At 44.8% G+C, this 72,089-nt stretch overlaps 2 long non-coding RNA genes across 7 annotated transcripts in view; both read right to left on the bottom strand.

Moving 5' to 3' along the window:
• LOC146767049 (uncharacterized) overlaps positions 1 to 8,002 on the bottom strand; it is a 45,123-nt gene extending 37,121 nt beyond the window's left edge. For 3 of the 4 annotated variants that reach the window (XR_014956131.1, XR_014956130.1, XR_014956133.1), the window contains exon 1: positions 1 to 8,002. This exon is cut by the window's left edge. This is a non-coding gene — a long non-coding RNA (uncharacterized LOC146767049). The other variant, XR_014956132.1, reaches the window with a different exon arrangement.
• A 28,967-nt stretch (positions 8,003 to 36,969) lies between these two features.
• Positions 36,970 to 71,536, bottom strand: LOC146767048 (uncharacterized). 3 transcript variants are annotated; one of them, XR_014956129.1, is made up of 7 exons: positions 71,418 to 71,536; positions 71,103 to 71,133; positions 70,910 to 70,994; positions 70,022 to 70,135; positions 69,283 to 69,373; positions 67,172 to 67,293; positions 36,970 to 52,008 (listed from the first exon to the last, which is right to left on the bottom strand). It is a non-coding gene; the product is annotated as an uncharacterized LOC146767048 (long non-coding RNA). The 3 variants fall into 3 exon arrangements; XR_014956127.1 differs by having other exon boundaries at positions 70,022 to 70,132; XR_014956128.1 differs by lacking the exons at positions 67,172 to 67,293; positions 69,283 to 69,373 and having other exon boundaries at positions 70,022 to 70,132.
• Between the last annotated feature and the right edge of the window lie 553 nt (positions 71,537 to 72,089).

Raw genomic sequence — 72,089 nt, 5'->3', positions numbered from 1 at the left:
GCTGGAATCTGGTTTTAAGCTCAAGCTGGGGTAAAAATCTAGGGAAATCCCAGGGCTACACTTCCAGATGAAACACTTGTTGATAGCCATTCTCTTTCTGACCTAATGGGCTGGAAGAGAGGAACAGAGAATCTGAAACCCTCAGCAGATTGCTTCCAGGTCTTGCTTTTTTCTTGCAATTCACAGTACATGTGGATGCCAAGCAGCAGCAGGGGAGAATCAGGGTGGTTAGATGATGTGCTTTCCTTCTGCTCTGCCATCCTACAGCAACTCATCCTGGTGAAAGAAACCATGAAGAAAAAGATCTGAGGTTGATAAAAGAGGAGAAAATAGAAATGGGATATAGCAAAATTTATATTTATTGAAACATTCTTGAATAAAAGTGTTGTTAACACTTGAAAAAGACATTGGCTTTATCAATGTGAAGCTCTCTTCACAATATCTTAATTAATAAATAATGTTTTTCATTTTTAGAAGTATTGGAAATTTCAGAGGAATCCTCCATAAAAGCAATTCAAGAACTGCCAGATGTACAGTAAGGAAGTACCTTGAAAAAAAAATTCAAGTGTAGAAGCCTCTCTGCAAAGATAGTTACACAACTGGGTTGAAATAGCAGCACCACAACAAAAAATAGAAGAGTATTTACAGCAAGTGACTTTTTTCTGCTTACTGCAATATATTTATCAGTCAGTCTTTTCCTTGATATGTGATGCAATCTCCTGGTCTCCTGCAGGAGTTTCAGGGTTGCAGATTGACAGACTGTTCTAGGTGCAGAGCCAAAACAATTACATCCAGGTGGACACTGCACAAGCTCAGAGTTGCACAACCCCACGGGCCTGTCCAAAGGAAGCAGAGACAATGGCAATGCCATGTCCCATGAAGAAAGCAGCAGGGAGATCTGGCAGATACTGGGGCAGTGGCATGCTGGCTGTTAAGGGCCCATGAGCCTGGCAGCTCTGGTCTGTGCAGCACAGCAGTGAACACTCACACCCACAGAATGCTGAAGCCTTTGAGCCAGGACAAGGCTCTTAGCACAGCTGTTACTCTCAGTGCCCACGAGCAGAAAGTAACACCAAAACTTGAGTGTTCTTAGCACTGCACCATGGGACAGGCAAACCAGGACTGCTGCACAGCAACCTGCCACTTCCAGGAATTCCAGACCCACCCTAACCAAAAACATCCCACATCTTTGCTGTCCTTTCCACTGGAAATTCCTCTAGTGAGTAACTTCTGTTTTCAGCATGTCACAGACCAAGGTCTGTGAACCAAGGTCAAGCTGAGAAGTCAACACATACCTTAGCATCTGGATTAACAAGACCCGTAGTAGGTACGACAGTGGCTGATCCACCAAAAGCCACTTGTCCAACATTACACAGCCAGAGGCTGAAGGCCCGTGGACAAGCTTAAATAAGCCTTGGGTCCATGGGTGGAGGTTGCAGGAGAGACTGCTCAGGCTGGTTAAGGCCTATAAATGTAAAAAAAAAAACGTTACCATGGGTAGATACCTCTGCTGAACTTTACCAGGAATTCAGGTGAAACTCAAAAAGGACCAAGAAACCTGAGATTATTTCTTTGCTTTCTAGTGTCAAGAGCTGGACAGACAGATATCCACCTTGGAAAGTATAGGGAACTTTCAGAAGCTGTGAAGTAATCACAAAAAAGTGGCAGTCTCAAAGATGCCTACGTTTTGGGCACAGTCCCAAAAGGATTTTACCTGTTCTTTGGTTTCCACAGCCTAGCAAATAGGCTGCTAACATTGACTTTAGGGGATGCTGTTGGAGTTACAGTTCCCCAATACTGCTTCAGAGAGAAATGAATGGTAACCCCATGTGCCAGACTAGATGCAAATGGCCTAGGAGGATGAAAGTCTTGGTGATGCCACCTGCTCCATTCTGGTGAGAGGGCTGAGGCATAAGGAAAGCTGAGACAAACTGCAGCGGTGAATTTGTGCTCCTGCCATGTCTCATTCCACCCAGCACATCCCTGTTCCATGTTCCCTGAGAGATGGGTTGTCCACTGAAGTACCTTCATGCTGAAGGGATGGCAGCACGAACACAAACTTGGTCTCTCTTCTCACTTGTTAAGACCAATGCATTCCTCACAGTTATGTCCAGCTCTGGAGCAATATTCAGAGTCCCCCCTTTGCCTGTATGATTCCAACTCTCTCCCTCGGGAGCCTAATGAAGCCCTTATTGATCTTGGGAACACGCCCAGACCCAGCTGAAAGCCTCACCTCCAGCCCAGCATCACTTGATGGAGCAGGGCAGCCGTGCCAAGAGTCAGGGCACTGCACTGAGGTCAGCCGAGGTGAGGCAGGAGCAGAGGCAGAGCTGGGACCTTCCCCTGCCCAGATCTGCACATGTCTCTGCTCTCCTCCTGGCAGGGCAGCAGCCAGGGGCAAGGTGCTCTCTGTCAGTCCCTTTTCCCTGACTCCATCCCGCTCCACGGCCGCCCTGCGCGGGTGGGATCTGCGCTGGTCCCGCTGCCGCGCTCCCGCATCCAGGGAAGCTCTCCCGCAGCCAGGGAAGCTCTCCCGCAGCCAGGGAAGCTCTCCCGCAGCCAGGGAAGCTCTCCCGCAGCCAGGGAAGCGCTCCCGCATCCAGGGAAGCTCTCCCGCATCCAGGGAAGCGCTCCCGCATCCAGGGAAGCGCTCCCGCAGCCAGGGAAGCTCTCCCGCAGCCAGGGAAGCGCTCCCGCATCCAGGGAAGCTCTCCCGCAGCCAGGGAAGCTCTCCCGCATCCAGGGAAGCGCTCCCGCATCCAGGGAAGCTCTCCCGCAGGCAGGGAAGCGCTCCCGCATCCAGGGAAGCTCTCCCGCATCCAGGGAAGCGCTCCCGCATCCAGGGAAGCGCTCCCGCAGCCAGGGAAGCTCTCCCGCAGCCAGGGAAGCTCTCCCGCAGCCAGGGAAGCTCTCCCGCAGCCAGGGAAGCTCTCCCGCAGCCAGGGAAGCGCTCCCGCAGCCAGGGAAGCGCTCCCGCTCAGCGATCACCCGGGGCGGGGGCCGGGGCGTGTCCCCCGAAGATGACTTCAGATGCATTCCAGCGAGCCTGGCAACCTCCCGCACACACAAATAAAAGGAAATGAGAAACTTGGCAACAAAGAAACTGGCAGGGAAGCCACAGAGGCACGCAGGAACGGGAAAAGAGATTAAACACAGGCTCAAGAGCCCCAGCGTGCTGAGCCTTCCTCTCTAAAGCCTCCCTTTAACTTTGATGGGGGGGCACAGGAGTCTTCTTTTCACTTGAAAGGGCAAGAGGAGGGGCTGGATAAAAGGGGTCCAGCATTATCCGGAATTGAGAGCACAAGAACGCGCTACAAAGCTTAGAAAATGAAAAAGTGCAGGCACACAGCTTCCCTATATACTTTGCTTGGTGGAAATCAGGAGCTGAGATCTGAATCTGGCCAGAGAAGAGATCAAAGTGGAGATGTTACAGGAGGAAGTTTAATAATGCAAAGTAGTTTGCTGAATGCTTTTCCAAGTTCTTGCCTTTTTTTCAACAATACAATAACATGTATTTGAGGCTCTTCAATTTATAAAGGCAGACACTGACTTCTACTGATACTACCTGCTATCTGAGAGTCCATCCCAATATATTAGGCCACAAACTGTGTTTCTTTGTATTAGGCTAAATCATAAACCTGCTGTGGTGCTTAGACTTTTGTCTGGCAGTGGAATAATTTAAATCAATCCACTGCAATACTGAGACAGAATTCCCCTGCAGGTTGCACCCCAGAGTCTACAGTGTACTTTGACATCTGCATTAAGACCAAGGGAAAAGCCCTTGCTTTATACTGCATGAGCTGTGTGGTTTCCTGTATGGAGGATATATGTTGTGGAGCTGACTGACCACAGATGTAATATCTACCTTGCTCTTCATGTATCATTACACTTCAGGCACTTAGCTGGATCTGGAGTGGGGAAGAACAGATATCAAACAGATAGAACCTCTCAGAAAGTAAATGGGAAACACACCTACAGAAGCCCCACACAACCCCTTCCCTCTGGATGAGAAAGGACACACACCCTCTATGCAGTCACAGCAGTACAGGATTACAGGCAAAGTATTTGTGTCAGGCCTGAGAAAAGCCCAAAGCTGTTGTTGCTCCAGAGCTAAAGTCTGATTCCTTGGATAAGCTAGTTTACTCTTCTGGAAAACACTGGGATGTCAAAGTATTATTAGAGAATCAGCTCATTCCTTCTGGACACATACGTCATGCACTTGGAAGATGATCTTTCTTCTTGTTCCTTAAACAATCACAGCTGGTAGAAACAAAATGTCAAGGGGATCTGTGGGACTCAGAGGCCCTGTCCCACCTCTGAATGATCTGGCTGTATAGACTACCCTGACCTGTGTTCCAGGACTCCAGGAGCTACTTTGGAGGATCTTCTCCCAAGCAGACACCATCTCCCACTGATACACAGTGGTCTCCGTTCAACAGCAGTCCAGCACCACAGGTGCCTGACATCCACATACATGAACCACCTTAGTAGGTGGGCTGGGACAGCAGTGAGAAAATGGATGAGGATTGAGACCATAAACTCCACTGGGACTTCAATATTGGATATCTTCACTGTCTGAGTCTGTGAATCAGAACTAGTACCAAGGAAGTGGGATCCCAGTGCACTGGGAAAAGAGTCCCATCCAATTCACTTGCCTGGTGATAAAGTTTAAAGTGCCTGGCCATTCTGCACAGAGGAAAGGAATGCTGGTCAGATATTCGTGTATCCTCTTCTAAAGGTGGATAGCAGGTGCCTCTTCACACTCCCCATCACAATTGGTTCAGACAACATGTCAGAGGTGTCATTCTTTCCAAGGTGCTTGAGGTTTATGTCCAAGCTTCTTCTGCTGAAAAAAAGGGAAAATGAAGCACAGAAAAGCAAATTTTTCAATGGGGTTGGCAGCATTCAACACCAGGTGAGAAATTTTCCTTTACAAGTTCATTCACAAAAAGTCAAGTTCTTTTAAATCCCTAAACTCTGAACAGACAGAGGATTTCCAAGTCAAAGGGATGGATTCATGATTATATAAACACAGTAGTTCCTAAGACAGTCTTATGATGAATCAATGGACAAACATTTTCCAAAATAGCCGTATATTAGAAAGTTCAAGCAGTAGGACAGTCTTTTAAAGACACTAGGAAGCGAACAGAGTAAAGCTGGGATACTTTGTCTATTTCAGCTACTGTATTTTGGCACCTGCACTGGACCTGACTTTCCCCATCTGCAGAATGGAAAATAGGTTCCTGGGCTTTAGGCATGGTCCCCAAGTCTGTTTTGCCAGATCCCCATGGGAACTTCCAGCCCCAGCGAGTGGATGCCAGTGACTGTCCATATTCACAGCATATTCCACCAGGACCCATGTGCAGGGCTGAGCCCACCTTCATGTGGCCCCACCCTCCATACCTATGTTTACCTGTGCTCAGGAAACCTGAGCAAAGAGGTGGGAGTGTAAGGACAGAAAAGAGGAGGAGCTGGGCCTTACCTCTGGCTTAGATTTTCCACAAGCTGTAGGGACAGAGTTCCAAAATGCTCAGTTTTCCTGTCTGTGAAACAGATGAGCTATATTCTGAGCCTCCTTTTGCCAAGGGGTAATGCTTCCTTTTGCCAAGAGGTAATGCTCTTCCTTTTGCCAAGGAGCATTTTTTGCCTCCTCTCCCACCACCTCAGTCCCCATGGCAGGCACCAGCAGCCAGAGAAGTTGAGAACTGCGACCACCTTGTTCATGGCTTCTGGCCCTCTTTACATCTTACTTAATCTGCAAAACTACCCACCTAAAACTGAGCTCCCTGGCCTGGAAAAATGAGGCTATTGGAGCTGCCCTGGCGAGGCTGTGTGGCAGTACTGTGGCATCACATCTCTGTCCTCATAGGATGTGGGCTGCAAGCTGACTCTGCTTAGAGAGAACATTAACTACACCTCTTTATTATTGAGAAGAAATTTATTGGAGACATCCTTCCCTCTCTCCAGCTTCTCCTTTACCTTCGCAGAAAAGTAAACATTTAATTTTTTTTGTTGTTAATAGATTTAATGTTCATTTGTCGGTAGCCTAGGGGCAGGAACGCATGACATTTCAAATAATTGTTGTTTCAGGGGTATCCTCTGGAGGAAAATGCTGCAAAAGTGTGGAGAAGATTTAAGTAAATTACTGTGTCAGCTTCTATTTATTCCTTACATGATTGCCAGAGGCAGGGCTGCGAGATAACCATTAGACGCCCAGCCATAAAACAGGGAAGCAGAATTTCAAAAAGCCAGAGTGCCATTACTGGAAAGTTAGTGTGTAACATGTTAAATTATCCCCAAAGCAGGGGCATGTAGGAGGGGGGAGCCATGTGTCTAAGAGTGAGAGAAAAGAAAAAGAGAAGAAAAGAGACTGCGTAACTGCAGGGAAGGAGTTTCTCCATGAGGAAGGAGTGAAAGAGTAGATAGATAGATAGATAGATAGATAGATAGATAGATAGATAGATAGATAGATAAGGAGGGCATGAAGACTCTGACAATTCCTAAGTCCAGCTCTGAATGCCTGCCATGGTCCCTAAGGACCTTTGGAGCAGGTGAAACCACTCTTTTTCAAATAGCCAGAATAGGTTGCAGTCAAGGGAGGTGATTGTCTCCCTCTGCTCTGCATTGCTAAAGCCTCACCTTGAATATTGTGGACAGTTTTGGTCACTGCAATGTAAGATGGACATTTAGCTATTAGAAAGTGTCCAAAGGAAAGAAACAAAGCTGGTGAAGGGTCTTGAGGTGAAGCCATATGTGGAGCAGCTGAGATCACTTGGGTTGTTCAGCCTGGAGAAGAGGAGCCTGAGGGGAGACCTCACTGAAGTGACAACTTTATGAGGGGAAGAGGAGGGGCAGACATTGATCTCTGCCTTAGAATCCTCTCCATGTCAGCAAGGGGGTGGCCAGCAGGTAACAGAAGCCCTGGTGAGGAGAATGTTGGAAATGTCTGGAGCATGCCAGGGCGAGCAGGCTGACATCCACATGCTGGGGGCAATGCATGGGCATGGGGCTGAGGGGCTGAGGGGCTGACCCCATTGATCTCTGCTCTGTGGTGACCAGTGACAGGATCCAAGGTAATTGCCTGAAGATGAGTCAGGGGAGATTTAGGTTGGACATTAGAAAAAGGTTCTTCCCCCAGAGGGTGTACTGAAACAGCTCCCCAGGAAGGTGGTCACAGCACCAGCCTGACAGAGCTCAGGAAGTGCTTGGACAACATTCTCGAGCTCATGGTGTCACACTTGGGGTGTCCTGTGCAGGGCCAAGAGCTGGACTTGATGGTCCTTGTGGATCCCTTCCAGCTCAGCATATTCTGTGATTCTGTGACATGTCCCTCTATCCTGAACAATCAGTTTCAAGCTTTCCCTTATCAGATCCTTTTCACCTCCCTCCTCTCAAATGTGGGACATTATATCACCCAAAGGACTGGTGAGGACCAGAGACAGCCCCAGCTCTGCTCAAGACCATGAACACTGCTGCAAGATTATGCTCAGGCTGAAAATTAAGACATGGAAACAAAAGGAAGAATGTCTGGGAGGAATGGGGAATGCTCAGGTTCTGACACAGAAAATAACAGAAAGGGAATTGCCCCTCACACCTAACATTGCTTGTTGTGCCCCTTTGTGCTGTTCTGGATAGAGCCTGTTTGTCCTGCACAAGCTTCTTCATCAACCTCCCTCCACTCCTGCTTATTACTCACACTCTACAGCTCAGCTCTGCCCTCTGACTCATTGCCCAGAAGCTGGCGGTTCTCCTTTTCTTTCATTGTAATTTATTTACATCGTGAACAATGATTAAGTTCCAAAAAGTCTTATTTATCCCAGAGATCTGGTTTTATCTTCCCAGAATCACTCTTCCTTTTTTTCCTGCCACTGCTTCATTTTTCCTCACTTTTTTGTCCAAGGAAAGCTCAGCTGTGTGGGAGTTAAGAGGCTAGCAAACTTTGAACTCAGGCCCTGTAGCCCCAGCCTCTCCAAGCCAATGTCTCTGCTCCCACCCTCTCACATAAGAGGGTGGGAGTCCAACCACACACTCAACAATAAATAACCAGAGAGATCCTTTTCTCTTTTTTTTTCTTTTTTTTTTTTTTTTTAAATGACTCACAAGGAAGACTTGCTGGTTAAATCATTGCTAACTCTCAACCTCCTCAATATTTCTTTGCTAATAGACTTCAGGTTTAATTGAAGGATCTTCTCTGGACTCTGTCTAAGGCACCATTTTCTCTTTAACCCCACCGCTCACAGCCTCACAAAAGCCAATCCATTAAGGGTCTTCATTAGTTTGAGCACCAGCCAACCACCCAAGCGGCAAAGGTCAAACACAGTCACCTGTCACAACATGGCAGTAAAACTACTAATTGTATGGGAACAAATGAGATAAAAAGATGGTACTATTATGCTATTTGATTTATTTTGTTTCCAAAGAGTCATTTAAGACTAATTTACTTTGCAAGCTGTAGAGTGGGCCTGTGTGGATACAGCTTCTTCTGTGGCCAGTGTGGGTATGTGCATGTGCACACGTGTGTCTCCCTCATGGATGCACATACAGGGGTCTGACATGCAAGTCTAGGGAACCATGAAGTCATGGCACCAAAAAGCCTTACACGTAACCCTTCAGCAGGCAGAGCCCCACGTCACACCAAAACAGCTCTGCACGCTGCAGTGGCAGCTCAGCCACATCAGCGCTGCTGCTGGCAGCTCCGTTGCCCAAAGACCATTCCCCAGCATCCCAAGGGCAATGGCGAGGGCCAAGGCAGGCGGCGCAGGATCCCGTTTTGGAGGGGCCCGTGCTTTGGGAAGCGCTCCCACCTTGGTGCGCACGGGAGGAGAACATGTCCCACATGCCCTCTGGCGGACACGTGCCACGTAGCAGCTCCAGCATCGAAATGGGACGCTGGAAGAGGCCACATCTGTAGACACAGAAAGAAGTCGTCTTTAAGGGGTAAAAAAAGCTTGCTTTCTCTCCAGCTTGTCCTGGGAATCACGTTCCCAGTATATGTCTGTGATTTCCAACTGAAAAAACCTGGGCTTTCTGGGACACAAAAAACACAGCCCAGCCTCGCCTCTGTTGTAGGTGCCAAAACAACATGGCCATCTTCAGTACCAGTTCCCCATTACCAGATCAGGGTGTCATTTTTCCTGGAAGAAGACATAAATAGTACTTCTCCTGGAATAAAGGCCTTGTAACTCAAACACCGGACCCAACCTCAGCCACCCTTCAGCACAGCACACCAAACATCACCCAGGATCAGAACAAAAGTTGCTATGGCTTTTAAAAGACCCATAATGCTGATTACAGCTTTGATATTGAATATAAAATCACCAAGAATTCTCTAAGTAGAGATGAAATATTCAGGTACTTTTCAAAGAATAGATCTTTACATGCTCATGCATTAGGGACACTGCTTTGGCTACTTTGCTGTTCAGATCAACTATTTCAGGGCAATGCAAGGAAGAAAGCAAGCTCTTGCAACATCCAAATATGGGGAGACACAACCTCCACACAGGAATGAGATAGCTCCCTCTGTGCAACCAGCAGCGTGATGTGATATGTGTCCAGACTTGATGAGCACAGTTGGCAGAGCGGGAGTGTTCCCATGAAGGCAGAATTGTAATTTCTGCTTTTCTTTGAAGGTTTTTGACCATCTCTATTCATCAGGGAGTCATGTTGATCACCACAATTAATACATGCCATGCCTCTCCTGTTCTGGGTCTCACAGAGTCCAGAGCTGGTCTTGTCCCATGTTTTCTATTCCCGCTGGAAACAGGAAGGACCTTGATCACAGCTTTGTGTGCCTATGGCGAGCACTTCCATTAGCCAATACTATCACTAGGGACCTCAACTGCATGTCAGCTGTGCTTCTGTTCCCTCTTCTCCTTATCTTTTCTCTGCTTGTCCCCAACCCCTTCCTCTCTGCTCTGGTCTCACTTCACAGCTCTCCCAATGCTGAGATAGCCTTACCAGACTGCTTGTCTTCAGCAGCCACCAACATGTTACAGAGGATCCCACCAGCCCAAACTCATCAGCCCCCAGCTAATAAAGGGCTCATGAGAAAGGTGAGTTTCCTGAGCCTGTATTTAGGTACAGACATTGCCTATCATGTGTGAGAAACAGGTACCACCAAGCTTGTGAGGCATCATCACAGCTACCAGCAGGACCCCACAGTGAAGCTGATTTCTGTGTAGAAGGGAAAATTAGAATATTTTTGCTGGCAGTGGGTCATTTTCACCTTTTAAATGAATCCAAACAGCTCTAAATTTGTTCTGGAACTGGAAGAAGGGGAAGGGAGGAGGATGACCAGAGCATTAAAAGTCTGCTCCCTTTTTTGTTATTGAAAGATTATATTTCAATTCACCTTTTCTTCCATCAAAATTTGAAAAATAATACACCATACAGAGCTTCTTGAGACTTTTTCCTCCCATTCCCCAGATATTCCCATAACATGAGAGGGCAAAAGCAGCATTTAACAGCTCCAGTGGAGTCCAAATTAGTTTTTCTGGCAACAAAATGCAGTGTCTCCTCCACTATGCACACACACACACACACACACACACACACACACACACACACATCACTGCCTAAAGCATTAACAGGTCCTGCCCAAAGCACAAAGCTAAGGAACTAAAAGGATGCAATGCCTTGTAGTGTTAAAGCCCCTAAATACACATTATGTTATATTATCAGCTTCAATTACACAATTTCAACTGTATTTTCAAAGAAATGGCTCCTTAATCTAGGGCTTAGGATGGCGTTATTTAGTAAGTGGCTCTGCCCTTATTTTATTTTCTCTTTGCTCACTTAGGTTCTAGGCACTGCACAAACCTTTTCCTAAAGACTAAATTGTACCTTTCTTTCTCCTGTGGCATTTTTTACTGGTGTTCATGATGAAAGTGGCCAACTGCCTTTCTGAGTTGAACCCACTTTATCTTCCAGAAATGGGATTTGTTTTTTCCATTCTAGAGGCAAAAACTGAAGTACACAGGAATTAGGATCCAAAGGCATCTGATGCATTTTGAAAACCCTTTATGTGTTCAGTGCACTTAACTCCCTCTGCAAGCTCCACAGCTTCCATTATATTCAGCAAGGACATCTGTGACTCAGAGCCACACCTCAAGACAAAGCAGGGGAAAACACGACCCTAAAAATTAGTGAATTATTACTGGGGCAAAGTGACTCATCCAACAGCTCTTCAGAAGTCCCCTTTCAATAACCATGCCATGAGCATTTCTTCACTGGACCCTGAGTCACTGCAGGTTCAGTAAGTAAAGAGGCAAAGGCCATACAGATAAATGTCTTTCACTCTGCTCTGCTCCTTAGCACATACAGGTTGAGAAGTGTAGAAGCTGGGAGTTGTTTAAAATGCCTGCAACAAAAGACTTATCTATAAGGAATAGACAGATGTGCCAGACAGAAGTAACCAGATCTTCACCACACTGATGCTAACAATAGTGGGGGAAAAAATGCTGTTTTGCTTCTACTGCAACTTTTTTTTGGGGGGGAAGGGAGGGGGGGTGTGGGGGGAAGAAGACATTCTTAGCTAGTTTTTCCAATACATATGAAAACTACATACTGTCTCTCCTCAAATTAAACCAAAAGAGAAAAGACTGGGCACCACACTGTCAAGAATAATTGGCTATGCAAACACAATTTAGGAAGCAGCAGATTTGCAGAAAAGTATCTTGGAGTGATGATGAATCACGTCTATGAGTCAACTACATCAAGTTTTCAGGGGGAAAAAAGCAGTCACCACACCAGGAATATAAACAGCAGTGTCCCTTGCCAGATATGTGAATTGTTCTTCCCACTACAATCTATCCCAGAAAGGCCTCCTTAGGTGGGCTGCTTCCATAAAGGGCAATCTAAGCAACATGTACATTTACTCAGGACTCCATGTCCTCAGAGTGGAGAACATATGATCAGACATCTGTGAAGATGAGATGGATGACTGAAAGAACAGGAATTGTTTAATGGGAAGAAAAAGACTGAGGAGAGACATGGCAGCAGTTTACTAATAGGTGAAAGAGGGAAAAAATAAATTTTTTCCATGTGACTTACACATACAAAGGGAAGTTATGGATTTAAACTGCAACGAAAAGAGATTTACTCTGGACATTGGCAAGAATGTTAGAGGAGTAAGTACTGCAATAGATTTGCCTGGAGAGAGGAGGATTACTTCACTGGAGGTTTCCAAGGATGGATTAGACAAACATCTGTCAACATTGCTTACATAACTGTGATCTCTCCTTGGGAGCAAAGATATAGGCTAAAGATCTCCTAAATACAGCTCAGCCCTTATAAAATACCAACACTTTTATCCAGAGCATTGCATGCTAGCTCTGCTCAGAGAAACATGTAATAGGAAATTGTAAAAAAAAATATATTTTACCAGAAGATATAAATTAGATAATAAATGTTAAACTTCAACCAAGCACCTAGCTTGCAATATCTAAGACCTTAGGGTTAGTGATTGACAACATCATAAGGAAGAGAAAATAAGAGTTGATAATAGGAAAACTGGGCAGATCCTACCAAAAGCTTTCAATCTCCATTGTAGCTCAAGAGACTTGTACTGATTGAAGAAGCAGTGACTTGGGGAGCGGATGAGAAAATCCTGGAACTACTTCTCACAAAGAGCTGGGATGGGTGAGAACTCCAGTTCAGGGCCCGTTCATCCCAACGATCCCGTGAATTCTAATCTGATTTTCCCCATGTATCAGTGGCCTGTTTGCAGCCAGCGGGCCTCTCCAGACCAGGGGCTCTTTTGTGCTGTGATGCTCCGGACCACCGGCAAGCTGACAGGCGGGAGCGCCCTTCAGCACCGCGGAGAGCGGCGCCGCCGCCGCAGCCGCGCCCGCATCCTCCGCGGAACGGCGCCAGGACCTTCCCCGGGGGCACCTCCATCCCAAACCGCCTTCCAGGCAGTTTGTGACGGGGTAAAAAACCCTCTTGATTTATTCAGGCTCACTTCGTGTGGGCTGAAATCGGTTCCAAGGAGACATTTAATTCTGACTAATGACCAATTCCAAAACAGAATTCTTCATTATAGTTTAACCTGGCAACAATTTTGTATCAAGAATTATTATATTGAATAAAATTGTTCCTACTTTTCATTTTTTTAGGGAAACAAAAAAAGGGAAAAAAACAACAAACCCAAAACAAACCACAAAGCTCCATACTGCTAAATGGAAATGTCCTAGCATGATTTTGTTCCCATTGTAAATGGGACCAGGTCATTAACCAAGCTAGTTAAGTAACTCACCAATTTTCTAGCCATCCTGCCAACCAGAAAACCAGCCTGTTACTTGGGCAATCAGATAATTGCATTTTACATTTTCAAATAACCCTTAACAATCGGGAACTAATTAATGTCCATAACACCCCAATGAGCTATGAATGTTTACTTCCAACTTACTGATAGGGAAACTGAGGCAAAGATCTTTGTCCCAGACTGCAAAACCCACCCAGGGCAAAGCATTAGGTAGAAAAACTTCTGATTTCCACCCTTGTATCTGCTACATTCCTTTGGAAACACATGAAGGATGCTTTTATCCATATGATGAAGCTACCAGCAACCACTGAATCATCAACTAAACCATCAGTCAGCCTAATAATTAGCCAACTAATTAGCAACCAACAAAGCAGATTCATTTACTCGGGGTGCCATGCAATGCTGCACTAGCAGGGAAGTTGGATGGCAGGGTCTAAAGGAAGAGTGGAATGGCAGAGCTGGACCTCACGGCAGGCCCTGGCCTCTTGCTGACAGGGAGCCATGGACAGCTTTGGGCTCAAGCATTGCAGCAGTTTCTTGGTGGCTGATGCAGAGGTCCACATTCCCAGGTCTTGCTGGGGGAGAAGGGATCCTCTGGCTAGGGAAAGGGAAGACCAAAAAGCCAGTTTGGAGTCCCACCATTCTTTCCAAGGGGCCAGGGGCAAACACATGCCCCTTGATGCATACGGGGAGAAGGCAAAGTTTCAGCTGCACCTTCCCAAACTACATCCAAGTGATAAACTTCCAGTGTAGTGCAGTGTTGAGAGCCTGGTAAAAAAGATATCTGTCTTTATCACACAGGGCTCAGTGTATTAGCCATCTTCCTGTTCAAATGTTTCCTACTAAATCCATTTTCCCACATGGAAACTAGCAGATCTATACTGAACTGAGAGGGATATAAAAATATTGAGAGCAGGGAGGAGATCTCCCAACAGAAAATGTGGCAAAAAGGAAAAGTTGAGCACATGCATTCAGAGTGGCTGAGGAATACCAAATGCCCAGGATTAGTTATTCAAGCAGTCTGGAGTCAGAAAGCAGCTGCAGTTAAAAATCAAAAGGTCTGTATCAAATAGAAAGGTTTTCTTTGCAGGTAGAGTCTTCAGTGTGAAGCACCTGGAGAGATGGTAAATTTTTTGAGGACACAAGACTATTATTTTAATTCTTATTACAATTACTAACCTCTCAACTTACAAGGAAATAAAATTTGTATTTTCAAGACTACCCTATCCATTAGTCAAGAGACCTCAAATATCCAGCTAAAAATGTTTGGTTTTAGCATGGAGTGAAAAGAAAATAGCAGTTTAACTTATAGTTGAAGCCATTTTAGATCCTTAACTCACATCATGAAGGAGTGAAAGAGTAATTGGTAGCACTAGGAAAGAAGTTGTTAACCCTGAAAAAAAGTGGGTGAAAACCAGAATCTTGTCATCACCTTAAAGTAAACTTTTCCTCAGCATTTCAGGGATTTCAGTATAAATTTCTTCCAATAGAGAAAAAAAAACCTTAAATCACATGGACTCCTGAAAGACCAAGGCCACACCAGCAATAGGTCTGCAGGACAGAGCAAGGTATATGATGTTGTATATTTTCTGCCTTCCTCCTGAAAATCAGTGGATTTTTCCAAGTGTTTAATGCAAAAAGATTTTTACTGTGCTAATCAGCTGAATCAAGTAATTATTTTCCTCCCTTCAAAGCATGATATTTTATTAAAGCATTTTGATCAGGCTTGAAGATGTAAGTCCTGGTTCATAAAATATGTTGTAACTATGCCCTGATCATTTGAACTCTTAGCTGAGCAACTTTTAACTCCTGTGAATTGCAGAGTGCAGAGACTAAAGGTGGGGTAAGCTCATTTTGCCTCCTAGCTGAGGCAGGCTGCAAGTGGAACTCGGAGCAGCTATGTAGGTTTAGCTAATGGGAGATAACTTCTTATATTGTGATGCACTAGCAATAGTGACTCCAAGTATTTGCTTTAGGCTTACCCTCATTCTAATACCATTAAAATGGTGTGGCTCAGCAGTTCCCAAAGGGATTACCATGAGCCTCCGTTTGAGGAGCTCCTCATTTGACCAGCCTCTGAGAATGGGTGTTAGGCTCACCAAGTGCCCGGTGGACTCATCCCCGCTCTCCAACTCCTCCAGCCTGTTTTGCAAGAGAGTGTGAAAGAAATATTGACACAGATTCTCTCTCCTTTTCAGCACGCATAACTGCCAGGACTCTCTCAGCAAGCCCAGCAATCTCCCTGCACCTCCAAGGCCCATAGAGCTGTTTGTCCATAGTGCATGAGGAGCAGGCCAGTGGGGAGGCCAAGAACCATAAAGTGGGCTCCTGCAGCAGGAAAACCTGTATGAGGATATGTGAAAAATAACCCTGACTTGCTAATCCTAGCTGTGAGCAAACAATTAGCAGGAAGCAGAGGCAAACAGGAAAGCTGATTTAATTATGTGACACTGATACAGCCAGTGAACTGGAGGGAAGGGAAGGGGGGAGGCAAGGGGGGGCACCGGGGATGTGGGGTCAAAACAGTTTGTAAAAATCTGTTTCACAAAAGCTGTTGTTCCCCTCGGGGCAGAGAGAGATTACCGTGGCTCAGTGTCTATCAAACACGGGAAGAGAATAGGGCCAGGGGCAATGAGACAGCTTCCGAGTATGAAGGGCCCTTCTTCTTCTCCGCAGCAACCAGCAGCCTGCCAAAGAATTCCTGTAAGCTCTCGGCGGCTTTGTGTGCCTGCCTGGGCTGTGGGCAGCTCTGCAGCAGGCCTGCCTATTGTCGGCAGGGCTCAAAGGGAGCAGGGGAGAGAAAAGGGGAGCTGGGGGAGGAAGAGGGTTTAAGGGGGCTTGTTGTTATCAAAGCCGCAGAGGTTATTGTGCTGGAGCAGAACCACGCTGCTTCTGAGCCCCTTCAGTGGGGCTGTTAATGGAGGCACTGCAGGGAGACAGAGGGTGGGATTTGCTCCATGTAAACTTGCCGGGGTCTTCTTCTGCATGCACTCTCCTGGCTCAGAGCAGGCTGTGTGGGCATAGGTGAATGGCTCTGCACCCTCCTTATCCATCCCCACCGGCACCCAAAGACACCTGCCAAGGGAGCTGGGCTGCCACACCCTCCCCCTGACACACCTGGGACAGGCACACACAGCACAGAGCAAACAGCCCTGCTCAGAACAGAGGCACCCACCGGCCACTCTTGGCTTCAGAGATAAATGAACCCCTGTCCACATCTGCAAAGGCAACACTGCACCGCTGAAGGCAGCTCCAGCTGGACACACAGATACACCTGATGGCTCATATACATACCCGCAACATCTGGGTCCTTAACCCAAACACACAGTCACATAAAGGCACACACAACAATATGAAGACATGATTTTCCTGGCAGGCACAAAAAAAAAAGTCTCTGGGCACTGCCTCAAAGACCATGAGCACATGGCAGAGTTAGCACAAGGGATGCTAGGCCAGGTTGTTTCAAGAGCTCCATCTGCATCACAGGAAGAGAAGCTGTTGGCCCTTGGGGAGCAAAAGCCTCAAGGAGCACGTGAGCAGGGGTCTGTTGTCAGCAACTTTGCAAACATTGATGCTGTGTGTAACAGAATCTCCCAAAACACTGTGCTCATCACAGCCTCCAAACACCATGACCAGCCAGAGGAAGGGCCTGATCCTGAAAGTGGGACATGTACCAAGATACCAATGAGTCAGGGTGAGCAGGATGGAAGAGCTGGATGCCTTTGGATCAGGACAACTGAGCCAGGCAGTTCCCAAAGCCTGGCACACTAGTGCAACAGAATCCATGACAGATCCAAACTCCTGCTGAAGGAACCAAGTCATCCAATATGAAATCACAAAAGAAACTTTTAATGGGAACCAGAGTCTCTATCTCCTTATCCCCTTAAACTTTCAGTGGAGAAGTAGCAACCAAAGTCCTTCCAAGGCACAGAAGGAGGTTTCACATGTATATTAGATCCATAGCCAAGACCTTGATGAAAATGGGAAATCACAGACGCCTGGCCCTATTCTTAATGTAATTTTGTCTGTAAAAGCTTATCACTCTGAAAAAAAATTAACAAAATATTCTTTCTGGATCAGAAAACCTTCTTCATGCTTGTGTTAGCCAGGTTGGTAGAAGCTTTACTCCACAGTAGCCAAATCCACACCTGATCACAGTTTAGGTCAAAATAGCCTTCACCTGATGAACAGAGATAGTGGAAAGTTGATGCATTACACAGTAGCCAGACCCTCTCCTATTCCCAGGGTGGACCCACTCATCAGTCCCAGAGAGACCATTTGTCCCAGGGCTGGTTCACCACGCTGGTGCTTAACCGGTCTGCCCAGGCTCACAGAAACACTCATAGGTATAGAGACCATGCACACAAACACACACATCCATGTGGGGGGTGAGAGTAATTCAGTTGCACCCAGAACCTTCTTCTTGCCTTCTCCTTCCACTTCCACCCCAGTGCCCAGCAGATGCTGCTGAGCCAGCCTAGAGAGGCAGGAGGGAAGATGGGAAGAGGGATGAAGAGGTACCCCAAGAGGGAGAGCAGCAGCCTCTGACAACCATGGTAGGAAAAGTAGGGGGGCTGAGACTGTGGGGGAGGGGATGGAGGCAAGGCAGGGAGGGCTTCTCATTGTGAGGGAAATTTTATTTTTAACAGATGCTAAGGCAGATGGCACAGAATTAACAGAAAATGGGAGAGGAAAAAAGAGGAAGAACATTACTGGCTCCAGAGAGAGTGGACATTAAAAAAATAAAGAATAAGGGAATGAAAACAAGTTTAAGTACTCTCTCCAGAGGAGGGGGGGAGGGAAAGCGCGAGGCAGAGCAGGGACGAAGCAGCGTGATAATAACCAAAGGCGTGAAATTGCAAAAGTAAAATTTGTGGCACTCGGGAGGGGCTGATAAGGCCCCAGCTTCATTGCAAAACTCACTCAGAAATTACTGATGTGATGTTTTAGCCTTTATCATTAATAATAATCGAGAGTGGGGAGCGGGGTGGGGGTGACTGAAACAAAGAGGGAGAGAGATTGCATGAGCATCTGAAACCTGGGGAAGAAGGAAGAGGACACAAGATGACAGCTGGGGGAGAGGAGAGGTGGTGTGGGGGAGAAAAAGGAGTCCAAATGAGGGGCAAAAAAGGATGAGAAAGGAAAGTTGAAAAGGAAGCGATACTATCCAAGAAAAAAAAAGGAGGAGGAAAGAGCAAGGTTAAAGGACATGAGGAGAACAAAGGGAGAAGGGAAACAAACAGGAGTTGGGGAAGAAAACACCAAAAAGTGAGAGGGGGAAAAAAACAGTCAGGGGGTGAGAAGAGGATGAATGAATGGAGAAGTGACAGCAGAGATGAAATAGTGGGAGAAGACAGACTGTAGGACAGGGATTAAGAGAGGGGGAGACAAAGAGATATGGCCCTGCCGCTCTCCTCCCAAATTAATCGAGGATACATCAACCCAAGCCACTAAAACAGAGCTATTATGAATGGGTTAGTCACAGGTGGAGTTAAAGGCCTACAGAGGGATATTAGCCAAAATTGAGTGGCTTTTAATTTCTTTCTAACGAGAGATTGTGGCTGGGGAGCCAGACACTGCCTCGGCTTAGCTAGGCCTGAAGGCAGCTAAACACAGGAGCCGGCAGCTTCCCACAGCCACGCTGAACCACAGGCGAGCTGACCTGTGCCGTGCACGCAGCGAGCTGGAAAAGGCACACGGGCTGACCTGCCTGCTCCGTGTGAGCAGAGCACAGAGCCTGTCTGCCCCGTGTGAGCAGAGCACAGAGCCTGTCTGCACCTCCCTGCCCCGTGTGAGCAGAGCACAGAGCCTGTCTGCCCCGTGTGAGCAGAGCACAGAGCCTGTCTGCCCCGTGTGAGCAGAGCACAGAGCCTGCCTGCACCTCCCTGCTCCGTGTGAGCAGAGCACAGAGCCTGTCTGCCCCGTGTGAGCAGAGCACAGAGCCTGTCTGCTCCATGTGAGCAGAGCACAGAGCCTGTCTGCCCCGTGTGAGCAGAGCACAGAGCCTGTCTGCACCTCCCTGCCCCGTGTGAGCAGAGCACAGAGCCTGCCTGCTCCATGTGAGCAGAGCACAGAGCCTGTCTGCTCTGTGTGAGCAGAGCACAGAGCCTGTCTGCACCTCCCTGCCCCGTGTGAGCAGAGCACAGAGCCTGCCTGCCCCGTGTGAGCAGAGCACAGAGCCTGTCTGCACCTCCCTGCCCCGTGTGAGCAGAGCACAGAGCCTGCCTGCCCCGTGTGAGCAGAGCACAGAGCCTGCCTGCACCTCCCTGCCCCGTGTGAGCAGAGCACAGAGCCTGCCTGCCCCGTGTGAGCAGAGCACAGAGCCTGTCTGCTCCTGCCTGCCCCGTGTGAGCAGAGCACAGAGCCTGCCTGCTCCGTGTGAGCAGAGCACAGAGCCTGCCTGCTCCGTGTGAGCAGAGCACAGAGCCTGCCTGCCCCGTGTGAGCAGAGCACAGAGCCTGTCTGCTCCGTGTGAGCAGAGCACAGAGCCTGTCTGCTCCATGTGAGCAGAGCACAGAGCCTGTCTGCTCCTGCCTGCCCCGTGTGAGCAGAGCACAGAGCCTGCCTGCTCCTGCCCGCTCCGTGTGAGCAGAGCACAGAGCCTGCCTGCTCCTGCCTGCCCCGTGTGAGCAGAGCACGGCGCACCCCGGCACGGGACACGCACCAAACCCGCACGGACGCGCAGTCCGCGCTGCTGACAGACACACGGACCCAGCCGTGAGCTGAGGTGATTCACCCTGCCCACCAGGGCTTGGATTTTTCCCGGAAGATTCCCCCGGCACTGCAGCCTCCTCATTGCCCTCCTGGAGAGACCAGGGAGCTTCGACACAAGACCAGGACATCTGGGTTCTATTTCTGGCTCTGCTGCTGGCAATTCACCACATTTCTCCATTTTCCCATCTGCTATCTGGGAATAATGCAGTATTGTTAAAACTAAGCACTTAAAAATGATGAATCAGACCATCTCCTCATTCCAAAATCATGAGATTGGTTTAAAAAAATTATGACGTCTTCTACAAGGATAGAGCCATGTACAGAAGGACTCACACACCTTTGGACAACTCACTCTATTGCTTTCTAGTTTCATAAAAGATTTAGAGAGTTTAATTTTTTCTCCTGAGCTTAGAGCTCATAATTCATCAGGACATGATGCTGGGGGGGGGGGGGGGGGGAGAGGAACATTCAGAAATGCTGACACTATGCAACATAGTTTTCCCCCTATAGCTGTGTTCATATTTTCCATGAAAAACTCATACTTCTCAAAGTAAGTTCACTAAAACAAAAGGGAGGGGTCAATTTATAACAACTCTCTCTCTGTGAAGCAATTTCAGGGGGAACCACAAAAAAAGAGCTGTGGAATCATCACAGCATCCAGCTCTAACATTTTATAAACAAAAACATTTGTTTTATGATTGAAAATTACTTTCATTTTTAAGTTCTAGACCATTTAGGCTTAAAAGTGACTTTCAAATAGCAAAAAGTTGCACTGGGAACAAAATATTTCACTTTATCCAATACAAAATTTTGGGACTATGGCACAGGAAAGGAAAGATAGGTTCAGGATGAGAATCAAATTATTCCTCTGTGAAAGCATTATCTCTTTTTAGTTCTTATCCTATTTTGGAGCAAAAGTAACTGCAGTTTACAAATCCTCATAGAAAAAAATCTTTCCTGACTAGATCCAATTTCCATCTATATGGAGGTGTTTTAAGGGCCGCAGACAGTATATGCTAAGTATTCTTAATTTATGTATTTATTTCATTTATTGCCAATATGTCCCAGCCTAAATAATCCACATACACACCTTCTTCTCAGTGCTGTTCAAATAGTCACACATCTTCTCCTTTTTTTCAATCTGAACCCAGGCTCACTCTCAATGGTTGCAGAATTTACTTAGAAGTGGATGTGCTTTCAGGTGAAAGACACAAATCAGATGAGCTGGAAAGTGTGTGTGATCTCTAAACCAACAAAAACACTTCTGCAGAATATACATGAAGGCATCCCCACAAATCAAGGAGCATTTGCATGGCACTGGCTTAGCAGCACAGTAGTACATGCTATGATACAGAGGTGCTGTTCATGGAACAGGTATCACAGGTGTGTTAAGTCATAAAACACCAGAGAAAATGCTCTTAGTGCATGGAACATCACATGAAACCTGATAACAACAGCCATGTCTAACGAGCAGAAGTCACATCTTGAAATCACCTGCTAATACATCTGAGAATAATTCATAAATTTAAGAGACAATCTTAGTGGTGAGGTAAATCTGTATTTTCCCTGAATCTTACCAATGCTTGGATGAAGCAATGTTACCCTTCTAATGAAAGAGCCTGCGAAGAAACAGGACAATGTTCATATGAGGAGGACTCAGAGGCAAGGTTGCTGTGTTCTGTGCTTAGCTCATCTTCAGCACTTTGTCTCCAGCTCCACCAGATAAAAAAGGAGTAGCAGCCAGGTGCCTCTGGTTTGGGCTTTCATTCATTTGAAATTTTGCAGGCTGTTTTTCTTTCAAAGACACAAGAGAAAGATCCTGCAGATTCTTCTTTTACTGAAATGGTGAGTTCAACTGGGAGAAGTCAGCGGTGCTGGAGTCTGGCTTTTCCATCACATCCTCCTTCACATCTCCAGCTGGAGAATCTCTTACCTGCCCATTAGGGAAACAGTCCTGTGGCATAAAGTTCTGTCTTCTGGGATAATTTACTTTCTCACTGAGATTGAGAGACCTCAATAAATATCTTTATAGTGGACAAAAAAATATCCTAGAGTGAGACTGTCCCATGGGACAAAGAAAAGCAGACACAAGTGAACAGACCACATGGCAAGTGCACGTGAAACAGAGAGGAGGGGGATAGGGCTGCAGAAATCAAACATCAAATAATGTTAGTGTATGTTCTTATTCAGAGACCTCAGACTTCCATGTGAAACTTTTCCAGCTTGCTCACTCACACAGGAGCACTGGCTGAGTTCAGTGTTTCCTGTTGATAATTTTTCTGCCTCATCTCTCGGCACAGAGCTAAGACCATTCCCTGCTGTTGTGAAAGCCGTTTTCAATAGGCACTGTCCCCCCTGGGCTGCCAGCTGAGGCTGCTCCCTGGAGAGCTACACCCCTCTCAGAGTCTATTAAAGCTCAATTACCCAGGGCTGACTGGCCTTGTTGTCTGGCAAAGGGAGGTAGGATGTTTCTCTCCCTCCCAGGGCCAGGGCTGCTTTACTATGGCCCAGCCAGATCACATCTATGTATCAATTTAATAAGATCAAATCAAGTACAAGATGTGAGGGGAGGAAGGCAGTGAAAAGAAAAGCTGTGAGAAGGCAGCTCAGAAAGTCGCCAGTGCCTGCCTAGGCAGGACCATCTAGCCCAGTAATGACAAAGGGCACTGCAGGCACAATGGAGTGTCTTGGTTTATATCAGCATGGACCTCCTGGCCTCACACACCCTGTCCACCAGCATCTTCTTGTGCCAACCCAGCACAGCATTTGAGTCATTGGTGGTTTCTCAGGGACCATAACCACTCTCTCCTATGTCCCACTGCCATTCTGTTGCCACACTGTTCCCAAGGAGGTTTCACATCTTCAGCAGTCAAGTTCTGGCCTTCCCCACATGCTGGGAAAGCGCTGTCATCAGTGCCAGCACAGAAGTTTCTATCAGTGATGAATACCTCCCACCTACACCCTCCCTCTTTGGATGTGTCTTTTGGGGTCTGAGTCCACAGACAGAGTTATACAAATAGATCAGTCATACAGATAGCAGCCGTGTTTCATTTATTACTCAGAATCCTTATGGGCAAAGAAAATAAGAGAAGCTGAAAAAATGTAAACCCATTTATTTTGTTCCTCCTCCCTTAAGGACCCTTACTTTCCAAAGCCGCTTCATTGGCAGAGAAAGTGGGGGTGAGGGAAAGGAAGACACACTGACACACGCAAGGTCTAACTTTGGGTTAGCATGTCTCCACCATGGTCCACAGGACTCTGAATGTCACACAGAGATCAAGAGGTAAAGTCTCAGGTGCCTCTGGAATGAATCCTTTATCCTCATCACATAGGCAAAGAAACTGAGGCAGGGGAGAAGCCTGGCAGCCATTTACAAAATCTCTCAGAGATGCGCCTGAGAAGTGGAGACAGGTGAAGCAGGGTCCCCAAGTACCAGGCTGCCTGTCTTCCTTGGTTCACTGTGACATGTGCCACCAACTGAGGAACAGGGGAATAGAGGAGACGAAACTCATCAAATGCAAACTATTCACTATTCACTAGCACACTGAGTCACAGGGCAAGAGTAGGCCCTGCCAGAACCTCCCCTATTCCCTGTTTCTGGTAGAAATCAGAATCTGTGGGAATGCACTCCAGAGCTCCTTGTGAAAACTCATTTCTACTACTGAGCAGGGAGAGCACGATGTAGCAGTGCAAACACAGATAGTGCAGCCTCTCCAGCCCAGAGGTGCACAGAAGAGCAGGGCTGGTGCACTCCTTGTGCATTCACAACACAAGAGCTGTCTTGGGTGCAAAGATGAGCTGACAAGAAAATGCCTGAACCCCAAATCTTTTTCTCTTGCCTTGAGTTAATCCACTGCACAAAGAGCATGAAAAATCCCATCTGTGCTGAGGCCAGGGACAGTGGAAACATCTTGTCCCCTTCCCATTCAGAACAAGCCCAAAGTGAATTCCTGTAGACCAAGCTCAGGCTCAGTTAAGGGGAATTGTACCAGTCTGGTGATTCAGAGAGAGATAAACCTTCATTTAAGAGGATTTTTTGCTTTGTGCTATCTGTGGTTTAAGAACTTCAGAGCCTCAGAGGTGAAGATGTTCTTGCTGATAAAAGAGAAGAGAGTCCAGCCTGCCACACAGTGATGAGGGAGATTTCCAAGAGGACAACATGTACAAACAGAGCTGTCCAGCTTGATCAGCCCCATGTTTGGTGTATTGAAAGCCTGCTGAAGAGTGCCTTGACCTGCAGTGGACTTGAGCAGTGGCTGGGAAAGTCCAGCAGAGCACCAGAACAAGAACACTCTGCCCCACAGTGTAAGAGGTAGTAAAAGTCAGATGAAGTGAGGCGAGGTGGCTTAGGCTACCCAACAGGCTGGTGGAAAAGGACTGAATATTCCCTCATGTGGTGCCCATGCCCATTGCTCCAGCTGCCTCCCACGGAGGAAGCAGGATCTGATGCCACCAAGCAACTTATCCTTGGCGTTGACATCTGACAAACCAAAATGGGCATCAAATTTATGCTCATGGCATGGCACAGTGCAGGGCACAAGAAGCCCTGGGTGCCACACTCCTAGATGGAGCCTTAAGGCAGCCTCATTCCTAGAGTACCAAGCAAAATTACCCTCCCTGCCCCCATCCCCAGACATCACTCCCTGGAGCTTTACAGCAGGACCACAGGCACATGAGAGAGGGATGGGGACACAGAGAGATGATCTCCCACCAGCAACTGTGTGAGGAGGATTAAAAAAAAAAAAGGGAAAAATATGGAAGAGAGGCTGTGAGCAGAGACAGAGAAAGAAAAAAAGGAGTGGGAAGGGAGAAAGTGAGAAAAAGAGAGAGAGTGAGAAAAATGACAGGAGCTGAATTTTCGGCGCCCTCACTTTAAATCAAGATAAAAGACTGAAATGGAAAATAACAGTCCAGAGAAACCCCTGGACGGCTTTGGGCGTTAATGGAAACACATGGCTGAAGGCTGTAGTGTTGTCAGCTTCCCCGTGCTCTGACATTCCTTTCTGATAATCCGGCCTGCCATAAAATTAGAATAGCAAATACCTCCTGACAAAGATGCATGTTTCCCTCTATTGTGCCATCATAAAAAAAACTCCGCTGGTGACTCGAGGAGCCGCAAACTTCAATTTAAATTTACAGTGCGGCGGAAGGAAAGTGATATGCACTCAAAAATTTTAATAACCTATTAAGTTACGACTTCAATTTCATTTTATGAATATTTTCCTTGGGGAGCAGTGCTATCACAGAGAAAGATAGAAATTTAAAAAAGATAAATAGTGCCATTAATCTCCAACATTTCTCTTCCATTATCCTTGAAAATTAGGAGTTATTTTTGTTCAGATCTTCATGTAATTAGCTCCCTACACTTGATTCACTAGCCAGAAAATGACCATGTTCAGAAAATTAAAAATTTGTCATTAAGTGGAATTTAACATAATATCATTTATCTTTATCTATTCCCCAGCTGACAGCAGGAGCCTTGGAAGTGATACAGGCTTCTGTGTCAGAGAGTAGAGGCAAGTCCTCGACATGAGAGGGAGAGTGCAGGAGTGTGGGGGGAGGCTATAAGGATGTGGGAGAAGGGGAGCGTGTGAGACAAAAAGGAAGCAGGAGCTGGAGTCACAGGAAGAGGGGGAGAAAAGGAGGAGTGGGCCATGGGAGGAGAGGGAAAATGCAGCAACCAGGCAGAGGAGCAGGGCAGACAGCCAGGCAGGGTGAAGGGTGGAGGAAGGAGCAGAAGGGATGAGGAAGAAGAGGACAGGAAAAGCAAGGTAGATCTGTCTGCTGAGCACAGTGGCAGAGCTCTGGAAGTGCCACCATGAAGCCAGCTGGGTGTCATATGAAAGCAGAATCGGTGGCTTGGTGAAATCCTGACCTGGCGGGATCCCTGTGTGTGTGCACTGGATGAATACTAAGGCACTGGTTCCTGCTGATGGCTTTCTCTAGTTCTTTCCCTGTCCAAGCACCCCCATGAAACACAGGGCAAGACCCAGAAGAAATCCTCATCAAGGTCAGAGGAAGGCTTTTGGTGCCCATCAAAGACCTAAAGCCTATATTGGCAACAAGATCCAAATGAACACTGGCTGTTAGCAGACCTCATCCTCTTCAGGTGCTTCAGAGTGATCCACTTTATACCCTCCCCAAGTCACTATCACCTTGTAGAGAGGGCAAATTGAGGCCTAAGAACAGGTTTTGACTTGCCCAAGGTGGTGAGATTGGAAGCAGAGCTGGCATCAGACCTTCTGCTCCAACTCTTACTTTCCACTCCCTTATCTCAACTAATCCTGTGTGCACACCACAAGTGCAACAAGACCAGCTCTCCAGCATAGGCTGAACTACAACAAGAAGCCTCTGCAGCTTCTTAATCTCTCTCATTGACTGAAAAACATTAGCTTCCTAACCATCTCATTTAATCTGTCTCACCTACTCTCAGTGGTGAGATCTGATAAAATATCTCTCTGGAGAAAATGAAAGAGAGTAGGTGGAAGGAAGGAGAAGAGCACCATAAAGCAAACACTATGGGCAGGAGCTATTTTAAATAACTGGCTAGCTAAAAAAGCCAAGGACATTAGCTACTCAGCAGTTCCATCACAAGAGCTTGTGCTATTTTAAGCAAATATTTTTGCTTCTCTATTCTGGGTTAAAGTTTGGGAAATTTTCCACTCCTCTCAAAGAAGTTTTGGAGGGTTTTATTTAGCTGGGTTCCCTTGTCCTATATCTTAATTTTCAAACTTTGTGCATAATTTTGTTCTTATTTAGTCTTAAAAGTACAATTAAATGTACTGGTGAAGAGCCAAAAAGATCAGCATTTCATCAAAAACAAACTTAATGACCTCGTGCTCTACCATGTACACTTCTGTGCTAAACTTAACACAGAATTTTGCCCAAATGTCTACTGGACAGTGGTATGTCACAGATCTGTACAAGAGGACATAAAACAGCAGAGGAACCTTCTAGTTCAGACACTTATCACCATGCTCCATGGTTGTGATTTTTTAATGCAACCTAGGGAGTTATATATAAAAAATCTCCTCACAGGTTCCAACAGCAAGCCACAGTTGGCAGCTACAAAGTACTGCCCACGTGCACCAACCTATTACTTTCTATCTATAAAAAGACAAGATAGGTCAGGATGATCATGCTTATCCTGCAGCAGGACACAGAGGCACTGGAAGTATCTTGGGTGCTACAGCAAGCCAATGGCAGATCCAGGCGTGGGACCCAACCATCCTGCCTCATTTCCACAGGCTAAAGCTGACAGCTCTGAAGTTTTCCACCACCAGCTCAAACAACCTCTGTATTCTGGTGCATGTGTAGCTGGAGTCAACAGAGCATAGGTCTGTGTACTGGGTTTTGCTAGGTACTGGGTGTGGCTCTAGATCGGATCTTAGCTAAAAGAAAATAGCAGCTACTGCAGTACTTGCCCCAGTGGAGCAGACAGCTGTCTCTAGAATCTGTTCTGGGACTCATTTACTCATCTTAATTGTACTGCACCAATGTCTCTGGTCTAAGCACTGACTGGAAGTACCCAACACTCATCACCTGTCATATCAACATCACTGCAGAGCAAACTCTTTCCAACCAGCGATGTGAAATGTCAAGAATCACCTCATTCCTTCAGCAGGCCATGTCAGTGAGTTAGCTGGGACAGTCACCAGGCTGGAGGGCCCAGGGCAAAAAGCAAGGTTGAGTATATTGGCATAGGAGGGAAAAGTTTATCTCTGATCTTTGTGGAGCACCTCTCCATGGCAACACAGATTGACACACTGTCATTTCTTTCTGTCCGTGTTGGGATGGATTTCTGACTGATGCAGAAATCAGGAATGTGGTTTCCTCTCACTGCTATATTGCCCAAACCATTTTGTTGTGCATCCCTGAGCATGTTCTTTCCACCCTGGATCTCAAGGGGCCTTTCCCTCAGGTCTCCTCCCTCCCACCCTCCCACTCAGACTCATGCTCCTCCTCTCCCATCCCTCCACATGTTCTTTCTTTTGTAGTTCCCCTTCATTTTCATTTTTGCTGTTTCTGTCCTCTCTTCTCCTCTGCTAGTGCTGTTTGATTCATGGTGCTCTCAAAGCAGAGGAGAAGGCTGCTTCTTCTCTTATCCACTTATAATACGATTTACCAAAGTGTCTTCAATTTGTTCCCCCACTCCTTGACTTAGTGGCTATCCTTGCTTGCCTTAAAATCAGTTCTCTTCTTCCTCTATCCACTTCAACCCTTTTATATGCCCTTACAGGCTAAGCTAGACTGTTCTCTTCCTTTCTCCACACACAGACTCTGGCCCATCCCCTCCTACTTCTCCCATTCCTTTCTCCTGCTCCCCCTCCTCACCAGAGCTTCAGCACTGCAGCCTTAAAGCAGGATAAATGGATATGGATATCGTACAATAAAACCTTCAGAATGGAGAGTTTTGTGCAAGTGAACAGCAGCCAAGCCTGAGAGACTGAAAATTGGATAAAGGGATTAAAACAGTAGCACATTAACAGGAGATTTAGAGTGTAATAAACTCATTTCATAATAATATGTGCGTTGGGGCTGGTAATAAATCATCGCAGGATCCCTGCCTTCCGCAGTGCCGGAACGAGGCAGTGACCCGAAAGCGGGGTAGGATTTCAGCGAGATGTGGATTAATTTCACAGGGTTCTTGGCCAGGAATAGAACGGCTGTGCCATTCCCGTACAGCTGCTGCTGTTACTGCTGGCTTTTGGAAAAAGAAAAATCCACAAAAAGCAAACAAATGAAACCAAACAAGAGGACCTGCCAACACTGCCTGGCACACATTTGTGCAGAAGGGTACTCAAGTGGCCTTCACTAGCATCACCCCAGAGGCCAAAACTCTTCTCAGTCACCACCCTGGACAATGTCCTGCACCCGTTCCACACAAACCTGTGGGTTGAAGATGATAAAATAGCAACAGGAAAGAAGCCAGCAAGACAGAAATGCTAGGCTAAGTTACCACATTAATGGCCCAAATAACCTTGTCTAAGGCACTGAACTCAAAAAAATCTAATGACTACATGCAGTAGGTATTTAAGCCTGATGGCAACCCAAGATGCACCCATAGGACAGGTAGGGATGGGGAAAGGCTGAGACTCCAACTCACCTCTGCTGCACAAAGCTCATGAAAACTTACAAAAGCGGTGAAGCCTCCAACCAAGAAAGGGAGGAGAGCAGCATGCTGGAATGTGCCCAGAGAAAGAATACAGATGGATCCAAGCCATATTGCAATTAGGTGAGGCAAGGACTTTGCAGCAAGAGGTAATAAAGAAATAAAGAGCAGGAAAATGCAGTACAAGCATCCTGAAACAAAGGACTTGAGGAGGGGACAGCTTGATGGTATCTTAAGAGCAGTTGGGGAGCAAAAAAACCTCTCCAGAAGAGAGGTATGGAGAAGCTCAGAACAATCAAGGCACTGGACCAGATGACATGGAATCTGGGCTGTACTTCTTGCCTCTGCAGCCATGGAGATTGCTTAGGACAGAGAGTGCTCAGGGAAAGTCCTGCCTTGCTTTACCATAAACAGTAGGAGTGTGGACCAGCGTGTTTGAGAAAAATATGTATTGGTTTACATCTAATACAGTGTTGACACATTTTAATAGAATTGGACATGAAAACAATTATCTGTATTGAATAAAAGATAGCATGGGCCAATCTCCAAGGAAATTCTCTAAACATAAGCCAAGACTAGACTGGCATGAAGAAAGGGAGGGTAAATTTAGGTGAGTGATATGGGACACTGCGAAGACTGAGGAGGAAATGAATCACTAGCAGTGCAAAATTCAAATCTCAAAAGCAGACTTAAGAGCTTGGAGACCTGCAGATTCACAGATATTTGTCTTTGCTAATATTGCTAGGGTGAGAACGACAGCACTTATTTAATCAAGGCCAAAGTCACAGCTCTGGACTCCAGTGAAAATATTAACCTCTATGCTGTACTATCCAAAGGCAGTGGTAACAAAAAGTCACCAGTTCACAAATCAGCCATCTGCCTGAATGAGCAGATGGAGGATGTTCAAACCAAACAAGCCATATAACTGTTCCTCTAATGGAAGCTTAAGCCTTGCAAGAAGCTGGGATCTGAGGAAGAACTCTACCTTCATATACAAGTTTTCTTTACTATGTGTATAGTGGCTATTGATAACCGGCCTACTACACACAAATCCCTCAAGAAAACTTGTTTCTTCATCAAAGAGAGCTTTGCATATATGTACAGAAGACACAGCAAATACCTACAGCTTTTACAGGACCAGATTGGAAGGTAGGCTAAAGTGACATGTCTGGGTTTTAAAAGAGTTATTCGACATTGCATTGAAGGGTGAGTTAAGAGAAAATTCAAAACAATGAGAAAGGCAAGACTTCAGTAAACCAGGAAATGAGATTCAATAAGACAGAAGGGCTGAATGTTTCAGATCTCCTTGAGATTCATTCAGTCACAGGACAAGGAAGGGTCCCCAGCACTGTTTGAAAAGCTGTGTCCACAGGTCTTCAAGAAGAAAGGACAAGAAAGGCATGACAAAACATCAGATCCCAGCTGACTGTGTCCTGAGCTCCCAAACTACATCTGAAGAAAATAAACTACCAGGTTTACATGATGTTCTAAGGTTTGGATTAAAAGCAAAACATTTCTTAGTCTTTTCAATGCAGAGCACCACAGGTAACCAGGTCAAAGGCTCAGCTCTCACCCCCTGCAGAAGGAGGTCACCAGCATGACTTCTGGACAAGGGTCCTACACAAGGCAAAGCTTTGTCAAGAGAAATATAGGTTGGATATTAGGAAAAAGTTTTTCACAGAAAGAGTGATAAAGTTCTTTTGAATGGCCTGCCTGCGGAGGTGGTAGTGTCACTATCCCTGGATGTATTTTTAAAAAGACTGGATGTGGGACTCGGTGCCATGGTTTAGTTGAGGTGTTAGGACTGGGTTGGACTCTATGACCTTAAAGGTCTCTTCCAACCTAGTGATTCTGTGAATTCTGTGAAATATTCCAACTTCATCTTGGGTCAACTACTAGTCACTGACACAGACTGGAACAAGTCTAACCAAAGTGATCTGTAGCTCCACACTGGCTAAAGTGTCCACTTGGGATGGAGGAGGTATGCAGCCTTGTTCATCTTTTGAATCACTCTGTGCAAAGACTAGAGTTCGACTCTGCCCTTGGCCTCTAAGTGCCCAGAGCATAGATTTATTAACCATACCAGGTCACGTTCTGTCATGCTAGTTAAAATCAGACAGCTTAACTTCCACTCAGGAAATTCTCATAATATGGTTGGAAACTCTCCTGTGCTCCCACTAAGCATTTTGATGTCACTGAAACTAATTGTGTTTCAAGGAAAAAGATTCACAAAAAGTATCCCTGCCAGTCCAGTCCTCCCAATCCCCTCCTTTATACTGTGCTTGGAGTGCTAAGGGGAACTACATGTTGAATACCCCATTTTTGTCATGAACTGCTGTTCTGCACAGCACTGAGCTCAGAGTTTCAGCCAACACCCCAGACAGTCTGAGGTCTCAAGACCTTCAGCTGAGGTCTTTGCTGTATTTACTTCTTCCACTCCGAGCAGCTCTGTCATATAGTAGGAGTTGACTTCTTACACTTCAGCACTAGATGTGACAAACAACAGAACACCACTCAAAGGTAAAATGTGTACTAATACTAAGCAAAGGGTTGGAGTTTTCTTCCTCAAAAGAAAAAGAACTGATTTAAAGACACCTTTTGTAAAAACATATTTCAGAGATCACTTCCAGGCTGTAAAGGTTATTTTTGGCAGGTAAATACAGAAGTAGGTACATCTATGGTTTGAAAATGCATTGGTTAAAACAATGGAGCCTGATGCCCCACAACAGTGTATGGCCCTTGTGGCATCTGAGCCAGCTGGGAGGGTGTCACAGTGGTAGTGGCAGCAGCAGCACTGCTGCTCACCTAAGCTGGCTTTCCCTCATTACCATAGCTCTTGCCACACCACTGAAGTGTAAATTCACTCAGTAAATCACACCAGCTATACCGTTGCAAGGCAGTACTCAAGAAGCACTAATAAAGAGGGAAAATTGGATTTGCATTGAAGTCAGCCTTAAACTTATCTGTCAGTCACTGCCAATCAAGGCCTGTAAGCTCCAGACAGACTTCCCTGGTAGTAAACTGGCCATGAAGACTTGGGAAGCCAAGGCACAGAAGGGAATACACTCAACACAGGGCCTTCATGTTCCTTCGCCCCACAAGAACCAACAACAGAAAGCCCTTTGCAATAAAAGCTGATGGACAGTGAACCACAGCAGAAAGGTACTCTGAGTTGTGAACTAGAGAGCCAAGGGCCTGTAAAGTGCCTTGATTTCTCTCCTGCTGAATTCAAGGGAGGTATTTCTTCCTGCTACCCCTACTAGGTGATATTTAAGAATAAAATTCCATAAACTGTCCAATCAATTTGACAGACCATTTCAGCTGGAAAATACAGGTAGCTCTGAAATAGCTCTGAAAATGCTGGAGGACCCAAGTTCAGTGTCCTCCAAACATGACATCACACATATCAGTCGAAACTATTTCTTTTGTGCAAAAAAGGACCAATGCTAGCAAAAAGGCTGAACATGGCTAAAACAAAATATGTCATTTTTTTTGTTAAATATAAAGGCTTGGGTTGTCCTAAAATTACATTTTTCTGAGAAAGGAAAAGAATGAGAGATAATAATAGAAGAAAATTCTTTAAGTTTTTTCCTCATTTAATAAAAAATATTTTGAAAAAAGGAAGAGTAAAGAAAAGCATAAGGGATTTTTCTACATGAAAGATTGTGTCTGTTTTACAACATCCCCCTTCTTTACTAAGATGAAAAATTAAATTAAAGCTACCTGATTCATTTCCCCACAACTGGTGCCTAGTTACACTGACCTGCAGTAGTTCCAGGCCTGTGCTGCTGCAGAGGGCCACCACCTTCCAAGACACACTGCAGGTATATGGCTGGTGAGTTAAGGCATGCCATTGATTTTTTATTTGTCATAAAATATAATTGCAATGCAGTTGTATGATACTTTGTTGGCCAAAAATCACCTTCAAGACAGTTTAGTGGTATGACATGGGACGCTGTCAGCAATAAATCTGGGCTGGAGGGCAATAGTCCATTCCAATGCTGATCATTGAAGACACCAGAAACAATTAAATACCTCCTGTTAATCATGCTACCTGGCTTACAGGCAAACCACCTTGTTCTGTAACCTTCTATGATTTTATTAGATCAAGAGGCCATATTAGGTTGATTTTCAACAGGAGACCTGCAAAAATCATGCAATGTTGGCAGAAATGACATGGCTGTACTGAATTGCTGACACTATTCACGATAGATGGACCCTGGGCATTTCTAGTGAGTGCTGATCAGGCGAGCCCTAAGCGCAAATATAATTTTTACACTCATAACACTTTCTATTGGAAGAACCAGTCACACTTACCAACATTTCCAAGCTCCTGCACAGACAGTTCCTCCCTCTTTAAGTTCCAACTGGGCAGCAGAAGTGTCTTCTTCAATTCCATTGCAAAGGAGTTATTTAACATTTCATTGGCTGTAAATAAATGCAGACACAAACAAGTTGTCTCACTCTTATAGAATAATCAATGACACAAACAGGAGATTGAGAACAGTAACTGAGGCAAAAGTTCTGCACAAAAAGCTCAAGTTGGACCACAGTCATCAGTGTAAAGTAAACCAAATTCACTCATGGAACTTTCAAAGAGAAGCACAGATAATCAGGTATGTCAGACCTCTCTGTGTTGATGGGTTTTCAGCTGGAACATTACATTTAGGCCTCGATCTCAGATCCAAGAGAGATGGTGGCAAATAAGAGCTCTTTGTGAAGAGAAGTATGACTGGTCCAACACCTACAAAGCATGACCTGTAAAGGTGAAAAGAAATGAAAATGTTCCATCTAGAGATGTGAAGGCTTGGGAAAGACATCTTTCCAGTAGGTAAAATACTGAACAAAAAGGAATGTCGTTATCCATTTTCCATGCCAACATGGAAAAGAGAAGACCTAAACTGCACCAAGATCCAGATTAGAAATGAGGACCAAGTGTCTAGTGCTGTGAATTATGCTACAGGCTAGTGAAGTAATGAAACAGATTGCTGAAGGGAAGCTGTGATATCTCCATCACTGAAAGCTTTTAAAGACAAAAAATTAGCTAGGAAGTTATAAAATACTCATCTGAGGTAGAATGGGTCTTGCCCTAGGGCAGGGAGATGGATTGGATCATCTCTCGATGCTAATTCCAGGCTTAATTTTTCTGATAACCATATTCAAATTAAAGAAACTAATTCACAGTGAAGCTGATTGATATGTCCAATGCCATATATTAGACCAGTAGCAAGAGAGTATTAAGACCACCAGTGACTGGTATATGCACATCGGTGGCATTTGCTTCAATACTAGCTGCAAGAAAATTTGAGAAGCAAATGGGGAGAAGGGTAATTTTACTGTGATTTCCCTTCCTTAGTGTCCAAAAATATTACCAAAATAGCCTAACCAAAAGACTGTAATATGTATATCTATATTTCCATCAGTAGAAAAAATTCTCAGTTAAAACTGAATTTTTTTTTTTTTTAAGTTTGGGGATGGGTTAATGTTAAATATTAAAATTATCATACTTTTCATTAAGTAATGCAGGAATTTTGTTAAAAAATAAGAGAAGTACAGTATTTAGACTTGTTCAGAACTTTTTTCCCTGAGAAGATGCAATGAAAGGCAAATGTTTTTCAGGTCCTTCTATACCTACTTTCTCTTCAGAAAGAAAAAAAAATTACTTCCCCAGTTTGGCTTTTTTGAGTCCAGATTTCATAATCAATTGAAGCACATTTGTGTTGCTGTCTTATGGAAGGTAGCAGCAAGAATTTGTGGTTCCTCAGATATGTAGAGAGATGTAGTGTCAATGGTCTTGATGACTTTTCAGTCAAGGGGCAGCAGCACTGGTGATTAGCGAGTTTGTCTGGTTAGCCTGGGGGGTTTGTCTCTGATACTTTGTCAAAGCAGGGCCCTGTGCTCCCTTTCTGTAACAGCACAGCTCCTGAGCTGCGTGTGCAGAGCCAGGTTTTGGGGAATGGGCCTGGACACTTCATTGCCCCAACTCATACTGCTGAAGTCATTCCTTATATAACAATAGCACCTTAACATAGTACAGTGCACTTTGTATGCTGCTTGGCAGATCCCAACTTGAGCCATGTGCTCACTCCCGGTCACTCCACTTCCAGAGTCCTGCATTACAAAATTAGTTCCTTCTCCACCTGAAATTGCAAAATCCGTTTAACCTTCTCTCATAGGACCAAAGTCTTTGCTGGTAGAAATCAGTGGGACTCATTGCTCTTCACTGACGCTGCCAGTGGCTCTGCATGTTCCTGTTACATTGGCAGATTTTAGTTATTGTATGCAGTGGGTATAATATGCACAAACCTACGTGGCTATTTCCCAGGACTGTGTAACCAGGACAGCAAAATAATTGTTTCAGAGCATGGACAGAGTCCACCCAGATTCTTCCATCAGATCACAAGCAGCAGTCTATAGTGAACTGCCAGTGTCATAGAGATATTAGGTAAACCCAGTCATTAAACTGACAACCTCCTTTCAAAGGGTGAAATGTACACACATTCATCCAAACACAACATATATGCTTCCCTACAAATGGGACTTATGCAGGTTAAACTTTGCTTCTGTGTAGGACCAATTGTCCCTTCTGGGCCACATTCTTACCTTATCTAAGTTGATGTCTTCACATTTTCCTCCCAAAGCCCTGTTGAGCTGAAATCTCACCTCCTTGCCCCCCAAGCTAAGAATCTGGAGCTTTCCCTCCAGTGACAAAAATTCCACATTTTTAATACTGCTTTGTTGCTACATCACCAAATAAGAGTCTGTTCATCACATAGTCTGCCTTGAATTTCTGTCAAAACAGAAATACATCAATGACTCTCATTTCTCTCAAAGGTCCTTTGCATACAGTTCTTGCTGTGAAGCAGGGAATATTGTTTGTCTGAACTTCACTTCAGTATTGGTCATTTTCAATATGCTTCTGTTGCATTAGTGGAAAAATATGGGAGCTCCCCACAATGGTAAATATAATACCTTTAATTTCCCATAGATGATAACCAGAGTCTGCAACCTAGCAAAGTGCCTTCTTCAGCTTTTAAAGGTGCAGCTGTGAGTTCAGAACTATATTTTCAGTACCTTTTCTGTTCACTTTCTTCTACTTCTGCAGTTTTAACTTACTTAATACCCATGGTTAAGCAGAACCATAAAAATTATAACAACAGCTACCATCCCCAATGGGTCAAATTCAGACATGCAGTAGGGTGTGCAAGTGCTGTAGGAGGAAGGGCACATGAAAGGATGAGAACTTGGGCCTTGTGTTAAAGAAGAAAAATCGTGGTATCGATACACTGATTTTCACCAGAGGTCGGTCAAGCATACCTGATCACATTCAGCTGACATAATGAAAGCCTCAACTTCAAAGAAAAGCTTTATTCCTCATAGGAACAGTTTTTAAAGCTATGAATGTCCAACACTGAACTTCTATCAGCTCTGAGGACAGGAATGTAAAGAAACACCTAATTAGATTCACTCAGATTCTTACTGATACTGGCTGTCTCCCCCCATAAGATTCAACTGTAAAACCACACACTTATCCAAAAAATAGTATCTTCAAAATGGGGAGAAAAAGGAAAATGGATCAGTCTGACAAGTTTTGTCTCGGCAAAATGAAAAAAAGAAAGTGTTTCACAGTAGCCAGAATGCATAGTTTCACTCCAAGCTAGTTCTTGTGATACAGTATTAGATTTTTGTTTCTATTACTCTTTAGAGTTGCATTTAAATTTCAAAATAATCAATGTAGTGGGGAAAATGAAAGCTTATTTTGCTTCTAAATGTTAGGGAAATCTTGAATTTCCCTGCATCATTGTTTTTGGTTAAAAATTTAGTTTTCAGCCAAAACACAATTTACCAATGATGACAGTCAGAGTCAATGGTAAGAGGCAAAAGAAGTAATCATACAGCAGAGCTGTAAAACCAGCAATGGGAATTACTCCTTTATTTTGCTACATATGTGGAACTGAGTGTGAAACACCCACAGAGCTGTCTCAAAACCCTTCCTCTGGTGTTCATAATTGCAGCTGAAAGGCCCGTGGAGATCCCTGTGATACCAACACGTCATTTCCTCATTTGGGAGCTAAATCAACTGTCTTCTTTCATCATCCAAAGTAAAGCAGAGGTAGGGATGTTGACAGGGGGGAATTCTCCAGAACTGGCCAACCCACCCTGCAGGTATCTGTAGTAAATGGTGCAGTAGAAGCTCACAGTGGTGGCTTCCCCAAGTCACGTCGCAGTCCCACGGACTTGCTGGAGCTGAGCCTTTCCTGCTGGCTGCTCCTTCCAGGCAGGTGTCAGTCCATACCACCGTGGAGCATGGTACATAATACAGCCTATGGTCAGGTGATCACCCACCACATTTACATGTCTCCTTATTTCTGATCACAAGGACCACGGTCTCTGAGCCAGGATGCAGCCTCACATCATGGAGCAGATCTTCCTCACTGGTTTCACTTTTGAGTTAATCATAGTTACTACTACAAGCTACAGTCACAGCTCAGAAATCCTTTAATGCTTTGTCTTGTGTAATGCAGGAAAATAAATGGTAGTTTTCTAGAGTAACCCAAGAGTAATAGATGCTCTGGAAAATCCTACTGGCAAAAATAAGAAGCTCATCTAAAGCACATAGGGTTAACGAATTTTTTTTACCCAGCATAGAAGCTCACAGTTCAGAAAACTCTGAGAGACAGACCTGCCCCCTCAGACATGCAAAGACCTCTCATCAGGAAAGCAGAAGGCAAGATCCACAGTGCAGATCTGAGAGCAGAACCAGCAGTGGCCCTGTGCAGCAGCTGTTCTCCCCACTAGTAAATAGGCTCAGCTCACCCTGACTATCTTCAGAGACAGTTGCCTGATGCAAACACCGTAATGTTTTGCATCAAGGTCTTTCTTCTGTACTGTTCACAGTGATGGAAAGGGAGTTTCCCAGTTCCTCTCTAGTCTTTTTTATCTGTGCATTAAGCACAGAAGAAAACAGAGTAAAAGATGTTGAGAGAACTTTTGTCATGCATACCCCACATTATGAATTTTCTTTTAAATACTTCCTTTGTCAAGTGACATCTTGGATGGGAATGTCAGGCTTTCCACCTGTCCAGACATCACCTGTTAATTATCTGAGATAAAAATTGTCTTCTTTAGACTTCAGAATTAATGTGTCTTTGAGAATAAAACAGTTCACAGCTATATTATACATTAGAAATCATCATTCTATTTTTGCATTATTCTGGATCTACAAGCCTGGGGAAAAAAAAATTAACATCAGTAGAAGAGAGCTCTCCAAAAGTAAAAGACATATAAATCCAACATATAAATGGCCTTGAGTTCATAGCCAATTTTAAAACATCATCTTACATAATCAAGAGTGTAGCCCAGGAACCAAGGCGAGGTAAAGCAAAGAGGACATTTGCCCTCCACGCTATTACATTGTAAATAGTCTTATTTATGGGAAATGCTCTCAGAGTCAGTCATGAATTGGAAAATCACATCCAGTCTTGGTTTGACTCTCCATGAGTGGAACACAGCTGTGAGTTTGGTATCTTCAATATTAAACCACACGCAAAATGTTTCAGAAATAATCTGGACTTCCCTCTTTCAATCTCAAAGATAGATTTCCTCAAAACTAGCATCAGTGTTGACCAAAAGGCAATAGCATAAAAGGAAAATATTTCTGAGGAAGCAATCTGCCAGATCTCTAGCTCACAAGAAAAAAATCTTGTGTTGATTCCATCTTCCTCAGATCCAACATTTGCAAAGCCATTTTTAATAGCACTGCTTTTAAGCTAATCAGATAAACACTATGCATGCTGCTGCTTAAAAGCAGTCAAGCATAGCATGAACTTCAGCACTTCAGAATTTTGTGCTGCATCTACCCTGGACCATCACCTGCTAGCACTGGGCAAACACAGAGAGAGTGCCTGTCCTCAGAGAGGACCCTTGAAACTTACTGTGCGTGGACTTGGCTTCTTTCTGCTGTTGCTCATGGTGCTTCAGGAATATGTGACCAATTATAAGCACAATGCCAAGCATAAGCAGAACTTCTTGTGAACAAATTAGCTATCTCACCTTCAAGCAAAAAATATCAGAAGCAAACAAGTGTGTCTGTGTCAACCCTTGGCACTGGAAATGGGAAGACTCAAAACAAGTTTTCCTCTCCACCATATTTCTTTCTGTCTCATTTCTGAGTGTCAGGCCAATGATACAATGACCTAAACCAACATGTCCCTGGTTCCATAATTTCTGTCATTCTACAACCATGTATATCATTGGGTCCTCTACATCTACTATGTCCATGTAATGGCCTTTACCCATTTGGAAGATCTCTGTGGCCAGCTGCGTAGATTTGAGATTATTTGCCAATAATGTGAATAATGTCCAGCTTCCAGTGCTTGTCCCAAACCTCATATTTAAAGCCCCACAGAAATAGCAGAAGGCCACCAGGAAGCAGCTGTGTTTTTCAAAGACTGTCCTCTATTGTTTCCTAGAGGCTTCCAGCAAACAAACTCTTCTGGATCTCCCAAACATGCTAGAAGATGATCATCCATGTTTGTAATGACCCAGTATTCCAGCTAGGGATTTATTTTGTTCGCCCATCTCCCTTCTGTGTTTTTTTAAAAAACAGCATCACAGCATAGCAGCCACCACTGCTGCAGCAGCTCTGTGCAAGTCACATCAATTCCATTCCCAGGGGTGCAAACCAATTTCTCTTGTTTTTCCGCCCGTCTCTCTGGCTGAACCTCCAGCAGCCTTCAATCCCATTAATCCAAGCACTGCTGGCGATGACGAAGACTGATTTCACCGGCAAACGATCAATTTGTATCTCCCCCCCTTTTTTCTTTTTTCCCCTTTTTTATTTTTTTTTCGTGCGATGTACAAAATATCATGAAAAAGGCGTTAGTGGTGATAGTTCCACAACAGTGAAATAATAGAGTAATAAGGCAATCCACTTTTGACCTTGCAGGACAGCTAATTCATCTACCCATCTATCTTAATTATTCCCTGGGTTACAAAAGAGAAACTGTACAATTCATTCATTCCACGGTGACAATTCCATTTTCCACCCCCAGTAAAGCACCATCCTTTCTCTACAGTGATCCTGCCATAGACCACATCCCTTCCCAGCCTACTCACACCAGCCCTCATGCAAACAGTCACTGAAGGCCTGATCCAAAGCCTCTTGAAGTTGATCAAGTCAGGCCCTTGTTGGCCCCAGTGCACTCCAGTCCATGCCCTTCCATACTTGCACCTCATTTCTAAGCAAACAAGGAGTCAGCCACCTTCACAAGCCATATCAAAAGTGGGATTTCTAGCAGAATAGACAGGTGTGAAGGCAGACTAACTTTGCCCTAGGAGAGTGATCTTTTCAGATCTTCTCTCATGTTTCTGGAAAGAAGGTATCTTACAATGTCCAAATATGAGATAAAAAGGTACATATTTTCTCAGAAAAGTCTGTCTGCACTAGATGAGAGCAAGATAGGACCTCAGAATTTGGAGGGCACATTATGATAAGAGTACAGACAAGACATAGGCCAGACAGTGAAGAAGAGTCAAAGAGCATTTTCTGATGGCACTGTTTTAAGTTTTGCTTTGCATCATTTGCTGAATATTAATTTGTCTTGGAAGAAAGTAGCTGAGTCTTAAATACCTTACAACCTGATTTTCCTGCTGCTTCTCCTCGGAGGCTGAATACAACTTGCCCATTTTTAGACATGGCATATACAAATAGACTGCACACAACTCTCCAACCAGAAAGGAGAGTCTGGTGTGAATGAATGTCTCCTACCATGCTCTGAAAAAGCCGAGGTTAGTCTTCACCTCCAATAGGAAGAGGGGTCTGCCGACATTTGTAATGCCAAAGTTTGACAACATTCTTTACAGCCTAACAGTTGCTAAGAAGAAAGTGAAAAACTGGCCACAAAAGGAGGTAAGAAAGATGGTGCTTCAAAGGAAGTAGGGGTAACTGAGACAAATCCCATGGACTCTTGGTTGTTCTTCCTGTGAGTTAAGCTGAAAAAAAGCTGAAAAAATTCCCATAAGGGACAGCTGTTTCCAGTCAGGTTTGTTCTGCTGAGTAGTCACAACTGCTGATATATCCTTGAAGACCTGCACTTTTCTAGCATCTTATTTCCCTGTTTTTAAGGTCAGATTTGGGCTACAGCTCACTTTGTTCCTCTACTTAGCATCTTCATATTGCTTTTAGACTTTGGAAGCCAGACTCCTCTCCTCTCCTCACCCTCATCTGTCTCCCTTCCCTCACTTTACTCTCTTCTTACTGCTCAAGCCTGTATCTCTGCCTGTCTTGCCAATACCCAATTCTCCTTGTCTACAATATACACCCCTCTCTTCCTTAAAGCCATTAAACTCAGCACTTCATTTCCTCTGTCTGTAACAGGTTTTTTTAGCTTCATTTCCTTTGCTGCCTGTTTTTTCCACCTTTGTCACACTGATCTCCAGTTTTGGCTGCCCTACCATAACAAATCCACTCTATTTTTAACATCCCCTCCTCACCTCCTGGACTCCTCCACTTGTCCTGCATAGTCCACCCACACTTCTGATTCACATTTGTAAAGCAACTTAAATCTTCCCCCAATTTCACTCTGCTGATACATCTTCTGCTTCCATCTTTTCCCACTCTTATCTTCCTTTTCCCCTTACCATTGTTTTTTATACTTAATGTGGTCCCTGACCCACCATGTCACCAACCTGCTCTGCTTCCTCCTCCCCATAAACTTTTGCATGAGTAGACAACCTATTTCCATCTTCATCACATTTAAGTTTGCAGGCTTTTAAGAGAAATAGGCACATCTTCTTACATTATATTTATACTGTGTCTTGTCAAAGTGCAGTGCTTTGAATGACTATTATTAATATATTACTAATACAAAGACATCACCTTGGGTTCAAATATCCCTGAGACACAGATTGTTCCAAACATCTAAGTACACCAGGGTAGTATTAGGGCTGCTTTCCCCTTTGTTACCCTTTTCCCCGAAATCTGCCCCAGCAGTTCTTGTCAGGAACAAGATCCTGGGCTAGATTAAACTGAAAAGAAAGACAATACCCTACATCCCAGAAAGCAGAACTGGAGCCCAAGTCAGGTGTACCCAGGGTTAGCAGGAAAATACACCCCGATGACAATAAAAACCCAGGAGATTGCATAGATGCCGTCAAATCCCTTAGTGCAGAGGTGCCTACTGACATCAGCTCCTCTGAAGACCCAAAGCCAGTTGATAGGAGCCTGGCACAGAAATGTGACAGAATTTAGGCCAGCTGAATACAGCCATACAGGATACCACTGAGCAGTGAAAACAGTGAAGCAGAAGGCAAAGCCTGGACCGGTGGTGCTGCTGCCACAGGTTATGGCATTGTGCTTTGTGCCTTAATGTGCATTTCAACAGAACCTGCATAATATGTCCAGGCTCTTTGGAAGCAGCAAGTGGATGCAAAGATGAGTAATGTTTCAGCAGGACACAGATCATGTGTGAGTGAAAGTACCATCAGCAAAGCAGGGTAAGCTGATCCACAGGCATAGCTGACAGAGGTTGCTGCAAGCTGGTACACTGGAAACAGCCTGTACCATAACTACAAGTCCCAGCAGAGAAGCTGTACAGTATCACAGTGCAGAGTGACACATAACTGCTTTTTCAGTTAAGACACTGACTACCAACTGAGGAGGATGGATTTCTATCACTGACTGACACAGGTAAGGCAATCTGAGGTGGCCATCTTCTCTCTGTTAGCATATTTACAGGATCTTAACAGTGATGGCCCATAAGCCCTGGCATAATGGGATTTTTTTTTTTTTTTTCAACAACTCAGAATTCATACTGGATAAGTATCACGCTCCCCTCAAGAATTAACCTTTCTGCACCTCCTGCCACGCTGGTACTTGTGGTATGCAGGAACATTTCCCACCTCAGGCATAGTTACTAGTCTCCTTCTTGGCACTGGATACGGAGTATAGCTAGACAGCTGAATTCTTTGATCTTCTTGATGGCTGGTGCACATACAAAGCTTTTGGGGTCATGTACTTCCTTGTTCCCCAGGAGAGCAAAGTTTCTTGCTCAGCTGAAAATTAACTTCTGGATTTTGTACTTGCTCGCTTCCTCTTAAATGGCCTGCAAAGCAGCTCTGAAAGCCAAATATTACCTTCCTGGGATCCCATGACTATCTTTTCCCAGGCACTCCTCAAGACAAAAGAAAGAGAAAAGTGAATGGAAGATTAAGAAGAATAGTGGTGCTGGCCAAAGAAGTTTCAGAACAGAGAAAAAGGAAAATGGAATGAGAAGAGAGTGAAGGAGAGAAAAAGGAATGGAGGGAGAAAGGGAGCAGCAATAATAAGGTCATTTGTTACAGGAGCTACTCCTAGTCTGTGTGTATGTAACACAATTTGAGCTAATTGTATTGCCCTCACTTTGGGGACGTTGCTGTCTGTCTCTGAAGCTTTTTCTAATTTCCCCCCTTAATGTACGATTTCAGAATCTTTCATTCTAATGATTTTAATGCAATCAGCAAAACTATGCATGTAATTGTCTTTGGCACAGCACTCGCTGGAGTGGCACTCAGGGACAGCTCCCTGAACCCAGGACTCCGACAGGAGAATGCAAAACAGGCCTGTTTTCAATCACCGCGGCAGAAGGCAGCCGGCAACGTCTGCGAAAGGCTGCCGAAAAAAAACATTTGTCGGAAGACAATGACAAAAAAGGGGGTCTCAGCTCGGTGCTATTCAGAGACAATTTGTAAGCACGGCTGTTGAAGTCGATCCAAAGGCTCCGGAACAGCTGGAGCTTTGCAGTGATTGATAAGTGCGCCCAGGAGAACTTCATTTCTGCCTGAATGAAGACAAAAGCCCCGCGATGCTGGGCGGATGGGTAATGTCACTATCATTAAGTAGTGAGAGTGGATATGCCAGACCTTCAGATGGGGACACAGTCAGGGCTATGAGGAGAGGTCAGGGCACCCTCCCTTCCTTCCCATCACCGCCAGCTCTCTCCCCTCCCTGACTCCCCCGCTCCTCTCACACACACTTTTCCGGACAAACACCCCCTCTGCTAATTGTAATGCTCATTTAATAGAAGTTCCCCCAGCTTGTAAGTACAGATCATAGGTCTCTCCTTCTCCTCTTCATGACTGCTCTGCACACACTTCTTCCAGACCCTTAAGAGATGGTTCAGACTGTAGGTGCTCCAGGCCATCCAGATGCACCTACGTATAATGTCACTGTTGCTCATGATCTCACACTCAAAGACACCACCCTTGAGAGTCATCTGCAGTGCCTATACTTGGGTGACTCCCACCAAAGGCTGCTTGTCTCCTTCATTCCTGTATTACTCACCAGTATCTCCTGAAATCCAAAGCCTGCATTTCTAAAATAAAATCCAGCTGAAATTTTTTGAGCAGCCCTGTGAAAACAGAGCATTAGCACATGAGAAGAAAGCACATGAAACACAAAGCTGATCACAATGGAATTGAGCTGGCATCTCTGTGTTCTGCACTGAATCTCAAGTGCTTAAGGTTTATCTGGTTTGGGATGTTTGCTGACACAGTCTCTTTTGCCCTGCAAAGTTACCACATCTCACATGCAGTCATCAAGAGCATTGCAGACAAGGGAATAAACTAAAATCTCAGTTTCATTTTGTACTCTTCTCATGGTGAAGAAAACACTGGAAGATACAATGTAAGTTTCTCTGAAACAAGCACCAATATTAAAGGACTCTGCGTATTTAATTACCTTTGCTGCTGCTCACAACTACCCAAATTCAAGAGCTGGCTCCTCAGTTTCTACATATTCTGTAGCCAGAATGTTGGACACCTCTGAAACTCTGCAGTACAGTTGAGAATCAGCAGTGCATCACAGAAGCCATCAGAAAACAGTATACAGCAAGGGTGACATCATTATAGGAAGGGGAACAAACTGCCTGAATTTTCTCTAAGTCTGGGTCACAAATCCCCTGAGGATTTAACAACCTACTCAAATACTTGCTTCTTTCCCTTCCAACTAGTGAACACAGGTCTTCTCTCTCAATGTCCAGCCAAGGCAACACCAGAGACAAGACAAAGACTTCTTAAAAAAACCTTAGCAAGAAATATTAACTTCTGCAGTGGTTTAAGGAATTTGAAGGCAAAAGAAACAAAACTGGAGAAAAAAGGTTCAAATGGGCAGACAGCCCATCACTATTATACTTCTTGCTGATATTTTAGGCCACCCCTCTCACACATAATGCAGTTATCTGCTATTTAGATGACACAGCCTAAGAACACTCAGAGCTACAGTTCCTTAGTGGGGATCCTGGTCCAGGATACTCTCACCAGCCACAGCTGAGTGGCTAATCACCAAGGGAGATGAACCTGAAGAAATATGAGGAGCTTAGAGTCAGGAGGTCTGGGACTGTTTCCAAACTCTATTACTGACCTGGACCAAATCACACCCACTCTGCTGTATCTTTTTCCTCCACTTTTCTGCTCAAGAACTCTGCAGTACAGGATCCCAGCTGCTATTCAGCTGTACAGTAACTACAGCAACAGCATCCCATCCTGAGCTAAAACTGTAACCTGCCTCAGGAATAACATTTCCAGAAATCCCTATCTACCAGCACCCAGTGTATTCCTGTCTTGTTGCCACCATGTCAGAAGCCATAAACCAAAGTTACTCAGGAAAAGTGAAAGCACCAGCTATCAGATTATCACTTTCCCTCTGCAGTGCAACTCAGATCCATTTGAACCTTTTATGAGCACCACCACCATCACTCCCTTTATATCCTCCACAGATATTGTGCTGCCTTAGGGAGGGAGCTGAGAGACCCAGAGATACCCTTTGCTGGAGGTGATCTCTAATTTCTCAGTTTTGTCAATTAACTATTTAGAGCCCAGGAGCCATAAACTCACTATTCTTCTACTCATTCAATGACACCTGTCTCAGCAATCCCATGCCACTTCAGACTGTTAGTTCTTTGGGCAAGTTCTTTGTACAAAGCCTATCACATGCCCAGGCCTCTATACCCCCATAGGAAGCAGCAGCAGCCCATACAGCTCCAGCACACTCCCAGAGATGCCCAACACCCCTCTGTGCCTTCTGTGGGTGGTGGAAGCAACGTCAGCTGACATTAGTCTCAGTCTCCCTCTACTCCCCAAATTCCAGGAACCTCTTACTGAAGCAACATGGGGTTTGTTTTACTGACTTACACCAAGCCAACATCTTGCACTCTCTGCAAGGTGATGGAATAGCACAGGCCAGTGATCAGCAGGAAAGCCAGTTCCCGCTGGCCTGCAGAGGAGCACCAGCCCCACTGCTATTTGTACACGTCCTCTGGAATCTCCACATTCAGCACTGTTCTTGCCAAAGCCACCAAGAAAATGTGCACATCATTCCCTAACCTCACTGTCCCCAGAACTGGCACTGGCTGCTTGTTCTGCCTGCCTGCTCGGGCAGCTAAATAGTTATGCAGAGCACTGCAGTGCTGGGGGTATCCCAGGCCTTTGGCACATGCTTTGGAGGTCCCCTTGTGGACATCTTTCCTGAGTTGGTAGCCCAACTTGGCTGCAGCAGGAGAACATCTCTTGTGGTCTTTCTGGAGCAGGGGAGTCACTGCAGACCCTTTCTGGAAAGGGAAAAAGAGGCACCAAAATAGCTTAGTAGTCCCTGTCAACCAGGAAAAGAACAGAATCTGAAAGGCCCATTGATTTACAGCTGCTGTCTTCCACTGAACAATGCTATTTCAGTTTCTGTACCTCCACTCTGCAGGCAGCTGTGACAATACAGAGCCTGCTTCTGCAGACAGAGGTCTCTTTTCAGGACCTGCACATCCAACACCAATGTTACCAGTAACATGTCAGAGCAAAATTTAGCAGTGAGAGGAAGCCAGACACCCAGATTTAATGAACTAATCCAGACCAGCAGAGACTTTATTACAACTAAGTAAATACCTCCAAAACCTCCACTCGAGCTCAGTCAGTCCTAAGCTTCCAGAAAAGTGACTTTCCATTGCAGTAATACATTCCCTACAAGACACTCCATTTGTCATAGCTACCAAGTTCCAGCTTCTAGCAGAAAAAAATGCCAAAACATCTCACTGCTGTAAAGCTTCCTGTTCCTGACTTTTGTCCCCAGAAAAGGATTTGGCAAAGTTTCCAATGATATTTTCCCAGTTTCTTACACCAATCTGGCATGTCTGTTTAGCCTGATCCTCCCAGTGACTGTCATTCACCTTTCAGTTGCCACCTGTAACATGACTGACAATGCTGTCAGGTCCAGCATAATCTTCACATGCAGGTAGAGCAATGATGAGCAATAAAATCCTTGGATATGTTCATAAGTCAGGTACAAGACTCTGAGTTCACTCTTTGAAAGTTCATAGTCTGCATCACATCTTTTTGAGCATAGGGTACCCAAGAGCACCAGGCACAGGAGCCCATGGCCAAGCAGACCCAGACAAGCTATATGCAGCCCACACACAAGGCATTTAGAGGGACAGTCAGGAGGCAGTCTGTGCTTTTAGACCTGTACAGATACAGCCTCTATTTCTACCATGAGAACACAGAACCAAAAGCAGACCCATGATCTGAGAGCTCTGTTCTGACCTGTACCCAAACAGCAATCATCCCTTGTGCTAAGTTTTGATTCATTCATGGTCCTCCCTGCCCTAAGCTACGACAGTTGGGCCAAGCAGGATCCAAAGCCTCCTCCAACCTGCCTTTGTCCCCACTCTGATCTGTGAAGTAATAAATAGTGATAAATCTTGACAGAGAGCATCCAAGTGTCTGGCATGCTGTGGAGGGTGAGGGCAAGGCAGCTTCTGCTACTGGAGATGATCTCTGGCCTGCCTTTCTTGATGACCCCAGAGAATTCACATCGCCCTGCTCCCTCCTCTTGAAAGGTGATAACAAAGGTGTGAGTTTCTAAGCCTGACTGGCTCATGGAGTTAAAACCCAGTGAACCTGACCAGATCAGTGATAAAGCCAGAGCTCTGCTGAATTGGTCATTCTCTTGCTCTCTCCTTCTCTTGCCTGACCCCTCTTTTGCATGGTTCATAGAATCGGCAAAACTCCCTGACACAGAAACTGGAAGACACTCGATCTGTCGGTAACAATTTTCAGCAGCTCTGACAGGAACAGGCAGAGCACAGGAAGAATAAAAAAGGGGGGAAAAAAAAAAAGAAGATAATTTCATCTGCCTTGTATTCTCAGTTTGTTTTTCCTGTGGCTGCCTGTCTTTCCTTGCACTGTGTGTCTCCTTTCCTTTATCTGCTGCTGGACAGATGGAGACAGTCCATGGGCTGCAGGAGGCATCCCAACTTGAGCCTTGAAAGAGACTAAATCCTCCCAGAGGAAAGGCTACATAGACATGAGTAGATTAAACCTCTAACTTTAAAGTCCCCGCAGCACCTGCAGCATGCTGGTTCCCCGTCCTGGTTGTCCACACTGGCAGGAGGCTTGGGACATGTAAGGGACATGAGTAGAGAAGATGAGGCTGGCAATTATTTATATCCACATAATATTTACATTTTTTAGGTCACCTTCTCTGGGAGTGAGGAGATGCTTTCATTCATTTTATTTTGCAGAGTTAAGTGTCGCCTGGAACCATCAGTGTGTTTTTACCCACGAGATGAGTGGCTCTGTCTTTGATCCTTCCTTCTCTCTCCACTGTGGCTTCAAGTTTGATGCAAGTAGGCTTCACAGAGTATTGGGGGTCTGTGAGAAGTCAAGACATATGGACCAAGATTTCTGAGCTGCACATCTGACTCACAGACTGACACTGTCACTAAGGAGACTGGACTCTGAAAGTTTCTGCCCATCCTGGAGTTCTGATGTCCTTCACTAAGAAAAAGTCATCCTGGCTGAGTGTCTAGGGAGAGGCAAGTACACACATGATGCCTAGCTTTTCAGACATCACCCACCCTCCCTTCCAAACATTAGATCAGTGAAAGTTATAGATAGTGAAATCTGTGTTGTATCTTCAGAGCTGCATTTTTCCTCATCTCCCTCACCCACTGAGGGATAGATTTTCAGAACAGGTGATCCTTTGAAGGAGGTTTGTGAGATGATAGGAAGAAGCCATTGCTCAGATGGGCCAAAGACCAAGAAACAATATATATTACACAGGACTAACTTCCACCATGACAGAACCAGACTATCACATTGTCATATAACCTGCACTTTCAGAAAATACACACCCTTGGAAGAGTCCAGCTTGAAAATAAGACTTTATGTGATACAAGTCACCTGTATAGAGGGAGGAAGGGAGAGCACTGAAGGAAAAATAAAATGGGTGACAAGAGCAAAACCACACAGAATATGCTTGATTACCGAAAGTCACAGCAAGTCAGGATTTTACATTTAGCCCAGGCACCACATGTGATGTACCAGCAGGACATGATACAGAGCAATATCACCAGCAGGGTGCTGTCCACCATGAAGCCTTTTCCTTTAAAAGACAAGGCACATCTGGCTCAGAACTCACACAGTATTTTGTGGCCTAGATGACACTGGGTCCATGAGTCCAAGACACACAGATTGATTTACCTTTAACTCCCGACAAAGGCGGAATAAAATCTTTATTCCTTCCTGTCTGGTAGAAACATCATCAGTGTCTATTTAAAGCAGGAATTGGTCCCAGAGTTGAAGAGAAGACTGACATCTAACTTTGGAAGTGATCAGGGAAGTTGCAAAATCTCCACAGCTTTGGTGTTTACTTGCCCTCAGCTACCCAGAGAAGCTACCATAACCTGGCTGCTGAGGCAGGTGGTGTGTGGTGCTGCAGGCTGGCTGGGTGCTCCAGCAATTGCTCACGGGCAATGGTGAAATCTGGGCCAGGAAGGACAAGGGTTGGATGTTACACACCACAAGCTAGAAACACATTCTGTCTGCTGGTGCAACAAGGGGAATCCCAGAAGTGGGACACACTGATGCAACAACTCAAAAGAAAGAGAAAGGGAGAGGCAAATTAGACACCTCATAGGAGTGAGCAGGAAGAGGCTGTAACAAGCCCCCACTTGAGAAAACCAGAACCCTGCTTGCAAACCTGGCAGGCGTGTCATTTTACTCCAGAACACCTTTTGCCTCCCATCATGCTTTACACAGCACCCACCACCACAAACCCCAGCTGAGATGGGGCCACCAGGCCATGAAGAGCAGCAAAGAAAACAGAATAGACAAACTCAGTTCATGGAACATCCCTCAAGGAGAAAGCACACACAGTGAGGCACAAATGCTTCTAGTGAATCTGAAAGCAAGTCCTCTTTAAGGCCAGAATTGGCCCAAATGATCTATAATTGCAAAACTGATGAAAAGCCTGAGTGACTCAAAACCTAGGGAGTCTCAGCCATGGAAAATCAGAGCAGGGAAAGTGAGGAAGGAAATCAAACCCTCCTGGTACAGCTGCGACTGCTTGCAAGTCAGCAGTGGGTGCTTTAAGATTCTATCCACCACAACCACACCAATTTCAGACTGTAGCAGTGTGGCAGTTTGAAGTGAAACAGTCAAGTAGCTGGATACCAAGGATAAATAAGATTTCTGCTAATCCTGCTTTCACAGCAGGATACTAGAAAATTTAGCTGACCTTTGTTAAATAAGCTCAATGGGTCCCTTGAGAGATGGTGAATTACTGTGAGTGAGCAAAGAATGTCTGCCCTGGGCTATAGCCTGCAGAGAGAGTTTTTTCTTACACAGGAGGCTGCAATCCACTCCATTTCATTGGACAACGTATTTCTTTTATACTACAGGGAATAGGCCACCCCCAAGCTACTGCAAGGCAAGCCAGTTATACCACATCTGTAGAACACCTCTCAGCAGCGTATGTGAGACACTCTGCACCACACAGCTTTTCAGCTGAGGCACTGGAAACTCTTACCAGGAAAGCTGAGCTGCCAACAGAGCACTTCTTGCCCCAGGCTGTCACTGCCATTGCTGCCTGTTTCTCTGCTCACAGGTTTGCCCTCTGGACTGCCAGCATGTGCACCTGTGTAGGGCTTCAGGGGATAATGGAGGACAGGCAGCAAGTTGGAGCCAAGCCCATCACAGACTCTGATGGCACAGGGTCCCTTTACCAACATCCTGTGAATCCACTGGCAGAACATGGACCAAAATAGTACTGCAGCCAGACCAAAATTTCATTGCTACACACACATTTCCTTTGGGAAATAAAAAAAAATTAACACCTGTCCACCTGTTCCAGCTTGACTGGCTGGAATTTAGACCACCTCATCTGACTGGCCAAGGAAGCAGATGAGACGGAGAAGGTAACACAAAGCTTTTTCATCTGTGTTCTGGCTGAAGAGGATTTGGTGAGACACACAGGTCACAAAGAGTGACATCAGTTAGACATTAACATGCTGCAGCAGGAACTGCAGACTATTTCCTTTCCAGGCATAATAAGAACAGAAACAATATGATTAAGCCATGTCTAAGGTCTTCCATTCAGCATCTAACAAGCTGATCAGAGAGTCTGGGCCAACATTTTTAGACTGAACCAAGCTAGGACGAATTCCACCTAGAAAAGATATGTCCAGAACTCTGTTTATGGGTATCTACAATTGCTCCAGGTGCCACACTACTTTTTCCTTTCACAACCTCAAGTAATAAGAAGGACTAGGGATGGGAGAATTGCAATCTATTTTTTTTAAGTTTCTCATTCTTTAAGCAACCCCTGAGCACCTGGATAGACAAATACCTGGACTGCCTACTCATGGCAAATTAAAAACAAAAAGTATGCTTCTGACTGTTGAGCTCCTTGTATTTCTCCCTCTCTCATCTCCTCCCCACTCTGACCTCTCCAAAGTTCTCAAGTGAAACAGATCACAGATTCCAGTGTCCATAAAAACAGGAACATTTTTATTTTCGTTTTGAAGCCTATTTCAATGACCCTGCTGAGGCGGGGGTGGGTAAGGAAACAGGATCATTCATCGTGGATGAGCAGCACAATTCCATTTGCCAGGCTCTGAAATGAGAGACACTGCTGATGAAGTCAAAAAAGGAAAACGCTCCTCTGTGTCATTTTTCTCCTTTTCTCCACCCCAAGTCTTTTTTATGTCTTCCCCCCTTCTCTACCCCCTCAGACTTCCAGAAGGCTCTCTGGAGATAAAGGGGGAGAGAAGCAGAAAGATTAGTATCTCAAGGGAAACCCACACTTCTCAATATTCAGAATATTGAATATTAAATGTCAGAGGAGTTATCAATCTTACTTTGAAGGCACAAGGAGCTTTATTTGTTAGTGCAGGATGCAAAAGGGGCCTTCCAGAGCCATTCACTGACTCTTCAAAGCACATTTCACCACTGAAGTGAAATACATAGTGTCCAAGTAGGAAAGGGAGACACATTCAATCCTGCCAATCTGTCCTAGGCAGCAAAGGAAGATGCAGACAAGTAGAGGAATATACAATAGCAGCAGTGTTGTGTAAAGGAGCAGCATGAGGTGAGGGCAAATTCTTAGCTGGTGGAAAGTCATATGCTGCTTCAATTAGCCTCTAAGATATGATGATGCAGCTCAAAATGTGTAAGGAAATTAAGCAAACTCTCTGCTGACACCAGTGACCACAGTGGCTATGAAAGCAGTTGAGCCTAAACCTTTCCCTCAACCTTAGGCTCATCCCTTGTCATCATCAAGACACCAGTATTCTTCCTTACCTCTTCCCTAACCTTAGTGCATGCAGACAGAAGCTGCAGTGAGGACCAGAGAGCAGTCTGAGATACATCAAACAGCCCCAATCCAATAATCACATACTACAAAGCAGTATGGAGAACTGGATCCTGGCTGACAGCAGAGCAGAGGGAGAGTGGGGATTAGGCTCCAGTGAGATCAGTGGAAAACACTACTGGTAGGGCATCTCCAAAAAAAGAGATACATATTTATAGACAAAAACTGGCAGTTCAAAGTTTCCAAGTGAAAGACAGGCCAGCTCTATGACAAGCAAAGACAGGGGGCAGGACTGCTCAGTGGGGAAGAAAGATAGCACTGGGACCATAGGCTGCAGGTTATGCCTGGTCTGTCTGGCTCCCCAATTCCTGGTCAGCCTCACAGCTCAGGAGGCTGGCATTTCTAACCATCACCTATTTTCTACATTGTGTGATCCACGGCCTTCAAGTTTGCACATCATCGCTCTTCAGGGCAACCAGCAGGGAGAGGTTTCAGTCTTCCCCTAATTCATCTCTCTGACTACTCCCTGACTTTATAGCTAAACATTAGTGTTTGTGTATGAACCAGATAATATGCCACCCAGTTCTCTCTTCACTTGCTACCAAATTGCAGACAAACCAGATCTGTGCTAGTTTCAGGGACCTACAAGAAATCATGTGTGACCAACATTTTCAAGCCTTGAAAATTAGGATTTTATTCTTAGTTGTACATTCTCTACTACTATGAATATTCTGCTGCTCAAAAGTTAGTGTAAGTAGCACACCCATTCAGGGGGTGGGATAGGAAACCTGGGCACCCCACAGTATTCAGTGCATCCTGTTTAAGAACTAACTCAGGGAGACAAGTACAACTTGCTTCATTCCCAGGGAGCTACACTGATTTAAGCTGACTAAATGTTCGAACCTTAAGTTCTATACAGGAACTTTGAAAATGCTGGACTGCTGCTGTTTCCTGCAGAGCCTGCATGTGGAAATGAGGTGCTGTTGTTTATGACAGACCACTGTGCAGAAAAAAATCTCCTGGTCTCAAACGTGACCTTTCCATCAGAGGTCACCAAAAAGTCATCAGTGATTTCATCAGATATCAACCAACTCAATTGCCCTTACGTGCACACACAGCAGCAGCAACATACAGGTTACACTCATTTCCTTGTGTGAGTCAGTCACTCTGAGCCCAAGGCCACCAGTTAGAAGAAAGAAAGATCATCTGAGATCCTGAATTAGATTTCTGCTCTTGGCTCAGATCTCATTCTCAGAAATATGCCTACTGAGTGATTACAGGAATAATACATCCAGTTTAGTGTTACAGGAGGGTGTCCTAGGAACAAGGGAGCTGCACAATGGCATCTACCAACACCCCAACTCAGCTGTGGATGTGCTCTGGCATATTTACCCTGTGGATTTGTATGGCTGCTGCCCAACGCTAGCTTGGGAAAGACAATAAAGAGATGAAAGAATAATACAGACATGAGGGGGACTATTTTCTAAAGAGGAAACACTTGCTCTAGCTGTCAATGATTTACAGGGTCACGTTGTTCACTGTTGACATATTTTATTGTCATTATTTATCACACTCACTCCAGGAACCCTAAGGAGCCCTGGAACTTGGGAACAGGAACCTGGGCTATGTAGTGCGAGGTGATGTACAAATACAGAGAGCTGTCGGGGGGTAAAGACACCGGAGTCCTGCCAGCTGCTGCCACTGCAGAAGATACTGCAGATTCACAGCAGGACATAAAAAGGCAGTAGGGGAAGATGGCAGGTGTCCAGAGTGCCAGAGTATTTCTCAGCTCAGCACAGAACGAAAAGATTCTCTTCACTCCATCAAGTTTATAGAGCTAAGTTCACAAATGCTAAATGCTTGCATCATTTATAATGCTTTCTTACTGGCCACAAGGCTGTCAAAATGCAGAGTAACTGCCTGCACAATCAGAATCCTGAACAGTAGATTAGCCAATAATTATTATTATTATTATTGGTATTATTACTACAGATTTATACCTCTCTCATGATCTCTCTATCAAGAGAGATGTTGTACACTCCTTGTGAAATAACATTTGCTTTGCTCTTCACAGAAGAATTAGAGGATTTACAGGCAAAAATATACTGGCAAGTTACTCCAAAAGCACTCCAAGGCGGCAGAGGTCTACATCAAATATGTGCATTTGCACCTGCTTAGTCTCTGATCACTTTTGTAGTGGTGTAAATCAGGAGCAATGCTCCAGACACTCCACTAATACACATCAGTGCAGTTCACTGATTTCATATAAAAACCCTGCAGACATTAGACAGGGAGAAAGTGCAATCAGACCCTGTCCGAGATCACCCCGTGTCCATATGCTGTTATTCATTACAAAGTATGATCTCAGTGCCTAGGGGCTCCTAGGAAGGCCAAAGTCCCCTCCACTACATTCTGCACTGATCAGTAATGACATACAGCACCTGCTTCAACAATTTGCAATGAAAGAGACAGAAACCAGGTATATTCTGGATACATTCTCAGATGATGAAAATACTGCCAAGTCTTGCAATTACATGGTGAGCCCATACAAGTCACAATTTTTCTTCGAGTCTCAGCTCCCAGCCTAGTGACCTGATAAAATCATGGAGAAAAAGGCTATTTTTTCACCTAGAGAAGCCTCACAACTCAGACCTCCAGGCTGGCCTTTTTGCCCATTTCTGATTTCCAGCTGCATCTTCAGTGCATAGCTGAGTTGGCTCTCAACTCTACCTATGATAAATCAGTCTAGAAGGAATAAGAATTCCAAAGAACAAAACAATGGGAAAGAAAGAATGGTTAATGAATGCCACTACAACCCTTGTGAGTCAAAACTAACATAAACTTTCCAAACTGAATTTTCAGTGTGCTTGAACTTGATCAGAATTTCCAATTCAACCTGCATATTGATTTTACTTACTTATTATTCAGATCTAAAGAAATCATTTATCTCTGTCAAAAAAGAAAAAAAAAGTGAAATACCAAGACACACTAGGAAAGAGAAGAAACACACCACTGCTCCAAGACAGTGCTGGGAGCTATGCAGAGCTGGCAGCCACAGCCCTCCCTGCTCTAGTGGTGCCATGCCTGTACCAGAAGAAGGACCCCCTTCAGGACCTTTTTGCACCTTAGCATGAAATCCCTGGATGAGATCAGGAGGAGTTACAGAGATTGTTGTATTCGACTGTCCTGTCCAAACCAACAAGAGAAGGTTGCTCAGGGCTGTGTCCAGTCAGTTTTTAAATATCTCCACAGATGGAGACCCTACAAGCTCTCTGTGAAACCTATTCTAGTGTTTGGCCACCCTATAGCAATTATTGGCACATGGCTTACGCGTGGAGATATTCAGCCATCTCTTAACCTGCTTGGTTCACCATTTGTCAGAAATTAAATAAAATAACTCCACTGTCCCTAGTCAGCATGTTACAGTAGTGAAAGAAACCTACTGCAATAACACTTGGAGCCCAGCTGGAGCTCAGGAGCCCATATGTTACATCTGTCACACCATGAACAGACCAGACACTGAAAGAGAGAAGAAACAAGATATAGAGAAGTTCCTCAGCTCTGCCCCTACAAGAGGCTGGACTAAACCCAGGGTCTCTGAATCCTCTGTTCATTTCACATCAGTAGAACCATGCTAACACATCCACATTGAAGCATTTATGTTCTGCTTTGCCACCAACACTGGCGACATTTTTCATAGTAAGTACAAGCTGTTACAAATTTCGCCTTTACCTTTTCCTGTTCATAGATCCAAAAAAGGCTTTCTAGAAGACAGTTCCTTGTTTGAGTATTCCATGCATAAGGAACATGTTTAAATCTCAGCTGCAGCAATTCCCCTTCAGAAGAATTTTCATTCCTATGTAAGACATCTGAAGTCACTAAAGATACCTGCCCATATTACTGCAACATGGATTAAGAGCAAATAGCCACATAGCAGGAATTTTCTGATGGACCAACAGCCACGTATGTCTACAAACCTCTTAGAAGGCCGTAGGTCATCTTCTCATTAAAGCTGTCAGGTGCAAACACATACCCCCTGTGCCATGGTCTGTGATCTCACTGTAGGGCTGTGCAACCTCTCTGTCCAGGGCAGACATGCAGCTGCTCTGAGAAACGCCACTTTTCGCATTTGTTGCCTTCTGCCAGCATTTTTCTGGTTAAAGGCAAAGCTGAGGGAAAGTTAAAGAGCAGCAGCAGCTGCTCCGGTGTCTTCCCCAGATGTTCAGCTATGTTCAGCCAGTTAACAGTTTGAGAAATCATTCGTCAGCAAAGGTTTTGCTGCCTTGCAGGCTTATCTCTGAAACAATATGGTACTTACAGAAAAACTCAATCTCACCCTGCCACACTTAGCACCTAAAACCCCTTGTCATTTCTTAACCCACCACACTCTCTAGTCTCTCTTTGGGTTGTAGAAATTATTTTGTGCCTTGATGGATAGAGATGTGAAGAGGCACCCACCAAGTAAAGACTATCTGCAGGCACTAACAAAGGTTAATCTGAATGTTTCATGAATTTAAAAAGTTGACCCAGTTTTCTGAAACCTGTGCTTCAGCATGTCTCCCTGCTAGAGTGCTTTCTTCTGCTGATTATCATTCAATTACTGTTATGATTCTCTGTTACAGGGATTGATTGCAGAGGTCAGTGAAAGGAAGATTACAAGGAGTGTTAATGTTGGGATTAGGGTATGGTGGAGATCAGGGTGGAGCAGAGTGGCTCATGTCCAAAGTTACAGGCAGTCAAATTACAAACAGTAAAGGGCAGTTTAAGAAGGCCAGAGTTAGGACCTCTTAACACCAGGTATCAAGGACTCGGAAGTGAACCACAGTGACAAGAGCTAATTGCTGGCAGGATACAGTCAGGACAAATTACAAGTGTTAACTGCCAATTAAAATGACAGGGCCAATATCAGGGCCACTACAAAGATCAATTATGGGATTACAGCAAAGTTCTACAAGTACATAAGAACAAAGCCCACCTGCAGCCACACAGAGAAACTCAGATGAAGAGCTTCCAAAAGTGGGAGAAGACTTTTTTTGCCTTGAGGCAGCTGAAATACAGAGGCTCAGTCTCTCACAGCTGGCACAACTGAGGTTCAGGGAAGTTCAGGAAACAATGCTGCTTTACTCCAGCTGGGGTTTCAGCTGTTACGCCTTTACTGGTGGTAGGAGTAAGATATGACTTATCTTCTTCATGGTGTTAACAGCCTTATGGTTGTAAAAGACCTACCAAGAGGGGCAGGAGACAGATGTCTTTACAAAGGGCTCACTGGAAAAAGAGCACAGAGCACAGCTCTATCAGCCTGAGGAACCAGCCAGGTGTGAAAACCAGACCTCCTGTACTACTTCTTTGCTAATGTTGACACCAGTGAATCTGGGATCAGAGGTTTTAAACTCAGTCTTGCTCTTCCTGTGTTTAATTAACTGTCCATCCATAAGCACATTATGTAGTATGTGAAAAGGCTCCTCGGATCTCTGCTGAGCACTCCAATCATTTCAGAGCAACAGACAGAGCTTTATGAATAACTTTAGAGAAATTTTCCTCTGTTTGCAGAACACTCACATTGCACTTAGGACCTAACCCATATTCTGAGCTCACATAGATTTTCTCACCCCCTTTGAAGGCATCTAGACATAGCTATTGCACAGTCAGGACAGGGGTATAAAAATGCCAACTCTCTTTTGCCCTACAAAGCCATCTAAGTGGGGACTGAGGCCAGAGCTTAAGGTGAGCAGGTAGAGAAGCCACACTAGGCTGGAGGAACATAAGTGTAGATTTCCCTAGAGCCTGAACTTTGATTTGTTCAAAGAAAGATGCCCTTGTTCAGGCATATTGCAATACTCTGTTCCAGGTTTGCTCTCCCCTTGTATCAACCCACTGATACCTCAGTGATCCCAGCTTGGAGCAAAATTGCTTAGTGCCCACAGAGACTGACCACATCCACCTTTGGGACAGAACACGTCACTCCAGAATCTTTCCCATATGGAGGAGACAGTGATTCTCTGCATGCCAATCCTAGCAAGATAAAATTACACAGTCTTAAGTACCACAGAAGCTGCCCAGATTTCTTTGCAGCTGCAGAACCCACACTGAAGTCAACTGCAACCCAACAGCACACCTGTCTCAGCAGCATAACAGAGATGACACCAAAACCCCATCCCAAAAATCCTGGTATTCTTACCCAAGCCTTGCACCTGCCCTTACACTGCCCAGCTCCCAAGTTATACGGGAGCACCTTGCCCAGGCTACCAAACAATCTCCCTTTTTCTGGCTGGACAAGATCCCCTCAGTCCTGTGCTGAGCAGAGGCAGCCAGTCAGAACTGCACTGCCTCCTCAGCTCACTCCAAGATGCTGCTGTAAATCCAAAGAGAGATTATCTTACCTGCCACAGTATTACCTCCTTGACTGCCAGCAACGGCAAAGGGACTGGTGAAAAATGCTGTAAATTAATTAACATCAGACCTCTTGTAGCTGTTTGTTACTGTAAACAAACATTTTAATATGCAGTAATTAATTAAATCTGCCATGCTGTCCCCCTCCTCCCATTGATCTTTCTTCAGCTTTTCTTCTGCTCTGCCTCATCTTTTTCGCTTGGTGAAACAGATCACTTGCAAACAGAGACACAGCTTTCCCAGTGGTCCAACAGCAGCGACCCAATTCAAAGAGATCACTTTCCTCTTCTTAATCAAATGTTGGGCTCTTTTTTGTCCACACATCTGGGGTTTTTTTCTCCTCCTGTACACATTCTTTTCTCTCTCTGACAAGTTACTTCCCACTTATCAAATGCAAATGCTAAATTAATTTTTAAAATAAAAATTTAAACAACATCCCAACACTTACCAGTTGCTCCCCAGACCAAAAAAAAAAAAGGAAAAAAAAGTGTGTATTTATATCAAATTATGTATGTTGGCACAATCCATTTTCCTTCATCAGATTCTTTCCAGCCTTCTCCTATTACAGCTCAGCTTTTTTATTCTCTCAACTCTAAACTGAGTCCTAAGTTTCCTCTTAAGCTGTAGGCAAGCTGTACCAGACACTCAGAAAAAACACGTCTTCCAGTAAAGTTTTCCTGTTAGCTACAGCTAACACTGTTACAACCAGTAGAAAGCACAAGCCCAGGACTCCAGTTAGAATGGGTGGAAAAGCATCAAGGAGCAGGAAGAGTAGGGCTGTTCCATTACAGAATATAAGACAAGACCCAGAGGTGACTGAGCAGCAGCAGCAGCACTCACCAGTTAGAGTGCAGTTTCACACTGTCTAAACAGGACTGCCAGAACAGCATCCATGAGCATTGCCTTCCCCCCACCCCACCACAATGTGTCTTCACACTTTACAAAGACCTGGGTATTGGCTGTGAAACAATCTGCCTGCTGTGGGTTGACTATTTGGGTTTATTATTGACTACTGTGGGGATATTTCAGGGGCACACTAAGTCCAGACACCAATAGGGCATGGGGAGGTGGCAGCTAAGGCAGGGACATGGAAACACAATAGAGATGTGATGGGAGGGATTCCAAGGACACTTAGGGCAGTGCCCTTTTCCACAATGAATTTACAGCAAATACCATTTGAACTGTGCCCTGCCAATTTAAGTTCCATTTGGCATGTTCACATCACTGCTGTGGCCCAAAAATTATGGTAATATTTGAACAGTCAGAATGCATAGGTTTGTTGGATGAGGACTGGGATTTAGGAGCATCTCTGTATGTACATACAGATGGAGGTAAGCGTATGACAATGAATTTACAGAAAGGTGTGCTCATATAATAAATGCCATGGTAATACACAGTCTTTGTGGAATGAACACTTTCATTGATAGGTTGTAGTAGCTTCATGTTCAGACAACATTTCCAAAGACACCCAACAAAATTTTATTCCCATGGGGAAAAAACCTGTTGGTGTGTGTGAAGTTGAGCCAGCAGTATTTGAAGTGGGAGGCAGATGGAGCAGAAAGGAACTACAGTTCCTCACCAGCTCTGGTTTATACTGCTGCAGGGAGAAGTTACCCTTCCTGGCAACCACAGCTATCTAAAGAACTGAACCAGGGCCAGGAGCAAGGTCAGGAACTGTGAGCCCCTTAGTGCTATCCTGGTCATTTGATGTAATCCCTATTCCCTCCAGAGGACAGAATTTCTGCAGACCAGGCAGATCTGGCAGACAGGAGAACACTAGCTCTGTTCCATCGCAGGGGGAGAGTGCCCTAATCTCCACAAGGCTGCTGGAGTGTGCAAGGCTGCCTCAATACTTTTAAATTGTTGGCTTCACCACAAAAGCTGGCTCCAGTGAAGCCAACCACAGTCATGAGTACTCAGCCCCGCTAAGGAGCAGACCTTGTATTTGCAATTTTATTATCCATTTTTCTTTTAATGTCCTGCACACTTGAGAAACCCTGTGTGAGAGTCAGAATGAGAGAGGGAGAAAGAGAGAGAGCTCATCATGCCCATAAAAGGGACAGATTCTGATTAGCTGAAGTTATAAAAATGATTTATACTTGCAAACATTATTTCTAGTTGTATTGTTTGCCTGCAAGCGTTAACATCACGTCATGGACACTGTAGCCAGGCTCAGTCATCCCTTGAGACGGGACAGATGGCTAACGTCCCCTTCCTATCAAAGAAACCCCAGAATGCAGAACTGGGGTGACCAGAAGAAAGACTTTGCTCTGGCTCTTGGCACTTCCGAACCTCATGGGAACATTCATCCTCACGCAGCCAAAACAGAGTCCCAGGCATCAAGAAGAGCAATCCTGATGTCAGCTCCTTCTCTGTGCTTGGCATTTCTCGAACAGGAGAAGCATGCTGAGTCCTGCCTATATTGTGCACTTTCCCCGCCTCCTGCCAGCCCAGATCTGGGTTTATTTCCTCATCCGTGATTATTGTAAAGAGGAGCAGAATGAAATGCAGATGCAAAACATGCTCGTAAGAATTTCCTCTCTCTCTCTCCCCCATCTGCCAGAGAATAGATTTTAATCTTTAATCCATGAGCAATCAGCGAACACTAGCGAATTGCAAATTACAGATGTTTTACTGTCTTTGGCATTTTTAGCTTCCTCGCTTCCCCACTGCCACTCAGTGTCTTTCTCACATCCTCCCCTCTTCTGCATTCATCGAATGCCACGCGCCATCACCAAAACCATATGACACTGTCATCATTTGGTAATTAAACCTTTACTCACTTTAAATACGCAAAGCTGGCTGGGGTAAGCAGCATTTAACCCCTTCCTGACAGGCTTTATGCGTATCTGGAATGAAGGGAAGGGTGGGATGTTGAACAGAACAGTAGGCGAGAGGAAGTCCAAAGTTTGAAACCATGTCCTAGTGCTGATGGCTTTCTCTGAAAGCATCCCTGCTCTAAGAGAGTCCAAAAGAGATGGCAAATGTCTCTGGTTGTTTCCATTTACCTTCCATCTGGACTGTCTGGTGCCCTGACAGAGGGGAGCACAGGCTCCTCTGTTAAACAAACCCCATGGGCTGCTTGACAACGTGAGGTTCCTGGTGAAGGACCAGCTCAACACAACTATAACCCTGCACCACACTTTCATACTGAGTTACTCCAGGCTCAGCAGGTAATCACCCTTTCTGGAAGTATGTTTCGGCTGTGAAGGGCAAGGAAGAACTCTTAGATTGCCTCAATTGCAAGCTTATGGAGAAAAGACAAAATAAGGCATAAATTCTTTCAGCAAAATCTGCTGCACTGGCCTGGGTCTCTTGTCTTAGGGTGGTTTCCAGCAGGGCTCACAGCAGGGTCCCCAGCACAAGTGAGCACTCAGCCCTACTCTGTGAGAGATCTGAAATCTCAGTGGAGCTTAAATCACAATTCATTATCAAAGGAGTCCAAGGTAAATCAGAGCTGGAGAGAGTAAGACATGGCAAGAAGGGAGGGAGGAAGGAAGGGAGGAAAACGTTGCCGCAATTATTTTGCCATAGATTGGCAGGGCCTGCTTTCCCTGTAAGAAGACTGCAACATTTGGGGAAACATAAATAACAGTTGACAAGAGAGTGCACCATAGAGACAGGCAGTAATTGTTTCACCTCCCTGTGTGCCCTGTCCACTGTAGGCTCCCAAGGAACTACCTTTGTATCTTAGCTCGAGGCAGCAGCTCAGGGCCCCTCTGGACTAGGAACAGCCAGAGCCTTAATCATTTTCTACAAGTTTGTCAATTTAACAAGTGTTTGCCCAAGGGGCATCTGTCTTCCTGCCTTCCTTTATTTCTCTCTCTGCTTGTTTGTTTGTGAGCTGGTGCATTCTGGCTGCTATCACCAGCTTCACACAAGTCTGGCTCTAAGCAGGATGTGGCCCTCACTGGAAGCAACATGGTTAACCCCAGTTTCAGAGGTTACTAAATGGTATCCTCTCCACTCTTCTGTCTTCACTTATCTTTTTCCTCCATCTTTCCTTCCTGTACGTGTGGGCTGCAGCAGTCATACAGTGATCCTTCTCTCTGCCACCCTGCACCAGACTGAGTTTACCCCATGGCAGCTGGAATTAAATTCATCAAAAAGCTGAGCACTGACTGTTCTTGAAAATAATGTCTTTCAGCAAGTCCCCACAGGACCTGGGGCAGCACCAGGGAGCTCTGGTTCCTCAAGGCATTTTAGCATGGCATCCAGCTGATGGGTGTCTAAACTGAAGGTACAGCTGTGTCAGGTGAGGAAGAGGAGGAAGGTAGGAGTGAAAACTGCTGATGGGAAGGGGCTGCACTCCCCTCCCAGCGCCAGGTCCCCAGGACCTCTCAAAGCATGACAGATTGAAATACTGAACTTGGGAATTTTCACAGTACCTCAGACAACTGAAAAACAGGTACAGAATCATTTCGCTTCTTCCTCTTTGAATGAAGTAATAAGAAAAAAATACCATAAGAAAGTTTTCAGTGCCTGATTTTAAATGCATTCATTTGCTTCAGATTTCTCAGGGTGGGGTTACTTTCAGAGACACAGTTCCTATTAGCCATAATCTTCAATATCATTGTAATATGCCATTAGAACAACTCGGCATTATATCAGGAAAACAAATTACTCCCTCGCACATTACTCTAAGCTTCTGTTCCCAGAGCATTCAGCTTTGGTGTCTATGATTACCAAGACTTGGTCTTAACCCTAGCCCAAATCCCAAGCTTCAGGGTCAAGTCACCCATCTCTACAGTAAAGTAGAATGAAGTCCTAAAGCACCAGATCTCTTCTTTGTTGTAAAGGCCCAACACACTCTGATAAAAAAATATAGTGTCCAATTAAACAAGTGATAGCCAGAACTGTCATCCTGTAGTAAGAGAGAACCAAGTCCTGATGAGAGCCAAACATCTCCCTAAAGATGACAACCCTAAAGAATACATTTATTTTGGCTTCCTCAACCTAAAACATCACTTGAATTATAATGGACAGCCCATTCTTGCAGTCAAGAAAAGTTTAAGACTCAGCAGCTGTGAGAGTTCTGTAACGTCCATTCAAACTTGGTTCTAGTCATTTGGATTGAGATGATTCTCCAGGCTATATTTCTGGCTGCAATCAGACTTCCAGTTTAGTTTGGCTGTGGTGCTACAAAGATTGAATCTTCTAGTTCAGTGCCCCATAGGACTTCTATCTACATCTATATAGTGCTGTGCTACTCTCTTCAAGACAGGGCTATGTTTGTCTGGAAGCTTTACAATATTTCTTCCTGAATAATTTTGATTATTCTAGTATTTCCGGACCAAGACATTTTGGAGATGCTTATACAGTATCTCCAGGACAGTTGTTGCTGTCTTAAAGACAGGGTAAAAACACAGAATAAATTCAGCCAGTATCTTCTACAACACTCAATGAAGCCACAAATAGGAATATTCAGGAGGTTTGGATCCTATCCTAGATTTGATTTAGGTCTAAACATTAAATATGTGACCAAATTGTTTAAAGGAGTCATTAAAGATGGGAGTGAAAGTAAACTGCTGGCAATTACTCCCTTGTGAGATAGAACAGGGAAGAAAGGATTGACTGCAAAACACATGTGTTCCAGACATGGCTTTTATAATAGAACTGGGTGATAAGAGCTCAGGCCAAATGACATTATTGCAGGCAGGGAGAACAGCAGTCCCAGGAAACCTCCCTGCCGCTCATCTGTCAGTATTTATTTTTTTTTACAGGGGGGCTGGCCTTAAGCTTTGTACTTAGGTCAGACTAAGTGATTACAGGGGAAGACTTGACCATAATCCCTTTGAGAAAGGTGAGCAAAAGAACATCCACTTAAACACTGAGATTCATGGCACATTGCATCTCACATAAACCATATGAGAGGCAAAAAGTCACAAGTCCAATGAGAAATCTACCAGGATGCTCACTTGTTGGCTTTTCTTAATCTTTGAGACAGCAAAGGAATGCTTCACAAGAGCCTGAAGTGCCACAACAGCTATTGCTGGGATTGTCACCTTCAAGAAGGTATCAGTGTGGATAACTATGAACCACAGATTTCAGTTTTTCATTTCAGCTGCAAGAAACCTACAGCTGACAGCAGAATTTCTCTCTGTAAGCTGCCCTGTGTTCTCTATATGCTTGGAACTGCATCACAGCTTCTCCAAGACTTGCTGCCCTCAGGCCCTTCACATGCCAGCAGTGGTTTATTTTCTCAGTCTCCTTACCTCTGGCAGGCAAGTCTTTAAGAAAAATGGGTGAAAAACCCAGGAAACGTGTGTCCTTATTAATCACTGTTAGGGCTGACAAGGAGGAAGCAAGTCCTGGACCATATCTGGATACAGGAAGGAGAGCTGGAAAGACCACTTCCCAAACAGTAAACAAAGCCCCAGAGGCAGAGACCAAAATTACTCAGATGCAATCAGAGAAGCTGGAATATGTTTACAGGTTTCCTTCAATCTGATATGAAGATGGGCAGGACCAAAGCAGAGATACCAAGGCACTTTCCACCTGTCACTTTGATCAAGAAATGTCTCTTCTGCCTTCCCCACCCACTTCTTGGTGATGAACATCTCCCTAGGTCATTTATAATGAAGATGATGGGTTTAAGAAGAGATGAGCAAACCAAAATATACGGAGGGTTTGCCAAATCCTGATAATAGGCTAGAGAGGCAGAAACACAGCCATCCTTCCCATCAGTCTCAACTCCTTCTCCAGTGGTTATGGCCACAATCTATTAGGTGCCAGAATGTTTTCCTCTGTGGCAAACTTCTCTGCCTAGCACTGTTTAATATTGGAGACCTCAGACAAGACAGAACAGAGATGGGATATGCACTTGCTCAGCACTGACCACTGTGGAACTAACAGGAAGATCAGTGAGGAGTTTCTAGGATAGAGATTTGATTACCCATGCTCTGTCCTCCCCACCTCCATTCTACAACTTTTTTTGACTCACTGACATGTCTCCCTTAAGTCTTCTCCAGCCCTTCCACTCATCTAACCTAGGCACTTCACTGGCACAGAGTCAGCCTGTAAGAACAAGAACTGCTCCAGAATGTAACTTGAATCCTAGGTCAGATTTGGCTCTGCTAGCAATAGAAAGAGCCTCAAATATCCAGCATTCCAAGTGAAAAGATCCAAGAAGACATTTTGCCGGGGTGGGGCAAAGGGCTGCAGATGAGCAGACAGAAAAGGAGTGGGAGTGAGTGCTGCAGAACATCAAGGCACTGTACTTAGGGGGATACATGAGGGATGCAGGAGAAGTGAAACTGAAATACTGCCAAACTTCAGAGAGTCAGTCACTGACACATACTGGTCACAGTGCTGGGGCTTCATCTGTACTGCCATCAGTTTCCCCAAGCCAAGCTGGAAAGTGTGTCACATCCTGTTCAATACCGGGAGGTAACTGGAGTCTTTCAGACCTGCAGGTCACTGTGCATCTATACCCACCCTCCCCTCTAGCACATTAAAAGATCATGTGAAATAATGCAGCCCCCTCTTGGCACGCTGCCCAACAATACTCACAGAGCAGTCTGCACTATGAACTGCAAGGAGAGATGGAGGCTTTAAGAGATTGCATGGACATGCAGTCCAGATGACTGCCATGGAAACAACTTGGCTAGCCTGGCTCCATCAGGAGGAATACCTGCCCAAGGCCAGCAACCCAGCAGGAACACTGCTCCGTTGAAGAGAATAGGAGCCCATTTCCAGATAATTTCTTCCATTCCTCCTGCCAACATCAGCTGTTCCCCTATTGTCAGGCTTTGGCCAGGTGCTTTCCATCAAAGAATTCTCACAATCTGTTTTCCATTTTCCCTTGGTCAAAGAAGCTGAAGTTAGACAGGAAGATCCTAGAGCAGACAACATATTGTTAAAGAGCTTCAGAAAGCAATGGAGATATTTGATTCTGGAGTACTTGATTAAAAAGAAGCAAGGTAGGAAAATGATCAGAAGTATTTAACCTGGCCTTCTAGCAAACAGAGATGAACAACTCTTAATCAAAGTGTGTTAGGAGAAGTAATACAAGCCACTTCCATTCTCAGTGCCTGTTTTTATCTCTTCTCAACTTTCCCTCTCAAGCCACCCTTACCTCAGTGCTTTTAGACACATCTGCTCTGTCTCTACAGCACCTTGCACACAGCTGTTGGCCTTACAGTGGTAATAGTGACAAACTCCATTGGCAGACAGTCTGCTGGGGAAGTTGGGAAAGATCTGGAACACAAATGAACTTGTATCAATACAGGAAAGGAGAGTGGGAAGTCCAGCAGTATTGTCATAGCCTTGAAAAAAGGCATGACAAAACCCTAGTAGGAAAGCAGCACCAGATGGGCTTACACAGAACACATCATGTGGACTGAAACCTGGTTGATGGCCCATAAAACAAAGGTAAAGTAACATAATAATGATCAGCATGGGGAAGGGAATAGCTGAGGATCATGTCAGGCCAATTCAAAGGCTTATTAATGCCATAGAGCAAAGGATATCAAACACTTTAATAGATGATACCAAATTTTCTCCTTTGTCAATTCAGCAATGAAGACGGGGCCAAGTGAAGACTCATTTTATGCCTATGGTCTGACACAAGTTCTTGTGCCACAGTTATGGTCACAGCACCCACTTCCCTTTTAACAATGAAATAAACCTCATCCTGCTCAGCATCCAAAAGGAAAAGAGATCAGTCTTCCTAGCAAAGCTGAAGGCAAGCTGGTGTGCTGGGGGTTACCTGAATGCTTGATGGTTGAATCACACCATACTTCATCATGATAGAAACCCAATATGAAAACAGAAAGGACATGAACACCAGCTATATAAAACAACTACCCATGGGTGCTTTTCAAGACCTATGAAATTCATAGTAGCTTAGTCTTTTTTTTTTTCTTTTCTTTTTTTTTTCTCTGGGAAGCATTAAGAAATGACGAATGTTTGCTGGATGACTTTACCCTCATATGGAGTGCTGCAGGACAATGGCATGCACAGAACCTGCCTGAAATAACCAATGGTCAAGGCATTCCCAAGGTCATTTCACCCCATGGTAACCAGTTTGAATCTCAACCAGACACAGATGAGAATTTCCTGTTTCATGTTACTATCTGAGGGCATTTGAACACCATAGCAGTTGCTCCCAGAAAGTAACCATCAGACTCGTGGCCAGTATCTGTGCAATCAGCATTTTAATTAGTTTGGCTATAGGTCTCTGGTAAACACATGCCAGTCACAGAGCAGGTTTGATACCCTCCCACATCACTCTGGTGGCATTAGAGAAACCAGTTAGAAAGAAAAAAAGGAGAAAGGTGGCTTTCTCCTTTTAGATGGGAAAGTCCTATTAGAAAAGACAGTGAGCTGGCCCTCAGCTGAATATACAAATCTCATGAGCAAAAGACTTTTGTTCATTAATGAGGAAAGGAAGAAGCAGTATTTCTATAGAGTACCACAACAGAGGAAGATCTCAGTAAATGTAATGGAAATTAAGCAAGCAAAAGTCAACTTGCAGGTTACATGGAAGTGCCCCAAGAGAGAATGAAAGCCTTGGGATTATTTAGGTCACTTGAAACTTTCCTGGATAAGCCATCTAATCACACACAGTGAAGAAAAACTTCTGCTCATCACTTGAGGAGGAATACCCAAAGGACCAACCCATGCTCCCTGTGCAGGAGTGGTTTCCTCCAGAACACGACTGGTGAAGCATTCAGCTACCCCAAAGCATTACCCAGTGGTTAGCAATGTAGCCAAACACAGGCAGAGCAATTCTGAGGGCTTCGTGCAGGCTCCCAAAACAGTATTGGGAAGTTTGGCTCATCATCAGCCCCTGATGCGAGTTCCTTCCTTTGCCCAAGCAGACTGCTGATTAACTAGGAATTAAGCTGGCATGAGACAAGAGCTTGTTGATGTCTCTATAAAGCCTCAGCTGATAGACAAAAATAACTTTCATGTTGTCTATTCTGCTTCATCTTCTGCAAACATGCCTGGTTCTCGCCAGACTGTCAGCCAAGTCCTCCCCATACTGTGGTTTTCTGCCCGTACTCAAAAGGAGGAGATGTGCAGCTTGCTAGTGCTCCCTTACCCACACATCCCACTCAGCCATGTGCCCCACACATTCCCACTCCTGACTCAGACACTGCACATGTGCTCACACATAAGAATCCCCAGGCTACCTGCATATGGGCATCCACCAAGTGTTCAGGGATACACAGCGGAACTTACCTTGTCACACGGGCACAAACACTTTCTCCCTTCACCCTCAGGCATAATTGTATCCATATAAATGTGTGTGCATGTCTGACTGCGCCTTCACCTGCAGAGATACATTCCATCTCCATTCGCCACTCAAACATTCACAGACACCACAGCACAGATTCCATATGCAAAGCCCATACCATTTAGACATGCTTAGACAAATTCTCACATACAAGACATGCATGCAACATGCATATTTGAACATGCTTGCAGACACTGCAAATACACTGCAAGCCTACAGAAATAAATTTTAAGTAATGTTCATTTATGTGTGTGCAAAGCAGCCTCACTGAGAAATGAATTGCTGACATTTCTATAAGGGAAAGAGTTGTTCTTTACTAAAGATTAAGCTCTTTTTCTCTTTGCAGTTCATCACTGGGGTAGAAACATGGAGCAGTCCTAAACTGCAGATATTTGTTACCATAATTAACATTAAAGATTCCTCACAAACCAGTTTAAGAGAAAAAATTCTGCCCCATTCCTTGTGCCCACCACTGCTACCTGTACTACAGCAATGCCAGGTCCCAGGCAAGGGGCCAGGAGCCCACAGTGAGCTGTACAGAGTGATCTCACAGCCAGTAGCTGAACTCCTTCCTGGGCAGCGTGGTAGATGATGGCAGTGGTAGGGCCTGTTGGGCTTGGGTGAGCAGTACCTGCTTGCACTCTCTCCCTTTCCCACTGCACTGATGTGAATTCGAATTCTCACCTGCAGAGAAGAACATTTTCCTCTCTCCAAAGCTGCTAGTTCATCACTGATCTTTCCAACAGGAATTTTTCATACTTTTTTGAGAGCATATTTTCTTCACTAGTCAGTGATCTGCTAGAAATGGAAAAGCTACATGTACGAACTTATTTATTTCAGAATTATGTCTTCTCTTTTCCCTAACTCTGCCCCCAAGAAGTATGAGGTGCTAAGTCCAAAACTGCTAGCACTTACACAGAAGACACTTCGGTAGATCTGCCTCCAAATCACTTCAGCAGTCATAAGCTAGCTTCAAACTCTATGTAATCTTTTTCAGACAAGAAGCAGTAAGTTTAAGGAAAAGGAAAATAATTATGAGGAAAAATTCTGCTGTATTTTTGTTGTTAAAATTAAGAAATTCATGTTAACTTTGTTTCACATACCAAAGCAAACACATGGGGGCTACTGTCCCAGACTAAGAGAACACCAAATTTAAGTCAAGTCTTGCAAATTTTCATATTGGCCATAAGGGCTCATACAAGAGCAAACATGGTCATATTAGAAAAGCACCTAGCAATGCATTCTTGGAGTATTCCCAAAAACTTCAGGAAAAGAAAGGTACTGGCACTAAAATATCCTAATACAGATGTTAAGTAGGAGAAGAGGTAGTAAAAAGAAGTTTAAAGTCTCTAAATGGAATAATCAGAGACTACAAAGGTTTTGATCCAAAAAAAGTATCCAAACTGTTAAGGGAAGGAGAAGGGGAAAGGGAATGTTCTCAATCTCCCCATCAAAATTTGTCTGACCAAGAATCCTTCATGGAACCTAGGAAAGGGGTTTCACTGATTTCACAGACAACAGAAGAGGGGCATGTCTTAAGTGCCAACACTTCGCAAAATATTACAATCTTACCTTGCAAGTATTTATTGAGCTCTCATGGTGAAAAGCACTGAGGAGTATAGGCTTTTATGTAATCTTTCTAATTCTTGACTGCTGCCTTGATAAAAACAAACAGTATCAAGAACCTTCAGTAATCCCTTGAGGGAGCCTTCAGGCCTCTGTTTACAATATCACCTCACCAAAAAAAAAAAAAAAATATACAAACCTCAAAGGAAGCATAGAGGGCTGGAGCAGCTCTGTGGGATAAGAAAAGACATCTGTGAGGGAAGAACAAGAACACTCGGGGAGAACAAGGCAGGGGCCAAGAGCAGCCCCAGCACAGGCACACAGTGGTGGGGACAGTGCCCGAGCACAGCAGGCACAGCCAGGAGCTGCCAGCAGGCTCCATCAACAGGGTCAGACAGGACTGGAAAAAACACTGCACATGGGTCTAAAGACCACGCAAAAGTCACAGCTAGCAGACATAACTGGAGGTAAAATGTAAGATGTGTGTAATGGGGGCAGCCAGGAAACAAGTTACCTGCAGTGCAAGGCCAAACTCTATCCAAAAGGTCAGGAAAACAGGTCCACCTACTCCATAAACAAAGCAAAGCCCAGGTCTGAGCTTAACTAGACCTCCTGGGCCCCAGCCCATGGCCAGTGGGTGTGGGGCCTGTGGAGGCTGCAGGTGAGGCTGGTCAGAGCATTAAAGTCCCCTGGGACATTGGTCACTATTTCTCAGGAGAAGGTAGTTTGTCCCAGTAGGCTGCCAGCAGCCCAACATGCACCCCTGCTCAGAACAGAGTGCTCTATGGCCCGTGTCACTCCATGGGCATCCCAAAGGACAGCACCTGGGAACTGCCAGGGTGCTTCTGCTACAAGGAGCTGCTTCCCTGTGGGATTCAGGAAACCTGGTGTGACCTGCTGGTCTCTAGACAGGAGAAGATCAAACCTGCTCTTGATTTTGTTCAAGCCTGAGGAGGCAACTTAAACGTTTAGTTTAATAGCTCTTTACCATATTAGCAATAACCTGGTTCCCACATCTGTGCCTTGTTCTCTGTGCCTTCCATCTACTTTTGCATTTGCTTCTCACCAAAAACACAGAAACACTGTAACTGTGTTTCCTACTTGTCTGCTCTTCAAAAATCATTTCTGAAAGGCATCCCATAAGGTTGTCAAACAGGTGCTTTGAAGAAAATTTTTTCCTAAATGA

Source organism: Lonchura striata, chromosome 6, assembly GCF_050655825.1.
Source record: "Lonchura striata isolate lonStrDom1 chromosome 6, ASM5065582v1, whole genome shotgun sequence".
Taxonomy (NCBI): Eukaryota; Metazoa; Chordata; class Aves; order Passeriformes; family Estrildidae; genus Lonchura; species Lonchura striata.
Note: the sequence above shows the minus strand (reverse complement) of the source record. Positions and strands in the feature narration are given on the sequence as shown.